The sequence below is a fragment of the Anopheles coustani genome, chromosome 2 (genome assembly GCF_943734705.1).
Source record: "Anopheles coustani chromosome 2, idAnoCousDA_361_x.2, whole genome shotgun sequence".
Classification (NCBI taxonomy): domain Eukaryota; kingdom Metazoa; phylum Arthropoda; class Insecta; order Diptera; family Culicidae; genus Anopheles; species Anopheles coustani.
The window spans coordinates 76,526,410-76,583,847 of record NC_071289.1 but is presented as its reverse complement, the minus strand read 5'-3'; the positions used below and the strand labels follow the sequence as shown (position 1 = coordinate 76,583,847).

The window sequence follows — 57,438 nt, the reverse complement described above, 5'->3', positions numbered from 1 at the left end:
AGTAACGGTAGTTTTCTTTAAACTATTTGAAAATAAAGTAAATGAAATCACTACGGTAGAAGGTTGTTTTCAGTTGAAATTTTTGAAAGAATGGTAGATTTGGTATGCATATAATTTCTACACTAGGTAAACTGTGATATAGTGTGCTTGATTTTTAAAATTTATATTACTCAAGGCTACAAAAGAATCATTATTGTTGGAAACAGTTTTATTTTCAGATCCTTATTATTTTTAACACGTTAAGCGCTACGTTGACAACGTTCTTTTCATTATGCCGGCGTCGGTCCACCCGGACCGACATAGCCGGCTTGGTAGCCCATCGTTTCTCTGTTTTGCTATGTTCCTTATTGTCGATACATGATTGAACGTTTAAGCACTGTTCGCTCGCCGTGGATGGTTTGAATCTGCTACGAATCGCCGGCAGAACGGAAAGCAGTGAAATTTGCGCATAGCGCTTAACTTGTTAACCGCATTCATTTATCGGTACACAAGAACCGGTGGCATTCCGTGCTGTGCCAGACTCGCAGAAGCATCCGACTCGACATACGGCGGCGCACACATATTTCACACCTTTTGGATACAGCGCGGAGCAACGTTGGTCTCCGCATCCGCTGCCACAGGTAGTGTAATATTCGTTAGCTCCACAATCGTTTGGTCCATGCTGCACTTGGTCTGTCGACGAAAAACCTTTGGTGTCGAAAGGTTGGGCTGGCAACGGATAAGAAAACTAATTAATTTCTGAACCATTTCGAGAATAAGCAAATGTTCCTTGCTCAATTCAGTAGCTTGCCCTGAACGAACAGCACCATCACGGATAGCGCAACAAACAGACAAGTGATCTTGCTGACCATTTTTTCGACCGTTTGCGATGGAAAATCAAGCAATTGTGAAAGATCGTATAGATGGTGGACTGGACAGGTATTTCCTGAATACACGGTACGGAGCGTTGGGAAGCGAGAAATATACGAAGTTTAATTCATCAATATCTCCGATGAACTGACTCTGTTGTCCAACTAACTGTTCTTTATTTATATAAACCTTTTTCACGGTTTTATACGGTTAGCAGTGTTTGTGACAGTTATAAAAAAAAATTGACGCTGCTAGTTGATGTCAACCTGCGTTCCAATTGGTTAAAGAAGTAAAAGGTGGCCTACGCTGCCTTTTGAATGCGTTTACCTCTTGACTACCAACTAGCATGTTGGTAAACCCTCTGTATGCTGACCAATTGGATAGCGCCTGTTGTTTATGCAATGAGTGGGGATGATTCTGTCATACACCTTCTAAAGTTTACAGCTTTCGAGCGAAATCGACGGAGGCGCGACAAAATGCAGCTTTTTATAGGATGGTGAGGCATAATGCGTCTCCATCAGATCGTTTGTGTGGAGTACGAAACGGAAGCGGCAGAGTGGCTAAACAGTAAATTCCTCTATTTTCCTACTTTTTTATCCAACTGAGGAAGTTCGAATAAGTTTTTAGATCCGGGCGGCCGCGTTCGGCATGAACGCCAGCATCCATCAAAGTGGTGAGGAAGAGGTTTCGCCGATCAATGAACCGCTCGATCCAGAATACCGCTGCTGACCTGCATGTGTCGATCGAGACTGCTCAAACCAAACGTGGGAAGCTCCTACTGGTATTCATAGAGAAAAACGTGAAAATCAGTGCTGCGTACTACAAGACCGAGGTTCTGGAGAAGGTTGTGGCCCCAACACTTCAACTGTATGGGAAGGATCATTGCGTTTTTCAACAGGACGATGCACCAGCCCACACAGAGAACAACGTCAAAGCGTGGTGTCGAAGCAATTTTACTGATTTTCTGGATAAGGCTTTGTGGCCTCCCAGCTCCCCCGATCTCAACCCACTGGCCTTTATGTATGGTCATACATGTTGGCCAAGCAGAGCGAACATAAAGTGTACACTATTGGGGAATTTAAGAAGGTTATTTCCAAGATCTGGGACGAGATGCCGATGGACCAGGTGCGTGCCGCGTGCGATTCTTTTGAGAAGCGTCTTATGCTCGTAATTAAAAAAGGGGGTGTATTCCCCTCTAATATACCCCCTAAACGTTCTCAATAAACATAGCTTTCATAGGAATTGACTTGAAAAAGTGTCTCTTGTTTTTTTTGACACATTTTGAAAGTGTATTTGAAGTTATTGAACACCCTGTATAATAATGACCGTAAAAAATATTACAGTAGTCACTATTGTCAATAACGCCAATGGAGATAAGACTATTAAAATAAAACAAGAACTATCTCATGCAATTCCACATCAACATGCAATGCAGCTATAAAACAACCTGTCAACTATATATTAGTTTAACATTATAAGTAATCGATCATTTGCGGCTGGAAATAATGGAAACAAACTAACGCAACGCGAACAGCATTCCGCGCCGTTTTTCTGTGAAGTATAAGGTAGTTGTAACGAAGCGGATTGTCCAGCCGAGCGCGAAGGTAAACTCGACTGAGTGCGTCCTCGTTCTGACGCGAGAATCTTCACCGGATTTGGAGGTCCGTCGATTTCGGTATCAACGTGTTCGGCCCGTGTTGTGACGTGCCAACAACGGTGCAAACAGCGTGTGATACCTTGATCTAAAATTAAGGGAAACCGAGAACCCGGTCCGCAGCGTGACGTGCCGCTGAACGGAGAGGTGTTCCGCGAGTTGTCCTTAACTCTTTTCGGACGAGGAGTTGGGAATGCTTGGCAGCGTGACCGGTCCGAGCCGTGACTTGCCGGCAGCGGAGAGGACCACGCAGAAGCGGGAAACTTATTGAATCTTCTAAAGTTCCGTCCGAGCCGTGACTTGCCGACGTCGGAGAGAAGCCTTCAGAATTTTCTCTAAGTATTTGGAAGGGTTTACGAGAAGCCGGTCTGCAGCGTGACGTGCCGCTGAACAGAGCAGAATCTAGCGTAAGTTCGGAAGGGTTTTGGTACTTCGAGAACTGATTTCGGATGAACTTGAGTAAGGAATTTCAGGTACTTTACTCGTAGGCGTCTTGGTGAAGATAACTAGTTTATTCAAATTTTCGAGCGCTTATAAACTATTTCGGTTACATTTGATCAATAAGTGTAAACAAGATAGAAGATCTCGCTCTAATTCCAGATTGCCCCCTGCGCATCGTGAGAAAGTTACGCGGTATTCTGTTCCTGTCACGCGTCCTTTTTTCCTAAACGTCTCACTTTCTCCTAATGAGAAAACGAGGGGTCGCAGCGTCGATCGATATCGACCCACTTGACGCTTCGTCGCTCGATCACGTTGATCGCGCTAAGATTTTAACCCTTCATCGCGTGGGGCGTCTGGTTATCGTCACGCTGACGTGGCTATGCTGGGGTTCGTAAGTTTATCAATCGTGTGAAACATTTTGGTTAATAATTGACCTTTTTTGGTCTCTCGAGCGCATGCATGCTCGTTCTCTTGCGACATCATGCATTGTCGCTTATTCCTAAAAGATCTCACGTGGCTTCAATGCTCACGATTGTATTCCTACTTGCTATGCACGCATAGTTTTCCATCTGGAAAACATCAAATATTTCGGGTTTTCCTAGATTGCGTCATTCTCGCTCCTTCTTTCTTTGTCCCATCCTTCTTGTTCTAACTTTTCTCGTCTTGTGATGGAAGAATTTTGTCCCATAAAATTTCCCATTTTCTCTACTTTCTTATACTTTGTTTTTCTACTCGCGGTCAGGGGTAAAATTTTTCTATCCGTTGGTATCACGAACAAAACATATCGTCCGTCAGTAACACCGCCCCTCGTAAAACGCGTATGTTAAGTTTTACGACATAATCTAGGACGATATTACAAAATTTTGTTGCCTAACGCGTTGATCGACTTGTACTTTCGGCGCTAGCTGGTCTGGTCCGATGACTGTTGCTGGGCTCCTGCTGATCGATCGGCTGCTGATGCGGCGTAAGTTGCGGTCGTTCGTTGGCGCGGCAGGTGGCTCGGTGGCTTGGTGGATGTGATTGGTGTCGGCTGACGGCACGGAACGAGTAGAAGACGTGTGCCGCATTGAGGTTTTAAATATCTTCAGATGCGTTGTTCAGGGTACTTTCTTCAACGGTACCTTCTTCGAGAGAAGGATACAATTTTGGTGTCTGCTCGCTGAACTCTCGCTTTCTGTATTGTTTTATGGATTGCTCCTTTTGTTCTTCGCTTACCCCGGCAGTGGATTCTACTTTCGACGTGTTTTCGGTTTTACCCTTCATATTTTGCTTCTGGGTAAGGAGTGAGGTAAGCGAATCCCAGAAGGCCGCAATTAATTGCCACCCGAGTCCGTAGATGTCGTACAGAATTCTTCCATGGATTATTGTGTCCATGACGAATTTGATCGTTCTGCCGATGATGTAGATGCCGATGGCTGTTGACGTCATATTTCCTAGCCAAGTCGACCAGGATACAATTCTTGACCAATATTTGCTCAAAGCGTTGTCAATAACCTTTTCGGAAACAAGAGCATCGAAAGAAAATCCTTGTAGATTTGGATGTCTTCCGGCTATTAATTTATGCATTACCGATGAGGCTATTCTTCTATCGCCTTGTTCGTAGACCATGCTCTTCATTTTATCGAGACTTTCAGCGTCGTACACACCGCTTTCCATAAGGCTTGGCAAGGGAGTGTATGACCAAGTTGTTACTATATCAGTGGTCAGCTGTTCCGGCGGCGTCGTTTCTCGAAGTCGTTGATCTGTTGTATACCATCTTCCTCCGAAGGTAAATTTAGCCGGGAGCAGTGGGGTGCAATCAATTTGTGTGCCTCTTAGTTGAAGCATGCGAGTTACCGGAGCCATAAACATTGATTTGTTGTTGTACTTTACCGGAATTTCTTGAAAACATTCTTGTCTACTGTCATACGTTACGAACACCGGCTTGCACTCAAGGACGTACAATACTTCAGCTGCTACGACTGCTGTGTACCCGCTGCGTTTTACCAAGTTTGAGACAAATTCGCTCGGGTTAAGGCGCGCGAGTGTTAACTTGGTTTCCATTAAAGCCTTGTCGATTTTGCACATTTCCGTCATGACAGTAGCATATACTTCATTTAATTTCTGCCCCATGTAGCTTTCAACCAATGTAATTTTTGAGTTGAAATAGGTGAACAGATCGAAATTCTTTCCATGGCTGCGCTTTCTTTTGAAGGGAGACCGATATCCCTTTAGTTCCAGTATGAAAATTCGTGGGTGGTCTGTTATGTAGCTGTCGAACTCGCATATTTGGGTATTGTCACGAGCTCGGATCGAAAACATGTGTGATTCTGTTACCAGCGTGTAGACTGCCTTCGAACGGGTTTTGACATCGTCGTCGTACGTTTTGTTGACCGTTCCTTCGTAGATTACGTCGAAGTCCAACTCCTCGCATTGTCGTCGTAGGTCAACCTCCCACGTGCTGTAACCATATTCCGCGTCCAAGCACCAGCCAACCGAGTGCGCACATACGACCCCGTTGCGAAGCGTGATCTGGTCATTCTCGATGTCCGCCGACGTTGTGTAGTCGTACATGCTGATCTCGTACTCGTAGTACACCAGCGCGTCCTCCCAAGTATATTCTGCCGTTCTGTAGACCCCACCGTTACAAGTTGAGCCCTTAAGGCTCCCTACAATAAGTGTTTGACCTCTAGTCGTATGATTTCTACGGATTTCCCTAACTCTTTGATCGACAGACAAAAATATTTCTCCTAACGTTTGCGCGATTCTACACTCATTCGGAGTGAATTCTTTGACAATATACGCGTATCCGTTTTCGTAATCTGACGTATGGGAAAGTGACCCGCAATCCCTAATCGATCGTTTGATTACAACCTTACATTGGTGAACGTGGACAAACATTTTGGGACTTCTTTGTAAAACCTGAATTTTTACTTCCTGAGTGGTTACGTTTTTCGTTTGTGGCAAGCAAGATGCTACCCCCATCAACGAGTAGCTAGTAATGTTGATATCATTGCTCGCACAATCGTATGCAATTAATCCTTGCGAGATATTTCCGAATACCTGCGCAATAAGGAAAAGCAATGTCAAAATCACGAGTGATTTCGATTTCAACAACATTACCATGGGATTACGATTATCGCCACAGCGTGTATAATCGTTCTTTAAGGGTTCCGCCTTAGCGTCTTTTATGTTGGCCTGTATCTCTCCGTTACCACATGTACACGGATTCTTGGCATTCCCTTTTTTAGACCCTTTATCATTTAATAGTTCGGAGGCGGTCTGTTTGTCTGTTTCTACGTGAAGAGCGATAATTTTTTCACTGTTCAAAGTTATTAATGCCTCCTTATTCAATTCTTCTTTTTGGACCTTATTTTCAACATCTGGTCCCTTTTCTTCAACCATATTCGTTTTAGGGTCATTACTGTCCCTTTCGTTTTCCTTTACTTCGCCTTCGGTAGAGACACCCCCGGCGCAAACATCAAGTACCTGAATATCATTAACCAATTTATCCCTAGCGCCTTCAAGGTCCTGTTCCCTCGGCGGTTTAGAGTCAGACAAGAAGTAATTCGACATCCTAACGTTGAGGACGTCGTCTTCTTGGATTACCATTGAATAAGTATCATTGCTGTTAATTGTTTGCTTTCCGTATATCAACCAGCCCAATTTGGTTTTCATAGCAATTGGTTCATCTGGTTTTCCGAATTTGTGTTCCATCCCCATTAATAATTGGGTATGATTTACCCCAATTAATAAGGTGGGACGAATTCCACCGAAATCATTGATCGGCAACCCCTTAAGATGCTCGTATTTTTCTGACAGCATCTTGTAATTCATGGCTTGGCACGGTAAGCTCAGGTCTTGCACGGTTCTTACGTCCGATAAATTAAAATACTTTTTTGAAGAGCCTCGTATTTTCAAAGATACTTGGCGGCTCTCGTCATATTCGGACGTGAGCTCTCGAGTCCATTTTAAGTTTAAAGGGATTCTTTTGCCCTTTAAATTTAACTGCTGAGCGACGCCTTCATCCAACAGGGTTAAACTTGACCCCGTATCTAGGAAGGCGTATGTTTGTACTTTATATACACCGTTGACTAAAGTCACTGGCAGGACTTGATAATATGTGGTTTTATTCCCTACTTCTGCGTGATTATTAATAGGTGCAGGTTGCTCTCCCTCATGGTTCTTTTTTGGTACATGCAGCATCGGGTGATGCCAGCCCTTGCATCCGTCGATGTTGCATGTTTTTTCCTCCCTGCAAAATTTATTGATATGTCCTCTCGACAAACATTTGTAGCACAAACCTTTCCCCGTACTTGCCGCGTATCTTTCTGCTGGCGTCTTTTTCTGGAATACAGCGCACCTTGTAACGTGATGCGACTGTTTGCAGAGCGGGCAGGATTGGTCATCGGGCTTACGTTGCGCGTTCCTGTTTACCTGCGGTTTCGCTACTGGCAAACGTTCTTCTGGTTTAATTACCGGGTCATCGTGAACGTTCACTTCTCCCTTTTGCATGGTGTGAAACTTCTTGTAAATACGTTGAGTTTCAGCAATTGGCTTTAGCCAGTTCATAAAACCTTCGAGTGAGAAAATATTCGCCCCAGCATTCGCTGCTAAGGTATCTCTAATATATTCCGCTCTCTTCATCTGAAGGTCGTTTGGTAATTTTGTAATCAGTTCCCTTACTAGGCGATGATCGCTTAGATACTCTGGTTTGCCCATCAAGTGAATATTTCTAATTAGATTTCCCACTGCAACATTCATTTCCGCTACAATATTACGGGAATCTTTTCTGAGTTTATGAACGTCGGCAAGGAATTCCATGTAAATTGTTTCCGGATCTCCGAAGTTCGTTTCCAGTACGCTGATAATTTCCGGTACATTGTGGAAATCCAGCATTAACTGGTAGACACATCTTTGAGCTGCTCCGTATAAAGCTTGATTCAATCTATTCAAGTTTTCCAAATCGGAGAAGGCTCCTTCCCTAGTTGTGTCATCAAAGGTACGCTTGAAGACTGGCCATTCCTTCGGGTTACCGCCGAATTTAGGTAATTGTGCCAATGATTGTCTTCGTAGCATGGCCTCCATCGGTTCTATCGGTTGGGCTATTACTGGTTCAGCCGCAACCCTATCACTGACCACGGCAGGCCCTTCAAACTTAATACTTCCCTTGGATGATTCCCCCTTGGACGACTCTCCTTTGGACGAGTCTCCTTTAGATGACTCTCCTTTGGATGACTGTTCATCCTTTTCCTTTTGTTCCGAAAGAATTTTCACGGTGGCTATCAGCTCATTGAGTTGCTCAGTGCGCCTTTTGTCTTCATTGCTCTTCGCATGGCATTTCGGGCATTCCCACTTCTCTTTTTCCAATGGCTTGCGAGTTCTTTTTACGCAAGTTATGTGAAACAATCTATCGCACTCGTGACAAGCTACCATTGAGGGGTCCTCACCATCTGCATGTTGACAGAGGCGGCAGTTGCCATTCGGGTTGATTCCGTAATCTGGGAATGACATGATTGTCTCTTTCGGCTCCTTTACAGCCGAGCGTTTCACTATTTTCTTTTACACGCCCTTCTTACTGCCTGCCTACCCTTCGAACCAACTAGGTTCACTTACGAGTCCCTTTAGCTTAGCTTACGGAACTACGGAAATATTATCCACTTACCTGCCACTCAAATTCTGAGGAACTTGAAATATCCTACTTCTCACTCGCTTCTTCGCCGTCCTCTTTTGGTGGTCGATCCTTGGTGAAACTCTGGATGCAATACTCCTTTCCTGCTTCGGGATTCCAATTTCACTCAAAGTTTATTGACCGCTATCTCACACCTTACACTGCACTTTGTTTACTGTTGCGATTTAAGTTCGTACCACACAACCTATTCAAGTCCGATTTCTTGCAGGAAATTTCCTGCTAATTGACGTCACGTGACGTCACAAATCTCTCAATCGAAAGATTTCTACGATCAATACCTCTGATCCGTACTACGATCGGGTTACTACATAAGTTCCCCTTTTGTTGAAGCTGTTAAGCGTCAACTGGCGCCTTCCAAGTTATAATAATTAATAACTTGGCATCGGTGATTACAATCACTCTGAAGGAGTTACAAATTCATACTCTCTACGTTTGAGTCAGGAGTTATTTCCCTGATTCAGAGGAGTAGAACCTTCACCCATCTGTCTGCTAATAGTCGCAGACACTTCAGCCGCCGATTATGCCGTTTGGCTGTGGTGCGGTCCAAGTACCTTATGACAACCGGAGAATGTTCTCTTTGCTATCGTAATCACGATGCAAACACCATAAGAGTTCTCTGTCGAGATTTACTCTTTACACTTTAATTCACCTTCACTTCACTCCTGAATTTCACGAAATTCACTAATTCACTTCTGCTCTTAAGGCGACAGAACACCTATACACTTTGCTATTCTTTAGGTGATAGCACACCCTTACACTTTGCTATTCTTCCGGCGATAGCACACCGTACACTTACTGTTCTTCAGGCGACAGCACACCTTTTTTGTGAATTCGATTTAGAATACAACCGTGTTGTATCCTCTCTGGAGCCACCATGTAACGAAGCGGATTGTCCAGCCGAGCGCGAAGGTAAACTCGACTGAGCCCGTGTTCGGCCCGTGTTGTGACGTGCCAACAACGGTGCAAACAGCGTGTGATACCTTGATCTAAAATTAAGGGAAACCGAGAACCCGGTCCGCAGCGTGACGTGCCGCTGAACGGAGAGGTGTTCCGCGAGTTGTCCTTAACTCTTTTCGGACGAGGAGTTGGGAATGCTTGGCAGCGTGACCGGTCCGAGCCGTGACTTGCCGGCAGCGGAGAGGACCACGCAGAAGCGGGAAACTTATTGAATCTTCTAAAGTTCCGTCCGAGCCGTGACTTGCCGACGTCGGAGAGAAGCCTTCAGAATTTTCTCTAAGTATTTGGAAGGGTTTACGAGAAGCCGGTCTGCAGCGTGACGTGCCGCTGAACAGAGCAGAATCTAGCGTAAGTTCGGAAGGGTTTGGGTACTTCGAGAACTGATTTCGGATGAACTTGAGTAAGGAATTTCAGGTACTTTACTCGTAGGCGTCTTGGTGAAGATAACTAGTTTATTCAAATTTTCGAGCGCTTATAAACTATTTCGGTTACATTTGATCAATAAGTGTAAACAAGATAGAAGATCTCGCTCTAATTCCAGATTGCCCCCTGCGCATCGTGAGAAAGTTACGCGGTATTCTGTTCCTGTCACGCGTCCTTTTTTCCTAAACGTCTCACTTTCTCCTAATGAGAAAACGAGGGGTCGCAGCGTCGATCGATATCGACCCACTTGACGCTTCGTCGCTCGATCACGTTGATCGCGCTAAGATTTTAACCCTTCATCGCGTGGGGCGTCTGGTTATCGTCACGCTGACGTGGCTATGCTGGGGTTCGTAAGTTTATCAATCGTGTGAAACATTTTGGTTAATAATTGACCTTTTTTGGTCTCTCGAGCGCATGCATGCTCGTTCTCTTGCGACATCATGCATTGTCGCTTATTCCTAAAAGATCTCACGTGGCTTCAATGCTCACGATTGTATTCCTACTTGCTATGCACGCATAGTTTTCCATCTGGAAAACATCAAATATTTCGGGTTTTCCTAGATTGCGTCATTCTCGCTCCTTCTTTCTTTGTCCCATCCTTCTTGTTCTAACTTTTCTCGTCTTGTGATGGAAGAATTTTGTCCCATAAAATTTCCCATTTTCTCTACTTTCTTATACTTTGTTTTTCTACTCGCGGTCAGGGGTAAAATTTTTCTATCCGTTGGTATCACGAACAAAACATATCGTCCGTCAGTAACAGTAGTAGATAAGAAACATAAAATTACGATTTAAGTTGAAAAAGCCGGAAAGCGATAAGATGCACCAAGAAAAATGAAAAGAACTAGAAAATCGTAATGCAAGGGATAAGTTTCTTTGAACTATTTGAAAATAAAGATGAAATCACAATTGAAAAGGGTTGTGTTCGGTGGGAGCTTTAGAAAGAATGGTAGATTTGGTATGTATTCAATTTACACACTATACTGCGATAGAGTGTGCTTTATTTCTCAAATACATATTACTCAAGACTGCGAAGAATCATTCTTGTTAGAAACAGTTTGAATTTCATAGGCTTTTTATTTCTAAGCGCATTCATTTACCGGTACACAAGAACCGGTGGTGTTCCGTGCTGTACCCAACACGCAATAGCATCCGGCTCGACAAACGCTGGTGCAGAACACATCTTCGCCATTCTCGAAGCAACGTCGGGGTGTGCATCCACCGGTGAAACATTTAGTGTGATATTCGTTTGTTCCACAATCACTACCAGCACCTTTGGAAACTTGGGCTGTCAACGGATAAGAAAACTAATTAATTTCTGAATCATTTCGAGAAACAGTCAAATGTTCCTTCCTCACTTCACTAGCTTACCCTGAACGAACAGCGCCATCACGGATAGAGCAACAAGCAGACAAGTGATCTTGCTGACCATTTTTTCGACCGTTTGCTATGGAAAACCCAACACTTGATAGATGGTGAAGGGTTGGACTGGACTGTACGTCTCGGATTTTAAACGCTTAAAACTTGTAACACTTAAGGTGTTTCACGAATACACGATTCGGAACGTTAGGAATCGTTGGGCTTTACCAACTTAATAAATTGACACGAAGTTTGATTTAGCAATATCTCCGATGAACTGACTCTGTTGTCTAACTATCGGTTCTTTATTAATACAAACCTGTGTTTGACGTTGACGTCAACCTGCGTTCCAATTGGCTATAGAAATAAAGGGTGGCCTACACAGCACTTTGAACGCGTTTAATACGTTAAGCGCTATGCGCAAATTGCACTGCTTGCCTTTCTGCCGGCGATTCATAGAAACGTCGGTCTAAACAAATCCGGATCCGGGCGGACCGATGGCGGCATACAGGACGGAAACTAACTTGTTTGTAAACCCTGTGTATGCTGACCGATTGGTTGACGCCTGTTGTTTATGCAATGAGTGGAGGTGATTCTTTCATACACTTTCTAAAGCTTACAGTTTTTGAACGAAATTGAAGAAGGCGTGACAAAATGCAACGGTTTTTATAGGGTGGTGAGACATAATGCGTCTCCATCAGATCGTTTGAGAGAGACGAATGACCGAGTAGGTCAAAGTCTCTAAAATTTAAAAAAAAAATCAGATCGTTTGAGTGGAGTACGAAACGGAAGCGGCAGAGTGGCAGAACAATGAATTCCCTTATTTTTTTACTTGTTTAACCAACAGAGGAAGTACGGATAAGTTTTTCAAACAAAATTAAATGAATGTTCTTTTGGATAATTGTCAATGGTTGTTTTTTTTATTGCGACACATTTAGTTATATAAACGTAGTAACGTTAAAAATTGAAATAAGATACTTGCTGCTGATGCTTGCTGAAATAGTTGTATACATGAATCAGCTCTCATTGCTGTCAGATGAGTCAGACGCGTTTTTCACGCCCGGACACTTGCGCGGTGGCACGCAGACACCTTTGTCGTTCCGTACGAACCCTTCACGACAGTAGCATCCCGATAGGCACAGTGTGATGCAAGGAAAGTTGATGGGAGGTTTGGTACACTTTGGTTCCATGCAAGAGCTGCCGCATTCTAAGAACTGTTCTCCCTTACGGCATCTGGGTGTTGATGCAGCGGGTTCTTGGCCTGTCGAAGAAGATGTTTAGCACATGTACACCGATGGAGATCGAAATATTCTCTTTCGTTCTTACCATGATTGGCTTCGATCAGCAGGATGCACACGGCAATCGTCAGCACGGTTAATTTGTGCATCGTTGCAACATTCACAGAATAATGTTCTACTGTGCAAGTAAAGCCTTGCTTTATGGGCCTCTGTTTGTATCAAATGATCGTGGAATAAGAAACACTTGTGTAAACAGATACAAGAAGTGTGATCATTCTGTTTCGGTCCGATGTACGAAATTGTATAAAGTATAGCATTGTTCAAATTTTGTTGGTAAGATAACCGTAAAGATTTTTTTATATTTGTTTGTTAGGTTTAAAATCTTTGTTATTCAAAATTTGGGACGTTTTTCTATTTTTTGTTGGTAACATTACTCACCAGTCCACTTTTCACGTTCTGTGATTGACTGTTATATATGGTTCGCGCCTTATAGCGATGGTAGCAGAAATATAACATTCAAACTAAATTTCGCTGTAGAGAATGTAATATTGATTTGATCAAGATCATATGCCAATGTCTTCAAAGTATATATTTTTCCGTTTCATGAGTTTCATGTAGTGTGTTAGCAAACAAACACCATTCATCTCAAATAGGCAACAGAGAGTGTAAGATTTATTTCGTCAAACAAGTTCTAAACCTACTCGTTTAAGCAACGATCAGTTAACACTTCACGATCACGGATAGATTAGCATTCAACATTATTTTACGGACACATGACCGGGAGTACGCAGACACCCTTGTTATTCCGCTTGGTTCCCGGCCTACAGTAGCAACCTGGCATGCATACTTGGGGACAGATTGGATTGGCTGGGCCATTACATTTCGGCTCCTTACAACGATTGGTACACTCCTGGTACGTTTCTCTTTTTCCCGTACACACCTGGCTCTGCGTTTGGGCTGTCGTGGAAAATTCGTTAGTTCATTCACAGCGCCATTAAGTGTCTATGCATTTCTTACCATGAACGTGCAGCACGAGGACTAACACGGCAACGGCCAGAACAGTAAACTTGTGCATCGTTTGAACGCTTTTCAACTCGTTCAACCTTTCTAGAGCAACGTGCTAAGATGCAATAAAACTGTTATGCTACACCCCATTGAACTAGGTATACGTCTTTGAATAATGTTTGTGCAACCAGAAAACAGTTGTTCAAACTGATACAATAACATGTTTTTCTCCTTCAAGAGATGGTGAAGGTCGTACGGGGGGAAGCGAGTTTAAAATGTTGGTTTTATGACTGCATCCATAGAAAGATACATTTATGACACGTCACGCGACCAGCGAAACTCTGAAATAAGTTTGGAATAGATCCAGATTGTGGGGACAAACGATCGTGTAAGAGATCACCAAATACCTATTTCGTTCGTTTGTTTTTATTATTAATTTCAAATGTCAGGATTTCCTTACCATACCAAAGACGTTGAAAAAGGTTTTTCTACTTTAGTGTAGACCTGTTTCATTGGTCCGCGAGTATTTCTGGGCGACATTTTAAGCAAATGTAAAGTGTTATTGATGGTTTACGCCGTCTTACAAATTTCGTGTAGCATCAGCAGGAAAAACCAATCACATTAATTGGAATGCAAGCAGTATAAGATTTATTCTATCAAGCATGTTATGAAGCACCTCACGATCATGGATACATCACCATTCAACACTTGCTCTGTGGTACGCAGACATTCTTTTTATTCCGCAAGGTTCCCGGCCGACAGTAGCAACCTGGTACGCATACATCGGGACAGATAGGATTAGCTGGGCCATTGCATTTTGGTTCCTTGCAACTATTGCCACACTCCTGGTACGTTTCTCTTTTTCCCGCACACTCCCGGCTCTCCGTTTGGGCTGTCGTGGAAAATTCGTTAGTTCATTCACAGCGCCATTAAGTGTCTATGCATTTCTTACCATGAACGTGCAGCACAAGGACCAACACGGCAACGGCCAGAACAGTAAGCTTGAGCATCGTTTGAACGCTTTTCAACTCGTAGAGCCTTTCCGGGACAACTTGCCTGGAAACACAACCATTGTTATGGCACAGCCCTTTTAACTAGATACACGTTTATGTCAAATGTTTTTGCCATTTAGAAACACTTGATTAAACTGATTCAAAAAAACACGCTTTTCTCCTTTAAGAGATTGAGAAGGTCGAACAGGGAGAAGCGAGTTTTGATTTTGTTATTATGTCTGCATTCAAAGATGGATACATGTATGAGAAATTACGCTTGAAGTAACAAGCTAAGTAATCTTTTGAAATCATCAAGATTGTGGCGACGAAAGGATCTTGCAGTTCGTTCTTTGGACATTTCACGTTTAATACACTCTTTCTTCCTTACCGTGGTCCGTGAACGTAGAGTACCATAAGGAAATAACCTTGTAAAGCTTAGCCTTAAGATTAAGTCCAGTCTTTCATATGGAATGGAATGATGGCTCCACGATCTCATGATACGAAAACGCTTGATAAGAGTCCCGAAATATTTGTTTTTCCTCACCTGTAACCTATATAATCCAATCCGATCAGTGATATATTTGAGAAGGTAGTATTACTCCTTAAGGCGAAGCACGGTTTTGTCTGCCCAGGAAAGTAAACTGATTGGAACGTACGATAATGTACTGAAGGATTAAGATGGAATTTTAATACAGCCACTATCCTAACGTTATATATTTTGTGTCTGATCATTTGCTTTGCTGAACGGCAACATGGTATTAAGGACAAGATACCATATGTGCATTTGGACTAATAAAATAAACCCAGTGATAGGAATTGGAGTTATTTCCCCGTTTGTTTCACCTTAAAGTGTTTCTAAGCGAATCCATTAAGTAAATCTCGTCTTTTTTCACTTTTCTGTTGCTCATGCGTCATCGTCGTAAAGATAAGCAAACTGGTTATCTCACTAAAAAGATATTTGTTTATTGTAATGATCGCAATGCTCAATTATAATGCCATTTAAATATACAAACCGACACCACAGGGACAGCGACCACTTATTTGACCATTTGAACGATATACTATGTAGTAGTGGAAAAGTATGTCAATAGTCTCCTTTGTCAGCAACGCCAAGGGTGACGAAAGTATTAAAATAAAACAAGAACCATCTCACGCAACCCAACATCAGTTGTAAAACACAGTGTTTTTTTTTAAGAAATGCCAGATGATTACTAAGGCTTCATGAACACAATGGAAACATTTTTAAATTCTGATGTGTCCCGGGGAAGCTGCGAGGGAGTCTTTATTCGTAGAAATAACACCATTACGAAAGCTATTGGATATTCCCCAGCTATCCGCTACTATTGATACAGTTGGCAGACAGCAGACGATGAACACAACAGGAAGCATTCGATCAGTGGTTTAGTCCGTCGGTGCGGCACGGAAAGCATTCATTTATGTGTTAAGTATTCGCTAATAAACTATGTATTAATTCAATAATATAAGTAAAAAAACATTTGTGGTTGTAGTGAAATAATGGAAAGAAAACTTACGAAACGCAAACAGCATTCAACGCCGTTTTTCTGTTTAGGAGAAGTTTAAGGAGGTAGATAAGAAAGGCGGCGATCGATCAAATGGCGATTGAAGTTGCAAAAGGCGGAAAGAAATATGAAAGGAACTTGAAAACCGTGATTCAAGGGATGACTAAGTAACGGTAATTTTCTTTAAACTATTTGAAAATAAAGTAAACGAAATCACTACTGAAGAACGTTGTTTTCGGTGAGAGATTTAGAAAAAATGGTGGATTTGGTATGTATACAACTTCTACTCTATACTGTGATAAAGTGTGCACTATTTTCCAAACGTATATCACCCCAAGGTGCGAATGAACTTGTTGGAAACTGTTTTATTTTCAGGGCCTTTTAATTTTTAAGCGCATTCATTCACCGGTACACAAGAACCTGTGGTGTTCCGTGCTGTACCCGACACGCAATAGCATCCGACTCGGCATACGTCGGGGCAGTACGCACCTTTGCGATACTTCGCGAAGCACCGTTGGTCTCCGCATCCGCTGCCACAGGTAGTGTAAAATTCGTTTGTTCCACAATCAGCACCAGTATCGTCGAAAACTTGGGCTATCAATGGGCAAGAAAGCTAATTAATTCCTGAATCATTTCGAGAAACAGCCAAATGGTCATCCTGTATTTCACTAGCTTACCCTGAACGAACAGCACCATCACAGATACAGCAACAAACAGACTAGTTATCTTGCTCACCATTTTATCGAACGCTTGCGTTGGAAAATCAAACACTTTCAACACCTTACAGCTTTCGAGCGAAAATGAAGGAGGCGCGATAAAATGCAGCTTCTTATAGGGCGGCTCCATCAGATCGTTTGTGTGGAGTACGAAATGGAAGCGGCAGAGTGGCAGAACAATAAGTTCGTCTATTTTCCTACTTCTTTCCAACTGAGGAAGTTCGGATTACTGAAATAGTTGTATGCATGAATCAAACAAAAACCATTCAACTCAAATAGGCTACAGAGAGTGTAAGATTTATTTCGTCTAACAAGTTCTAAACCGACTCGTTTAAGCAACGATCAGTTAACACTTCACGATCACGGATAGATTAGCTTTCAACATTATTTTACGAACACATAACCGGGAATACGCAGACACGTTTGCTATTCCGCTTGGTTCCCGGCTTACAGTAGCAGCCTGGCATGCATGCTTCGGGACAGATAGGATTGGCAGGGCCATTGCATTTCGGCTCCTTACAACGATTGTTACACTCCTGATACGTTTCTCTTATTCCCGTACACACCTGGCTCTGCGTTTGGGCTGTCGTAGAAAATTCGTTAGTTCATTCACAGCGCCATTAAATGTCTATGCATTTCTTACCATGAACGTGCAGCACGAGGACTAACACGGCAACGGCCAGAACAGTAAACTTGTGCATCGTTTGAACGCTTTTCAACTCGTTCAACCTTTCTAGAGCAACGTGCTAAGATGCAATAAAACTGTTATGCTACACCCCATTGAACTAGGTATACGTCTTTGAATAATGTTTGTGCAACCAGAAAACAGTTGTTCAAACTGATACAATAACATGTTTTTCTCCTTCAAGAGATGGTGAAGGTCGTACGGGGGGAAGCGAGTTTAAAATGTTGGTTTTATGACTGCATCCATAGAAAGATACATTTATGACACATCACGCGACCAGCGAAACCCTGAAATAAGTTTGGAATAGATCAAGGTTGTGGGGACAAACGATCGTGTAAGAGAGCACCAAATATCTATTTCGTTCTTTTTTTTATTATTAATTTCAAATGTCAGGATTTCCTTATCATACCAAAGACGTTGAAAAAGGAGTTTCTACTTTAGTGTAGACCTGTTTGATTGGTCCGCGAGTAGTATCGATGGTAAGATAAAAGACAACCGTAACACCCAATTGGGCAGCAAAGAGTGTAGTATTAATTTAATCAGCTAGTTCTGGGTTAATGGTTTACTCCGTCTTACAAATTTCGTGTTGCATCAGCAAGAAAAACCATTCACATTAATTGGAATGCAAGCAGTATAAGATTTATTCTATCAAGCATGTTATGAAGCACCTCACGATCATGGATACATCACCATTCAACACTTGTTCTGTGGTACGCAGACATTCTTTTTATTCCGCAAGGTTCCCGGCCGACAGTAGCAACCTGGTACGCATACATCGGGACAGATAGGATTAGCAGGGCCATTACATTTTGGTTCCTTGCAACTATTGCCACACTCCTGGTATGTTTCTCTTTTTCCCGCACACTCCCGGCCTTCCGTTTGGGCTGTTGGGGGGTAAATCGTTAGTTCATTCACAGCGCCATTAAATGTCTATGCATTTCTTACCATGAACGTGCAGCACGAGGACCAACACGGCAACGGCCAGAACAGTAAGCTTATGCATCGTTTGAACGCTTTTCAACTCGTAAAACCTTTCCGGGACAACGTACTTGGAAACACAACCATTGTTATGGCACAGCCCTTTTAAATAGATATAACGCTTATGTCAAATGTTTTTGCCATTTAGAAACACTTGTTTAAACTGATTCAAAAAAATACGCCTCTCCTTCAAGAGATTGAGAAGGTCGTACGGGGAGAAGCGAGTTTTGATTTTGTTTTTATGTCTGCATTCAAAGATGGATGCATGTATGAGAAATGACGTTTGAAGTAACAAGCTAAATAATCTTTTAAAATCATCGAGATTGTGGCGACGAAAGGACTTTGCATGGGCACGTGTCATATAATGTAATTTACGGTTCGCTCGTCAGACATTTTACGTTTTCATTTGCAGTTTTTGTTAGTTAAATTACATTCTTTCTTAGTTTTACCATACACGATCTCATGATACCAAAACGCTTGGTAAGAGGCACAAGTTATTTGTTTTTCCTCACTTGTAACCTATATCACCCATAACGATCAGTGATATCATGGGGCAGGTAGGTTTACTTTAATTTTGGTTTTTTAAATCATACAAACGCACAATACGAACCAATACGAAGACAGTTGTGTAGCCAATCAGTGCAAGATTAGATGCAATCTTTATGATTGTTGCAGCCTTCGTACATGGGCACCAGTTTATTAAAACTCAGAAAACACTTGTTATATCCACAGTTTGTCTCGCGTGTGGTGAATGACCTACACGCTGTTATTTACAATTTTATGTTATCTGAAGGTAACGAAATTATGACATAAAATTTTTCTAGTGAGTATAGTATTTATTTCACCATAGAAGTTGTGAACAAACCTATTTTACGCTTACGCGTGTGAACGCTTAGTTAACTCTGCGTGATTATGGATATATTAACCAACATAATCTAAGTATGGACACATGTTCGGCAGCACGCAGACACCTTTGTTATTACGCAAAGTTCCTGGCATACAATAGCAACCTGGTATGCATACTTCGGGACAGATTCGATTATCTGGGCCATAACATTTCGGCTCCTTACAACGATTGTTACACATCTGGAACGTTTCTCTTTTTCCCGCACACCGGGGGAAACTCCATTGGGCTGTTGAGGAAAGCGTTCCGTTCAGTCGTAACATCTTTAAAATTCTATGCATTTCTTACCATGAACTTGCAGCACGAGGACTAACACGGCAACGGCCAGAACAGTAAACTTGTGCATCGTACGCTTCTTAACTCTTGCTGACTTTCCAGGACAACGTCTTGAGATACAATGTTATTGTTATGCCAAAGTCTATCTAATGTATATTTTTGCTGATTCCAAAACACTTGATCAAATTGATAAAGAAAACACGCTACTCTCCTTCAAGAAATTGGCAATTGCCTTAAGGTTGCATGAGGTCAAAGAACTCATTTTGTTTTCTTCTCTTTATTCAAATTGTGGATACGCGGGGGGTCCGCGATAGGCGAGCGGTAGCGCCAGTTGGAAAATCGGTCCACGAGCGCTCGGCGCTCACCACCTCGACGGGATGGGATCGAATCCCAACCGATACCGGACCCTCCCCTGTACGAGAGGATTGGCTATCCACGTACAACAGGGAAACAAGTCTCGTAAGCCCTTAACGGGCAGGCATGACCAAGAGGTCGTTACGCCAAAAAGAAAGGCACATTTATGACGACTTGCGATACTAGTAAGAAAGCGAAACAAATTTTGCAGAGGATCAAGGTGATGGTGACATGGAATTTGTAGTTCGTTTTTCGGACTTTTTAAACTATTTACAATCCCATCTTTCTTTGTCTTACCATAGACGTAGATTTAAATCACTTGAAGCACTCAGTTGTTTTCGACTCAGACGAAAGCGTTGTAAGATGCGATGTAGGACAGATCCAGTCTACTTGCATAGCTGTGTTTCGAATGTTTGTAAAATACGAAAACATTTGAACAAACGTATACAGGATAACCTCATGTCTTGAGCTCTATTAGGTGATATTTAGGAGATGGAATTATTTCATCACTTTTGGTTCACCTTGATATGTTAGTTGTACCAAACTGAAAGACAAAAAACAATTTGGCTTTGAAAATTTTCTTTTGCACGTTTAGCTGTTTTTTCATTATTTTATTTCTAGAAAACTTTGTTCTGATCAACTAAGCAAAACGAGGAAACGTGTTGAAGCTTAAGTTCCACCCAATGTAAATGAAACCGATTGTAAAAGAAACATTATTAACCTACCAGAATGTGTAAGGACCCGGAGGATGTTACACCAGTGGGCAATTTGTTTTCACCAGTACCAGAATGCTATGCGGTAGTGGATGTACGTCGAGCAGTTTCACGTACAAATCTCTGTCCTGTTGATCTTTCGAAGTGTAAAGGCTGGAGGAAGAGTAGATAAACCGTTAACATTTTGCTCTGGCCCGATTATGTATCGTTTGAATCGAAGGTGAAGCATTTTTTGCGTGTTCAAAACATTCCAGAAAGCGTACGCGGTGAACATAAGAAAACATAAAGCATTGGCATGGGTTTTGCGATCGTGCAGTTTGAAAACATTTTTATTTGGCTACTTGTGCGTGCAGTTTAGCCGATGAAGTTCTTATAGCTGCACATGCTCGATGGCACGCAGTTGTTGAAATCGTTACGAGAGGCTCCCTTCGTGCAGTAGCATCCGGGCTGGCAGTCAGCGCACTCTAGGGGCTCCTTTGGCGCGTTACACCTTGGTTCATCACACTTGTTGCCACAAGCATTAAATTCTTCGCGCCTTTTTGTGCAGGTAATTTCCTTGCTAGCCTCAGCTTCAGGTTCAGCATCAGCATCAGTTTCAGTCTCAGTTTCAGCATCATCGGCTACGCGTAGCAAATAGACAAGACAAGTACACATCAATTCAGAGACTATCTTCGACCAACTCATCCGGCTGTCTTACCATGGACGAACAGAGCCAGCGCGGCCAATACGACGGCCAGAAGGAGAAGCTTGCGTGCCATTTTTTAAAAGCTTGGATACGTTGCAACTGGGTTCACCTTATGAACGATACTGGGTGCTAGGGGAAAGTGGCAGCTTTTTATACCAACTGATGATGAGATACAGGATTTTGTATCATTGTGGAAGGTTCTACGCTTGCTATAACAAGCTGTGCAAATATGCTGGGGTTTTCCACGGTAGCCGGTTATGTCCGCTCAATGAAAGGAAAAGAAATGTGACCATGGTTGTTCACGAAAGCTGTAGTTTTCTTGCAAAATTAACCGAAACTAACATTTCCTCACATGATAGGAGGACGGTTAAAGAAGCCTAAAACTTGGCACAGCGAACTTAACACGTAAGTGAGGAAAAAAAAAACAATTTCAAATACTGGCATAGCACAATCCGGTGGACTTACGCGAGAATATCGGTTGGATCGAGTATCGTCTCGTGTTTGTAGATCGATGTCAGTATATTCGCGAGTGCCACGGTGTTATTGGCGATCGTTGCCAGGCAAGGTCGCTAAGAAAAACGAACAAAAGGAAACAGTTTGTTTTGCCACACAATAACCCGACTAGAAGCTTGTTTTTGAGACGGAGCTTCTTCTAGCGGTTTCTGTGGGGTCTGTGGGCTTGTTTGCTGTGTAACGGGCTCGTGCGGTGGATGTTTAAAAACAAATACAAAAATGATGCAACGATGAAAATGGTCTCATCGAAAACATATTTGTGAGTAAGATGTTGACTTACAGATGAAATCGAATTTGTGGTAGTTAGTCACCGTTTGAAGGAAATATTCACTTACCTCTGCATTATTGTTCCTGTCGAATGTGTCACTGGTGTTCCCCGTACCATCATCCGGTGTGCCCATTCGAGTACCCCAAAGTACAACGCAATTATCATCCGTTGTAGCTACGGTGTACGTTTGACTGGTTTTCACGTTCTGTAAAGATCGTTGAAGAACGAGTTCAAAAAGCCTTGGTAGTGTATCCAACTTCTTACACTTACCACGATGAATCTTGATTTCAGCTGCCCCACGATCGTCGGTTGGCTCAATTGGAGCCGATGGCCGGCACCACGTTGCCCGTGGGCATTATCTCCGAGCGTCACCAAATATCCACTCTCCAACAGAAAGGCTGCGTGTGTCGCTTCAACGCTCACTGCGACTATCTTCTGCCGGCCAATGTCGAGCGGGACCCGACGTAACGTGTTAGTCCCGAGGACCTTACGACCTAAACCCAATCGATTCCCGGCGTTGCTTCCACAGCAGTAGCAATCATCCTGCCGGGTGATCAGTATCGTACAGTCCGGTCCAGCGTACACTTCCCTGGCGTTCTGCACCAACTGCGGCAGGATGACACGTTCCGGCTCCAGGGCGACCGTGATGCGCTTTCCGAGAGCCAACGCACCGTGGCTGCTGCTTCCCCAGCTGTACACGAGTCCACTTTCGGTGAGGGCTAGAACGTGCGTCGTGCCACTAGAAACCTGGACGACAGGCGAACCATCCAATTTCACGATCGGTTTCGGTACAAGAAGCGCATTCTTGTTACCGTGGCCCAGGCAACCGTGGCTATTGTCACCGCAGCTTAGTAATGTTCCGGTGTCCGTCTGAAGGATGGTGAACCCTTCACCAACGGTGGCTCTGGCGGAAGCGAAACAACAATATATTGCAAAAAGAAAGACACAATTTGTTTGTTAATCATTTGCCACACCCATACCCAACTATACGGTATTGCTTGATAGCCTCGATTCGCATTGGAATGTGATGCCAGGTTTCGAGAGCATCGTGTCCAAGTTGACCATTGTGTCCTTCTCCCCAGCTGTAGACACTTCCATCTAGTTAGCAGAAATTGATATATGAAGTACAGCGAACCTTCAAACAGTAGGCCAAGGAAAATATATTTACCTTCCATAACAGCTACAAAATGTTGTCCGCGTGTTGCCACACTCCTGATGTTTAATGTAGGCGGTAAATGCAGAGGAGCCATCGACGATGATGTGCCGAACGAGTGAAGTTGGTAGAGGACTGTACGTTCCATGGGCACCATTTTGGATGAATTATCCGTTATTAAAACCGTGGATCCTGGATACGAGTCCGTGCGGTTGGTGGACAACTTTGCCTCAACGGGCAAACCTTGTTTGGCGGCAATCAGGCAACCACTGACGTTCTGAAAATCACTATAAGAGAAGGGTAACTTACATTTTCCGGGATAAACAAGTATGCTGCTTTATGCTAACCTTTCTGTTGTTCCCAACTTCCTATAGACAAGCGGTATCCAGTACTGGAGCAACTCGGATGCGGAGGGTCGTGCCGTCGGATCGATTCGAAACATTAACGCTAGCACGTGACGAAGAGAATCGGAGTAACCACCCGGGAGCGGTACATACTCGGCGGTCATAATTTTGGTCACCAACTCAGAGAGGTTCGTCGCTGTGAAGGCCTTCTTCAGGCAGCACATTTCGCCAAGGATACATCCGAGCGCCCAAATATCACTCTTTTCATCGTAAACTTTGCCTTCGCACTGAATGAAAGTGAGAACAAGCGGTGGAAATGGTGTAGTGCACTTAATACTGCAAACGGTTACACTTGCCTTACCATTTCAGGGCTAAAATAATACGGCGTGCCCAGAACAGTCTGGGCATGCACTTTGGTGTTTATGATCTTCGATATTCCAAAGTCACCGACCTTCACTGTACCACGCCCGTGTAGAAATACATTTGCCGTCTTCAGGTCCCGGTGTAGTATGCTCTGCGAGTGCATGTAGCTAATGGCACTAACAAGCTGCTCGAAAATGTTCAACACAAATCGTTCCGGAAGTGGCTCACCGTGACTTCGTTCCGCCAATAGCTGCGCCAACGTTCCACCGTCCGCGTACTCCATTTCGATCAGCAGCAGTTCGCCACGTACCGACGAACCGTGGTAGGCGATGATGTTCGGATGATGGAGCTGCGAGAATACCTCCACCTCGTTCATGGCCATTTTACGCTCGGGCACGGTAAGGTCGTTTAGGGCTATCTGCTTCATAACCACCTGTTGGCCATCCGAGCGGCGCTCGTAGAGGATGGCGACACCGAATGATCCCTGACCTACGGTACGAATCCGCCGGTAGCCGGTTAGCTCGAGGGTTTGTTGTTGTCGACTTACATGTTCCTCCGAGGAGGAAGTTATTTTCGTCGTTTGCTTTTCACTGCCTTTGCTCTCATGCAGAGAGAAGCTATTGAATCGACTCATCACCGAAAGGTCCTCCGGCGTCGAATCTGGTGGGTCCGAGCCCGGTTTGATGGTAAAAGCTCGACGTATTTCTTTTAATTCCATCTTAGTATATTCTGGAACTCATTTGGATGTTAAAGTTTTCTTCTAATGAAAAATATCATATTACACCACAACGATTTGTTGTGGAGCAGGTATCGCTATGGATAATGGGCCCTAAAAAGACGCAAGCGCAAGGCAGTTGATATCATTGAATAATGCAACGCTGTATTATTTTTACAGAATGCACAATTTATAGTACAGTGGATGTTTCCTCCACATTGTAAAGAACGTTTGAAAGTTGGAAAATAAGAATATCAATATAAAGACACAGCAATAATTTAGATTTTCTGAAAAGATAACCAACCGTCCATACAGGCCGATTCAAAATATCTTTTATCGATTTTAATTTTTGACGTTTATGACAACCACTTGGCCCGGTGAAAAAACATATGACCATTGACGATTACATCATTTGAGGATTGACGTTATAATATCTGTTTTATTGTCAAAAAATGTGAATAAATGTTAAATAATTTTTTTACAGTAATCAAACGAGTTATAAAACAAATAATGAAAATTATAATTTGTTAATTCTGGGTCATACACCCCAAGTTATATAGTTTCCATTATTCGCGCTAGGTGGCGCAAAACTTCCGCAAACGTCAACACCGGTGATCCACTGAACTCCAATTGACAACTTCCGGCATCTTGTCTTTTGTAGTTTTCTTTTCGCCCTAAACTATCAAGATGGTAAGTAACGTGCAAGGCGTTTTGGGGTGAATTTTTGTAAAATAGCCTGTAAATGTGCAATGTTTCCCCTTGATTGTGCTATCAATGCGTGAGTGATACGTGGTGCAACGAATTTCATGTGAAATACGGTGGTTTAGAGGTTGTTTTATGTGAGAAAATAGGCATGCAGTGGTGCCACATGTAAGCAGTTGTTGATATTTGGATGCCGGAGAATATCGTCTACCATCTCGACGGCTATCTATGCTCTACGTATCGCCGGCTGCAAACCAACTGTTCGATCGCCACGATGGGATGAAACAATGACCTCTGTCGTGCATTGGATACGAGATGTAGCTATAAATTGCTTGTAAAACTCAACCATCAGTTCCTCATTTCGTACTATGCTGGCAGGTTAGGGGGAAACAACTAGGCTATTGGTTTACACCCTTCTTCGATGTTGCATTGATCGTCATTTCATGTGTCAATATCTACATATTCTTCTACTCTTATGCACTTGTAGGCGCGCGGACCGAAGAAACATTTGAAGCGTTTGAATGCTCCACGAGGATGGATGTTGGACAAGACCGGCGGTACCTTCGCGCCGCGTCCGTCTGCCGGCCCACACAAGCTGCGCGAGTCGCTGCCGCTTGTGATTTTCCTGCGTAACCGTCTGAAGTACGCCCTGACCAACAGCGAGGTCACGAAGATTGTGATGCAGCGTCACATCAAGATCGATGGCAAGGTCCGCACCGATCCGAACTATCCCGCCGGATTCATGGGTAAGTAGTGTCCATTAGCGGGGTCGAGGGAAGTTGTGTAGTGGTTCAGAGTTAATGTGGCTTTATCGAAGACGGTAGATTGCGAAATCATGCGCGACATCGGTCAAAAAAGTAGCCTAGAATAAACAATTCCGTCGACGGTCATTGATGGTCTGTATGCAGATGGCCTTTCGATAACAATTATGATGGAAGACAGTATCCCTACTTACGAAAAACACGTCGGAAATATTCTTAGTGACCGCCAGCCATCTACCAGCAGAAGCGAAACAGATTGTTAGATTGTGCGAAACAGAAGTTAAACAATTAACTTAGTCTGTCCATAAGCTACGCGTCAATAAACGCGTTTTGAACGATGGTTCAACAAAGTGAGACGTGAAATCGACTTGTGAATTTTGTGAATTTCCCATCAATGCAGCATCGATTTTACAGGCCTGATCGAAGAAGGTTGACTGCGAAATAATAAGTGTCGCCTTTCAAAAACATTGGCCAAGACTGGACTCTGTCGACGGTCATTGGAAGCCTTGAAATATTGGGTGGTTATTCAATAACAAAATTGATAGAATACATTTTGACATTGAAAAACGAATAGGGGATTTGATTTGTGAAAGTTCTGGGAATGCAGGATCGCTTTTATGGCCTGATCGAAGAAGGTTGACTGCGAAATACTAAGTGTCGCCTATCGACAACAGTGGCCAAGACTAGACTCTGTCCACGCTCATTGGAAGCCTTGAAATATTTGGTGGTTATTCAATAATAAAATTGATAGAATACATTTTTTGAAGCATGGAAAAACAAATAGGGGAACTGGTTTGTGAAATTTCTGGGAATGCAGGATCGCTTTTATGGCCTTATCGAAGAAGGTTGACTGCGAAATAATAAGTGTCGCCTTTCAAAAACATTGGCCAAGACTAGACTCTGTCGACGGTCATTGGAAGCCTTGAAATATTGGGTGGTTATTCAATAACAAAATTGATAGAGTACATTTTAGTAAAGAATTGATAAACCAAATGTGGGAACATGATTTGTGAAAGTTCTGGGAACACAGGATTGGTTTTATGGCCTGATCGAAGAAGGTTGACTGCGAAATACTAAGTGTCGCCTTTCAAAAACATTGGCCAAGACTAGACTCTGTCGACGGTCATTGGGAGCCTTGAAATATTCGGTGGTTATTCAATAACAAAATTGATAGAATACATTTTGAAGCATTGAAAAACGAATAGGGGAACTGGTTTGTGAAAGTTCTGGGAATGCAGGATCGATTTTATGGCCTGATCGAAGAAGGTTGACTGCGAAATACTAAGTGTCGCCTTTCAAAAACAGTGGCCAAGACTAGATTCTGTCGACGGTCATTGGAAGCCTTGAAATATTGGGTGGTTATTCAATAACAGAATTGATAGAATACATTTGTCGCATTGAAAAACGAATAGAGGAATTGATTTGTGAAAGTTCTGGGTATGCAGGATCAGTTTTATGGCCTGATCGAAGAAGGTTGACTGCGAAATAATAAGTGTCGCCTTTCAAAAACAGTGCCAAGACTAGATTCTGTCGACGGTCATTGGAAGCCTTGAAATATTTGGTGGTTATTCAATAACAAAATTGATAGAATACATTCGTAGCATTGAAAAACGAATAGGGGATTTGATTTGTGTTAATCCAGGGAATGCAGGATCGGTTTTATGGCCTGATCGAAGAAGGTTGACTCCGAAATGCTTAAGTGTCGCCTATCAAAAACAGTGCCAAGACTAGACTCTGTCGACGGTCATTGGAAGCCTTGAAATATTTGGTGGTTATTCAATAACAAAATTGATAGAATACATATGTCGCATTGAAAAACGAATAGAGGAATTGATGTGTGAAAGTTCTGGGAATGCAGGATCGCTTTTATGGCCTGATCGAAGAAGGTTGACTGCGAAATACTAAGTGTCGCCTTTCAAAAACAGTGCCAAGACTAGACTCTATCGACGGTCATTGGAAGCCTTGAAATATTGGGTGGTTATTCAATAACAAAATTGATAGAATACATTTTAGTGCAAGATCGTTTTTATGGCCTGATCGAAGAAGGTTGACTGCGAAATAATAAGTGTCGCCTTTTAAAAAACAGTGCCAAGATTAGACTCTGTCGACGGTCATTGGAAGCCTTGAAATATTTGGTGGTTATTCAATAACAAAACTGATAGAGTACATTTTAGTAAAGAATTGATAAACCAAATGTGGGAACATGATTTGTGAAAGTTCTGGGAATACAGGATCGGTTTTATGGCCTGATCAAAGTAGGTTGACTGCGAAATAATAAGTGTCGCCTTTTAATAACAGTGGCCAAGAACAAACACTCCATCGACGGTCATTTTGAGCCTTAATATGGTGGCTACAAATAACATTAATGTTGGAGAATAATTGATAATTCATACCAATTGGTTACCTTGGTGTGACGTTCATTGTTAACTTTGTGGTTGTGCATGATTAATAACGGTTTTGTTTTAATTCTTCTTGGTTCAATTGCAGATGTGATCAACATCGAGAAGACTGGTGAGAACTTCCGCCTGATCTATGACGTTAAGGGTCGCTTCACGGTGCACCGCATCACCCCCGAGGAGGCCAAGTACAAGCTGCTGAAGGTGAGGCGTGTGCAGATCGGTCCGAAGAAGGTGCCGTTCCTGCTGACGCACGACGGTCGCACCATCCGCTACCCGGATCCGGTCATCCACCAGAACGATTCGATCCAGTACGACATCGCCACCGGCAAGGTGATGGAGGTGCTGAAGTTCGAACCGGGCAATCTGTGCATGATCACCGGAGGAAGGAATTTGGGTCGTTGCGGTACGGTAATTCTGCGCGAGAAGCACCCGGGATCGTTCGAGATTGTGCACGTTAAGGACGCGACCGGCCATGTGTTCGCGACCCGTCTCTCCAACGTGTTCATCATCGGCAAGGGCACCAAGGCGTACATCTCGCTGCCGAAGGGCAAGGGTGTAAAGATGAGCATTGCCGAGGAGCGCGACCGACGACTGGCCAACAAGGCTGCCAACTAAAAAAAAAGGCTTGTCGTTTGTTCATAGCGGCACGCGGACCATCCGGATGGATTCTGAAAACCGCCTTCCATCGCGGTAGTATTCGCGTAACGGAACCGCGTCGTGCCCGGGAGCATGTCTGAGGGGAAAATATTCCGTGTGTTTTATGGAGAGAAGTGAAGCGATGTGAAAATCTGGATCCGTTTCTAATGCTGGAGCAAAATAAAATCTAGATTATACAAAAGACGATCGTGTTTATGCCTCGTAGAAGCGCGCTGTTGATGACTTAGTATTACATTTTCCATCAAGTTATTGGTTTTGTTATTAAAATTTTAGCAAAAATATTAACTAAAACGAATTGGTCGTCCTATGCAGTTAGTAGTGGGTATGAGAATGTCTAGAGACTGAGCCAAGCTGTTCGACTTCTTTCATCTTATGATTTTTTGAAGTCTACAAACTTACAAATTATTTAGTGTAGTGTAAATTAAGTATATTCTCAAAATTTCCAAATCATTATTACAACAAAAGGAAGGAAAGAAAAACTGCTTCCTGTGCTTTACAATGAAACAATTGATCAAATTCAAATTCAGATTCGATTCATGTAACGCATAGTAACGCATTAGAATGGTAGGCAACTTGTATGCAATTATACGAATTGCAGGTGTGATCGTTTTTTATAAAATGTTTTATATTTTCGTTATTCGATAGATTAAATATCTATTTACGCAGATTTCTGTAATTTATAAAGATGCCGAAGACTTTTGCATGACAACGACAATACACTTTTGAAATGGCTGTTACCTATTTACGCGAAATCAAATTCAATTCGGTCGTATGCAGTACATACATGCAACATACCGTTTGTATGATGTTTTTGTTAATGGAGATTACTCGACAGAATCAAATATTTGATACAATCATCATTTAAATATTCAGGGGATAGATTGCCGTATGGTTAATTTCTTTAAATAAACATAAATTTAACTTATGCTGTAACAACCTTTCAAAATTTCGCTAGAACTAATCTTCAGTCCGCTCGTATCTATGCTAGGAGTAAGTTAGTTTATTACACCGATGTGGTACAGATTGGTGAATGGTTATTCCCCTAGCGATAATAAATCAGACAGTTTTAATCAATTGTTTTGTCTGTGACGTAGCAGGATTTCCCATTTTACAGCCAACGTACCCGAAATATCTTCGACTTGCCACAATCTTGTGATATCTTATCTACCAACCGGGAGGATTTATTTAAACTCGTTCGCGCCGATCAGTCCCGAATCAGTTGACAATTTTTCGTGTATCCGCACAGGTGTCCCCAGGCGTCGGTAATGATGAAGTCGTTGTTTGTGGTGGCGCTGCTGATCGGCAGCTGTTTCGCTGGCTGGGAGGAGGACCTGTACCTGTCGAAGCGCCGACTTCCACGTGGCATCGTTCCACCGCTCGGTAAGCCTGCCAACAACAATGGTCGAATCGTTGGTGGGTTCGAGGCAAACATTGCCAACTTCCCGTACCAGCTGTCGTTGCGCCAGAATGGTGCCCACATCTGTGGAGCTTCGGTGATCTCGAGCAACTACGCCCTCTCGGCTGCCCACTGCACGTTCCCGGCACCTCCCGTAGCGGCGGTAAGTTACTCTTTCGCAAGGTTTTCAGACGAGTTTGAAACAATTATTAATTGTTTGGATCTCTCAACAGATTTCACTGCGCGGTGGCAGTACCGACCGAACCCAGGGCGGTGTCTTGTTCCAGGCGGCGGCCATCATCAACCATCCATCGTACTCGGACGGCAGTCTGGACTTTGACGTGTGCGTCATTCGCATCACGACATCGTTCGTCGGTTTGCACATCAGCCCGGCGACGCTGGCCCCGGAGGGCACGGACTATCCGGCCGGTACGCGCACCATGGTGTCGGGCTGGGGTGCCACCAGCCCCATCGGTGGCCTGCCCATCAATCTGATGGCCGTCGAAGTGCCACTTATCTCGCAGGAAAGCTGCCGCGGAATCTGGGGTGCAGCGAGCGTTACCGATAAGTAAGTGTGTCCAACGTTTTCGCCAACGTGCGCCGGTAGCATATGAGCCGTTATCTGTTGACCATGTTCGACAACTGATTAACATCGTTTCGGGTATGTTCTCTTTTACCGTCAACAGCATGATTTGCGCCAGCGAACCTGGACGGGACGCGTGCGGTGGTGACAGTGGCGGACCGCTGACCAACAATGGCCGACAGATCGGTATCGTGTCTTGGGGTTCGCCGCTGTGCCAGGGCAACTTGCCGGGTGTGTATGCTCGTGTGGCCGCCCCAGCCATCCGCGGTTTCATTCGTGACACCGTCGGTGTTTAGACTGTGAAATGTGTGTTCTAAGTAAACGTTTAAATAAATTACATGGTATTTTTTATTACTAAACGAAGAGTGTCTACCATCCCGAAATGTCCGACTTTCCGTTTGGCCGTTAAAATTCAAGTACCTCGTAGGAAGGTGCACTTAGAACATAAATAAACAAAAATCATTATTAACTGTTCTATGTTCTCTAATATTGACCGCAAAGATGCTTTTTTCGAGTGTCCGGATTTGCTTTGAGCGTACTCGTATATCGCAAATCTTCATACGCGTTATCAGTGGGCGCTACAACTGTTATCAGAAACGAACGAATAGTTGCAAAATATCATTTATGTTATATTTTATCATTGTACTACCGCGCCTTACTAAAAAACAGGTGTGTGGAGTTGGAATCCGATAACGTCTTTCCAGAAATACAGTGTGCAAATCGGTAAGTGAGACACCTGTCTAGACAAAAATTCATTTTTTGGTTTGTCTAGCTTTGCGGTCAATTGTACAGTTCTTAGAACTGATAACAATGAACTTCGCTTATCACGCTATCGTTTAAATATTCCAGGATTAAGGTTTTCGTCAGATTAACTAAACTCATTATAAGCTACGAATAACACGAAAGCTAATACTCTAAATCAGTCTCAAAGATCAGAAGAACCTTTATGAGTCGCCAGTTTGGAATGTAATAGCCGATTTGAGCAAAATTGTACAGCACAAATCGGCAACACAACAACAATAGGAAGACATTTGAGCAGAGGTGAGCAATAAATTTAGTAAAAACTGTTGTGAGGCATCAACAAACATTCAAAGGACATTATAGGAATAACATGACATTAAATACTTCTGAAAATAGTTCAACAAACCACGTATTAAACCTGAAAAGCAAGTGTCCAACTTTCCGTTTGGCTGGCAAAATGGTAACTTTTTGCACTTTTTCGAAATTCATTGATATCAGTTCTAAATCCTCTAAAATCGGCCACAAAGCCACACTAGTGTTCTTTTTTCAGGTGTCCCACTTACCGATGTGCACGCTGTATACTTCGATGGCGTAGAGCTGAACGGTCGGAATTAAAATGATGTGATATTATCTAACTCTCCAAGCCTCCAACTGGATGTTAGGCGTTCGGAAACATTGCATTTCCCCAGGAACTCCCGTTAGCCTTAGGACTGGTTATACGCGTAGGACAACCATCTGACATCAACGGACGGCGTTCGGTACAAACGTGTGATGTAAGGTCTGGTGCGTATCTATTTCCGTTCGCCTGCAGTAGCATCGGACGCGTGCTAGCCTGAGGTGTTGGTTTTTTTCTCCAACCTTTCATAAGATTTCCCCCATCTGGTGATCGTTCGTTTCCCCACGAAAAGCTGGAGTAAAAACAAAACGGATAATAAAATACATATATTTGTATGACACTTCTATCACAAAGATAACATGGGAGGGGCGCGCACACTGTCCAAAACAAATTTCCCAAACGCACGTACGGACGGTAATTCGTTCCGTGTTGTTTTTCTTCCTTTTCCGGGCTCGAAAACCTTCAAACTCAGGGCGGCCAGCGAATGTAAAAGAAAATGGTTGAATGTTTGTCCTGCGGGATCTCCTTTCCGAGCCGGTGAAGGGTAATGAGAAAATTATAAAGTGTCGTTTTACAGGCGCACGTTGAACACAAGAATAATGTCGGAATGCGTGGGGGTGGTTTCTAGTATTTGTTTGTCTTTTTTTTCTTCTTCAGAATAATTCAATAGGAGTATATTTACAGAGACTACTCAGGTCCGCATGGGGGGAAATGGGGGAACATGGGCGAGGGGGAATGAAATCTTTCCTTCGTTTCCTGCACGGTACGCTACTCCTTGCCGTCTGGCGTGTTCTTGTTCGGTTCCCTTCCGTTGATGGCGATGGACCCTTTACTTCCGTTAGTGCTGGTATCGCTCCCTAGAGGAATCTCGTTTATCAAATAAATAATAATAAAAACAAAGTACGGACTGATTTAATCAAACGAAAAACAAAAAACAAAACACATGAAGAACCTTTCAGGCGCACTGGTTCAAGGGACGGGGAATGTGGGCAGTTGAAATTCAAATTTAAACGTTAACTTCCACCGCTATCCACGTGCCATCGAAGCAACCCGGCAGCGCGGATAGCGTTTTTCGCTTTCTCGTTCGCGTCTTTCGTTCGGATCTGTTTCGCGTGTATGATTTCTTTTCGTTTCCTCTGATGATGATGATTGGATGCATGTTTCCCACGTGGAAGCTGCTTGGGAGGAGCTCCGCCGCAGGTGAGGGTGGCTCTGGTACAGTGAAGCAAACGGTTGATGTGTGAGTATGTGTGTTTGTGAGGGTGTGTGTTCCTCCCATTCGCAACCAGCGGATTATCACGTGGTTCCAGGAAAGAGCACGTGGCACGTCGGGGCGCGATTACGCCTTGACGGTGTCGCGCTTGCCCAGCACCTTGGTGGCGTGCACCTGGTCCCGGCTGTTGGTGACGGTGGCGTGGAATCCGGTGGCCCAGTCGGCGTAGTAGTCGACGGTGCGCACGTTACCGTCCGGTTCCACCAGCGAGTACTGACCGCGCACGACATCGCCGTCGCGCTCCTCCTTCTGGTGCTTGATGTCGCCGGTCAGCGGATCGTTGACGCCGTACTCGAAGGCATAGCGGGAGTTATCGTCCTGCGCAAGAGTACGAGAAGAAGAGGAAGTTAGTGTAGCTCTGGTTCTATCGACAACTCCCGTCCATAGAAAAACAGAATAAATGTAAGCATTCCAACTAAGTTTATATCCTTCAATACACGGTAGTCTAATTGTAAGAATTCCAACTATAAGTTTATGTCCTCCAATACCTGGTAGGCTATGGCTCTATCAACCCAGGATGCAAACTGAATTCTGTTCATGAACCAAATGGTTCAGTCATCAAGGTTTTTAGTGGTAAATTTTGCAGTTTTCTCTTCAGAAACTGGTACAAACAACATTAGTACTTGATGGCTAATGCGCCAGTGTACTTACGTAGTGTTCCAGGTACTTCTCGGCGACAGTCTTGACGACGGTGGTCGGGGCAACGGTCTTGACAACGGTGGCCGGAGCAGTGTAAGCGGTGGCGAGGGCCGGAGCGGCAGCGGCGTAACGGTAGGCACCTCCGTAGTGGGCGGTAGCCACGGCCGGTCCACTGGCGTAGTATCCGTGCGCGGCACCGGATGTGGCGTAGCTAGCAATGGCGCCCGAGCTGGTGGCGTACTTCGTGACGGCAGGTGCGACGGCATAGCCAGAGTAGGCCGGTCCGGCACTGTATGCGGTCACGGCCGGAGTTGAGTAGACCTTCGAGACTGCTGGCGAAGCGGCGTAACCAGAATAGGCCGCACCGGTGCTGTATGCAGCGACGGCGGGCGTGGAGTAGACCTTGGAGACGGCCGGGACGGCGCTGTAGCTAGCGACGGCCGGAGTGGAGTACACCTGGGACACAGCTGGGACGGCGCTGTAGCTAGCGACGGCCGGGGTGGAGTAGACCTTGGAGACAGCTGGGACGGCGCTGTAGCTAGCGACGGCCGGAGTGGAGTACACCTTAGATACAGCAGGGACGGCGCTGTAGCTAGCGACGGCCGGAGTGGAGTAGACCTTCGAGACGGCCGGTGCAACCGAGTAGGACGAGTACGCCGGACCGGTGCTGTAGGCGGCAACGGCAGGGGAAGCTACGACCTTCGACACGGCAGGCGAGACGGAGTAGGTCGAGTATGCCGGACCGGTGCTGTAGGAGGACACGGCAGAACCAGCGTGGTACGAAGCTACGGCAGGACCGTAGCCAGTGGCAACCTTAGCGACGGCCGGAGCGGCCAGATATGCACCGGAGTAGGCAGTCTTGGTGACGGGGGCAGAGACATACGCGGTCGAGACGGCGGGTACGGTGGCGACCTTAGCAACGGCCGGGCCGGTGGATACGTACGAGGCATAGGCCGGGCTGGAGACGACCTTGGAGACGGCCGGGGTGGCATAGTACGAGGACACGGCCGGGGTGGCAACAACCTTCGAGACGGCTGGAGTATAGGCATGGGCCGAGTACGGGGCAACGTAGCTGCTGACGGCCGGGGCCGTGGCATAGGCGGCTCCAGTGGTGGCGTACTTGGTGACCGTTGGTGCGGACACGTAAGCAGTCGATACGGCCGGTGCTGACGAGTACTTGGTGACGGCAGGAGCAGCGTAGTAGGAAGCGACAGCTGGGGCAGCGGATACTACGGTCTTGGTGACGGCCGGAGCGGCGTATGCCAGCTTGGAGGTGGTCGCATATGAGCTGGCATAGCTGGCGGCTGGAGCGGCATAGGTGGCCACCTTAGCCACGGCAGGAGCGTACGAGCCGTAGGATACGGCCGGAGTGTAGGAGGCGACCTTGGCAGCAGGAGCATAGCTGGAGTAGGTCGCTGCAGGGGCATAGCTCGAGTAGGTCGCTGCAGGGGCATAGCTGGAGTAGGTCGCTGCTGGGGCATAGCTAGAGTAGGTCGCTGCAGGGGCATAGCTCGAGTAGGTTGCGGCAGGAGCATAACTGGCGTAAGCCTTGGTGGCAGGAGCATAGGAAGCGGCGTAGCTGACAGCCGGTGCGGCGGCATAGGTAGCGACCTTGGCGGCCGGAGCGTAGCTGGCGTAGGTGGTGGCAACCTTGGCAACCGGAGCGGCCGCATAGCTGACGGACGGTGCGGACACGTACTTGCTGACAACCGGAGAGGAGACGTACGACGCGACCGCTGGACCGGTCGAGTACGAGGACACGGCTGGGCCGGTTACGTACTTGCTAACGGCCGGAGCGGACACGTAAGAAGCGACAGCTGGAGCAGAGGACACAACGGTCTTGGTGACGGTCGGTGGCAGGTACTCCTTGGAGACGTAGGCCGGACCACTGCTGTAGACCTTGCTGACGACTGGGGCGGGCGCCGAGACGTAGGCCGGACCGCTGGAGACGGTCTTGGTGTAGGCAACGGATGGCACCACCGAGGCGAAGGTGGCCGCCGGCGACTTGTCGGCGTACACGACACCCGCCGTATTGGCGTAGGTGACGGCTGGGGCAGCGGCCACCGTCTTCACGCCGGCTTCGTAGCTGGTCAGCTTCAGATCCTCACCAGACGAGCCGTAGGCGCTGTAGGCCGGGGATGCCTCGTACGAGCTGTAGGACGGACCGACCGACGCATACTTAACCTCACCGTCGACCGAGTAGGACGAGAAGCCCGGGGTCACGCTGACCGAGTTGACGGCTTTGCCGACCGACAGCTGGACGGTCGGGGCAGGATAGGCGTATCCGCTGACGTGGCCGCCTGGTGGACAGTCCGGGGCCGGATTGGCCAGGCTCGACGCAGCTAGGTTGGCCACAATCAAGATTGCAGCGAAAAGCTACAATAATAGGAGAAGGAAATAGAAAAAAAACACGAAAGAAGGAAACAAAAATTATTATACGAGCAGCCAAACGTTAAAAAGAACGAGTATAGCTTTAAGCGGCATTTCAAAATTGTTATTTGATTTGGTAATTGATTACTCTTAACAAGAGAATATCCCTGTTCAATATACTTTTCTTTAATGCCTGTTTAATATCTATATATTATGAGAACTTATTTCAGCTTATTAAATATTTAATGTTATTAAATGTTAAGTGTATTAAATTTCACTTTCTATTTTTGCTCTTTTCTAGTTTTGTCTGTTTATTTTATGCTTCATTTTATTCATGATACTATTCTTTTTGTTTTTCTTTTCTTTGAGACCCTTTTTAATTTTCATGACTTTTAGCTCTATCAAAAAATGCTCTTTGATTTTCTTAAATAAATTCGATCTTTTGCGTCATTCCTTAATGTTCATGTTCGTTAGAGAGATTTAAGAATGAAACCGCAATGGTCCCTTTTGCGAGACCTTAGCAACCCTCTAACCGGGCAGGAATGCCATGCGTAACCTTGCAACCGAGCGGACCATTACATCACCCATCGGTCCCTTGGCGACCCTTCGCGCGTTAGAAGAACGCAGGGTAGTTCTGCGCCTGTGACCTCTTTACGGACGCTCAAGGTACTCGCGCGGTGATGGTGCTGGGCTGATTCAAATCATGTTACGCATTTTCTCGTTACATGTAAGTCCTGCCCACCCTGCCAACAGCAAGCGTCACTCCCCTCCGCTGGTCCTTCTCTATCAGAGGCCTCAAGCGATCGCATATCGAACGCACCGATCGCCGTGGCCCAACGATTGCGGTTGCTGGTTAACGAACTTGTTTTCATACCTGTCCGACCAAATTGGAGCAGATTGGTCGACGACACCCCGGCTCCGATCATGATCGAGCTCGAGCTCAACCGACCAACGGCGTGAACCGGGGGGAAAGGAAAGAAGGGACAGCCCCCGGCAGGGTGGGCTCGTGCTGCAGAAAAGTCTACTAACAAACCCCAGTAGTGACACTTGGCGCTCTCTTCTGTGGCATGTGGCCACCGGACGTATTTGTGTGACATTCGATGAGTGTCCACTGTGCAGTGCAATGTCAATCTAGAGATGCTGGGTCTCGTTTTTTTTTCCTCATAAACCTTTTCCATCCGATGACAATTCAATTAAAGCGCACTGCTTATGGTGTTTACGGTGAGCCCGCTGCTGCCTCTGTTGCCAAATATTCTTTCTCCACTCCGGAGGGGACTAGAAAACTGGTTTCTAATTAAATTCACATCGAACGACCCGTTGTACGCGTCTGTCAAGTGGTGAGTGGAAATGGTTTTACAATTCCTGCCCATGGGGTTTGCTAATGATATGCTAGTTGTTTTAATGAAATTATAATTGCAGCATTTTCATCGGAATAGCGCACTGTTAGAAAAAACTAGGCATTCCACGTGAGAACTGAGTGAAGAAAAGTCGAGCTTAGGGAGGCAATATTTGTTTAATCTTTTTTGACAATAAGTCTGCTGATATTAAAGTTTGAATACATCAATCAGTATTGTGATTCTTATTGATTTCTAGAGAATGTTATTCATTTCATCTATTTTTCTGCATTTTCAGGGGCTTACATTTCGTTTTACAAAACGAACGACTTATCGGGTTTAATGTTGGTCAGTAACTGAATGTAGTGTTGTGTTACAAACAATTAATTGTGTGAAATCTTAAATGAGTAATATTTTATTCTGTGCTGTTTTGTTGCTATCATACATTTTATTCAATTTGTGTTGTTTGTTCATTCTGTTATGAATGTAATTTTTGGTTTTTTTCCAATCACTATTTAAGTTAAACAGTTTAATTTAATGTTGTATTAGCTATTTGAACCATGACCGAAGATGTTCTTTACTCCAAGACAGAAGAAGGTTAGTTATTTTCCTCATTTACAACTTTCTTCTTTGTACAATAACAATCTCGACAAAGAGCATGACCCATCGCTCAAACTAACAGCCTGTTTTTTGGCGTAGGATTCATGAACAATATATCACTGTCCGCGAGTTGCATCTTCCGGGCGTGTATCCACTTGTTGTTGCCGTTCTTTCGCGTAAACCGGATACACGTGGGCGTTACTTGCTCAATCATGCTCAATCTGTCGCCGTTCTCACGGTGCTTGAGTATGATTTGCATTTCCCGTTTACCAACGACCCACGCTGTAGCTACTCCAATATGTGACCCGCTAATGTAACACCGTTAACATTGTGGCAGCCCGCAACTGGTAGCGGGAAGTGTACCAGATCAGGCTCCACAAGAACGGCTTCTTTGGCGTACCGTATGGAGCTGGCGGTATTATTGGGTGGATACCAGTAAAGGGCTATAATTACCGCCTCCTATTCGGGCCTAGTATAGTGACGCTCGGTCGAGGTGACGCACGTTGCTATAGGGAAACGGATTCGTACCCGCCCCACATGACTAAGCCGCGCGAGCACTCTAAGGTTATCAAGTTCTGCCACCGGCTTGTCCAGTGACGCCCTGCTTCTTTACATAACTCGCTCGTTCACTTGTGCGTTCACTTTCAATCGGTCAGTTGGCCACACGAACCGAACCAGCCCGAACTTGTTGAGGTTTAGAATCAGGTTGACTTCGGTCGCAAAAAGAGAATAAAAAAGTCTCCAACCTCAGTCCAAATGGGATGACGGAATGTTTCCCCGCGTTTTTTATTCGTTTTTGTTTTGGACTAAATAATGTTTATAGTTATTTCTTCGTGCGCCACAAAGGACTGGCGCAACGGTTCGGTATCCGATCGGGGGACCATCGCACGCGTCCACCCTGGTACGCCCTGAGGGCATCTCGTGCAAGTCTGACTTCTCGACCCTCTCCGGGCGGCCTGCACTATCGCCACTCTCGATTTCATTGAAACCAGCTCACGATTCTACGGATCGAGGGACAAGTCGCGCAGTGAGATCACTGCCGGGTCGTGTGATCGGGAGGGAGCCGGTGGAGGGCGCTACGTGTTTCAACCTGCGTAGCCGTGAAACCGTGCTTTGACTCCGTTTATGGTGCGGTCAATGATGTCGAGCTGCCGAGATAGATTCCACCATAGGCAGGACCTCGAAAAGAACTTCCCAAAAAAAAAAAACTCAGTTGAAGTGGCTTACTCCGGGTATCGCATGGCGTACCTTGAGGTCAAGTTGCCACAATTTGACCCAGGACCACAGTTTGAATATTTGAGGCTTGTACTTAGCAGCTAAGCTCAAATATCAAATTCTGTCCACAAGGACACATAGGATCGGCCTGAGACGCCATCCTGGAATGTTTATGATTAATAACTCTTCACGTATTAGTTTGATAAGTTGTTCATAGATCCTGTGCTCTGTTGTTTTGTGCAGATATTCCACAAATGTCTCTGTTATAATCACATTTTCACCAAAGGAATTAGTTCCACAGTTCCAGACACTTATTCTCGTAATATACAGTTTATCTATGCACTTCCTTTCTGTAACACTCTCTACGGTTTCATACACTTGTTGTTCTTGTGCTCTGAGTTGGTTTTGTCTCTTCATGAGTTCTTGGCTTTTTGCGCACCAGAATTCGTTCGGGGCTTTGCGCCGCACTCACCTTCATGATGCTCTAGTTACACGGGCACAACACTTCGCAAATTATAACTGCTACTGCTGGTACTTCTGGCGATCCCTGAGAAGATTCCGCGAGCACCGCGATTCACCACACGAAGGGATAGCACGACAGATTCACTCGATCCTCGTCGGGGTCGGGTTCCGGTGTTGAGAGCACTGCGAATAGATAGGCGAACACACCAAATTGATAGAATCACACACTGAGAACGGTCGCAGAGGATGCCGCACGTGACACCAGCGTGATCACAGCGTCGGATGCTGCGTGATGTCTCGTTCTTTTTACAAAAAAGCGGCGATTCACCGTACCAGGATCCAATGGCGGTCGTGAAGCTCAGAAGGTCCTGCAACTCGGATGGCGGTGCTCTACATAAGCGCGTAGAGCCGTTACTACACTACTACTGAATGGTCGGCCTGGCCCACTGATCTCTTTTATACCGCCACCGTGTCACCGGTCACCCGAAAAGGAACGCCCGCCAAATGTGGGAACAGAACGGCATGCGCCATCAACCCGGTTCGGTCGTCGAGAAGGGGTAGCCAGGCGACTTCCCACTCCGAACAGCAGGGCACCGCTCAGAGGAAGGGACGGCTACGGAACGTTGGGCTGGCAACTGGTGCGATTTTCTTAGCTTTTCACACGCAAAGGGTTCTGGGGCGCGAACACGCTACGCACGTATGTCACATCATAAACACAAGCACGTGTGTGTGTGCGCGCGCGCAGGGACACAGCGCCAAACGAGATCGAACGCGATCGTGCTTTCACGCGATGCTGGGCTTCGGAGAGTTGCTCTCGTTTTCCCGCCACCGCGGCGTATATCCTTCCTGAACGAAACCAACACAACGGCAACGGTCAGGTCCGCGGTCTAAAGGTACGTGCTTGGAAGGAGGTGGGTACACCCGATGCGGATTTTTGCAGTGGCTGGTGGTGGTCCGAATGTTCCGCACCTTCCGCCGCGAGGAGGACACCACAGGGTGGCGGAGAGCGAAAGAGAACGCACGCTCTGGCTCGCTCGAGTGGGGTTCGTCGTCCCCACCTTTGAGTCTCCGCGGTACGAACGCGGTGCGTGGGGTGCTTCGGTGTGAACGGGTTGGCTTTTGGGGGGCTTCGACGGTGATACACATTTCGATCTGCGATGCAATGGGATGGCCGCTGCATTCTCGGTTGGACGCGCCGGATGGGAACGTGAGAAGGATTCGATCGGGTTCGGTGGCAAGAACGAAAGTGAACCGTACGTGAGATAAGGACAGCGAGCCGACGATCATGTTGTCAGGATTCGTTGCACTGATTTTTTAGTTTCACTTTTTATGTAAAACAGAGCAGGTATTTCAATCTAATAGTTGAATAATAAGATGATAATTATTGTAGGAAAATATTTAAAATTTTAAAAAGATGACGTTATTATTTCGTCGTCTTTTTAATCATATTTTAATGTGATCTTCATATTATAATCAAACATAAGCAGGATTTATGGAGCATTTTTTCTAAGAAGTTTATAACAGTGACTAAAGTGTTTCTAATAAATTTAGAGCCGTAATTTTCGTTTTGAAAATTATATTCTTTAGTTATACTAAGTGTATGGATCAAGCTAAGTAGAGTAAAAATTAGAACTATAATATATTGCCATTCAGTAACACCATCTAACGCAATGTTGAATATGCACATAATTTAAAGAAAAGCGTAACAACCCAAGTAACATTTCCAAGACCTATTAGACTTCAACAAGTTTTATCAATGTTTTAACATGGGTGTACCAAGTCCAATTGGTTTTATAGAGGTTTCTCAGCAGGCAAAATAGTTTTAATAATTTTGACATCCTTAAAACCTTTTGAGGATAGCTATAAAACCGCTCATTAAGTCTAAAATCTTAGTAGACTTGAAGAGTCTGTAAATACGCTGTTAAGTCCTTCTTAAAACCTTCTCTTAAACCCAATCAGTGATTTTAGGTCTAGAAAAGGTTTTAAGGGATGGTTTTGACAACGTTCTGTAGAGTGGGCCCTCTTACACTTAAAACGGGTTTATGAAGGTTTTATCACAGCCTTTAAGATATTTTACTCTTGAGATGAGACTTAATGATGAGAATGAACAACATCGTTAGAACTATGATAAAACTTAAAATGTTACTTGGGAATGCTCAAGCTAGTTAGCAACCCAAGTAACATTTCCAAGACCTAATAAACTTTAACAAGTTTTATCAATGTTTTAACATGAGTGTACCAAGTCAAATTGGTTTTATAGAGGTTTCTCAGCAGGCAAAATAGTTTTAATAATTTTGACATCCTTAAAACCTTTTGAGGATAGCTATAAAACCGCTCATTAAGTCTAAAATCTTAGTAGACTTGAAGAGTCTGTAAATACGCTTTTAAGTCCTTCTTAAAACCTTCTCTTAAAACCAATCAGTGATTTTAGGTCTAGAAAAGGTTTTAAGGGATGGTTTTGACAACGTTCTGTAGAGTGGGCCCTCTTACACTTAAAACGGGTTTATGAAGGTTTTATCACAGCCTTTAAGATATTTTACTCTTCAGATGAGACTTAATGATGAGCATGAACAACATCGTTAGAACCATGATAAAACTTAAAATGTTACTTGGGAATGAACATAAGGAATAGTATGCGCTACTAAATAGATCGAACCGAAATATTTCAAGAAGCACCGTGAGAAAAAGATAAAGAAAAAGATAGTGAGGTTGTGGTATAAAACGGGTCATAGTCAGTGGATGATGAAAATATAAAAAAGCAATTATGTAAAAAAAGCAATATTGAAATAGATGAACAGAAAAAGTTGGGTTGAAGGACTGTTATTTATAGAGCAATGATTTCTGGAGATCACAACAGTCAGCACTCAATCGCATGTTAATAATGCTGTACCTTTATAAATTAAAAATGACTATGTTTGGTTAAAATTTTATCGAAACATTAATCAAACATTTAAATTTATTTGTGATATTTTTAACAAAAATTCGAATAATATCTAAAGCCAAACACGTTGAATGTTGATGATTGTATATTTGAAAAATAAGAATCAACTGATTGCTGATGAGTGACTGATGGCTCATTTTTCTTATTTTTGTACTCTATCAATGTTTGAAATGCATTCTAATAACCTGCTCCATCATTGCTTTCAGCAAACCTTTGTTAAATAACATTCATCACCTTGGCCGCGCGGACAATGTTTCCGAAGTGAACGATCCCTTTGGTGGGCTCCGTTAGAGAAAATGGATGAAATCGAAGCTCGGGCCCTTTCGAATCTCTGCTACCCCATTTAAGGTTCGGTCATTAACGCAACTATCGTTTACATTGGCCCGATCGAGAGGCCGAGCGGCCCACAATCGGCCCGCCAGGCACGTTTGGCCGGGCCGTTTTGTCAAATTGGGTCAATTTCGGACCGGGCCGGGTGCATCGAGACGCAGCGCGAAAGCGAATCCCGTCAAAGCGGTCCCGTCCGTGGTGGTGCAGTTCAAATTTCTAATGCTTTCAACTGGAGAAGGGTACAACTGGAGGAGGTGGGGGAAATTAAAATATCAGGAGCACCAGGACACGCCGGGGAGAAATGGGTTGCCATCGCGGTTGCCTCCGACTCAGAACGGATTACGCAACGGCCGGTACGCAGCTCGGATGGCGCAGGGAGTAAAGGCGAAGCTGAAATTAGACAGGTTTTTCGATCGTTGTCGTTCGCTGGGACCACGGCGTGGAGAATCGAAAGGCGGCGGCCGGTGCACGGTGTCGTACGAATTGGAGTGGACTTTGATTAATTTCATGCTGTGTAGACGAAACTTTTGTTGGTTCTGTTTTCGCGCAGTTGTCTTGGACCGGGTGCCTCTAATGCATCGCAATGCGAACGAGCGAGAGTGAAACTTTGTAGCGCAGGAAAGCTGGCGTCCAGTGAAATGACCAAATCGAACGAGCGCGCGGGATCGGGTCACCGTAATGCCCCTATCTGGAGCATACACACTTGCCCGCTTCCCCCGGTTGTGACCCGGGAGTACCACCCGCTTGACGTCGCATGCGTTGGGAACGTATGGGCGTTCGTGGCGTCGGTCGGCCTTGCCTTGGGGTTCAGGGAGCCCGCCACTAACGATCGCTTGAGGTCACATTTGGCTGGATCGAAGGGGCCTGCTTGCTGGGGGCTTTCGAGCCCGGAGCACGAAGCAATTTGTCACATTGATTGGCTGTTGGCAAATCATCATGAGGACGGAACCTTGCCGGAGCTTTACTCGCAAGATGAACGTCAAATTATTTCGAAACAGATGGCGGCTGGGAGTTTCCATGTTTCGTTTTCTTGGTCCACATGTTGAACTTCTTTCGTTCAGTCTCAAACCAGTGCTCACGATTGGCTAAAACCGTCGTAAGGGAGCACTTCCGCTCAGGGTGGAGAACATCCAAGATCACTGTTTTTGTTGGGAGTTTCGTTGTTTTGTGCCGCTTTTGGTTCATTAGCCACCGGACCATAAACACAAGAAAGGTTTGGAATTCGATGGCAATGAAAAAAATAATAGTTTACTGCCACGACACGACACGTATGTGATCCAGATTTATGAGGCTTAATAACATCTAACGAATTAACAGATTTGAAGCTGACAAACTGTTTCCAGTGGGGCCATGGTTTGAAAGAAACAGTGGTTACAATTTTACACAGTTTTTTCCCATGATTTGGAACATAATTCAATAAGTTCTTTCACTTTTACCACACATTGGCTACCCTTTACTTTTAAACCAATAAGTTAATTCTGTGGTCATGGTAGGCATTTATATACGACATTGATAAATCAATCGGAGAAACAGAAATAATAGTAGTACACCGAGCGAATCGAATCCAATCCATGCGAACCGGCGTGGCTATTCTTTATGATAATCGTTTATTGCGCAACATAAAACTGAGGGGCTGAACAGGCGGTGCTGCTACTTCTAAACTGATTTATAACATCAACCAGGGGGCTGCCGTGCGGTTATAAAACGCTAATTTGAGCAAATAAAATCTATATCAAACACACAAACCGCAACTTGTACTGTCGCTTGCTTGCGCCCCTGCGAAAAACAGGGCAAGCAAGGAAAAGCTGGAGACGGTGACAAAGAAAATAAAATCAATGTACAACGCAAGAAATTCAAAAACGCATGTCGCCGTTAGCAGTTGCACGCACGGTGTTAGCAGCTTCCCAATACGAGTGCCCCGTAACCAACTTCACACGTTCGTTCGTGGCCAGGGCTGCGTTATAAAAAGGAATAACAAGAAATGCAGCAGGCGTATGCAGTTTACAAAATGCTACTCCAGTACGTTGTAGCGACACGAGACGTAGTAGTCTGGTCGAGTGAAGCGATAAATTCGTTGTCGAATCCAGACTAGCTTGCTTCGGTAGGGACCGGTGGTTGCCATGTACTGGAGACGTCGGGAACGCCCGAAAAGTTTGTATGTAAGTGTTATAGTATTGACTTTTTGCAGTTGTCTTTTGTGAGCAAAGGTAGTACTCCAAAACACTCCAACTGATTCATCCCTGCCCATTAGGTAAGGTTCATAATAAGCTTGCCGAAAACAGCGTTAGAAGTTGCAGTCCGACTATACGGTTCGTCCTGTCAGTGTTTCATTGATCTCCCTTGTCCTCCCCGACCGAACTCCAGGACCAATCCATCGAGGCACGAGTGAAGCAGTGGACCATCGGGCACTGGTTGATACGGTTTAGTTTTTTTCTTCGTAGGTCGGCGTGGTCGGTAAGGTCTTGGCTGCAGGTTGCCTTTCACTTTCGTCTGCCAACGCCAGATTCATGGTTACGCCACGGTCGACGTGCGGCAGGAGTGGATGAACCGGGCAGGGCCACCTTCACCGACGGTTCAGGAACGTTTGACGAAACACGGTGAATAAGAACGATCCCATTTTAGAGGGAGCCTTGGATAATGGAGTGCCGGATATTGAAGATACCAGCGAGGGAACCTACGGTGAGGCTATTTTCAAGCACCTTAACAAACCTTTCGAAAAGGTCAGGTACTACTCCGCTTTGTTCCTTCCAGAGGGAGCGTGCAATTTATGTGCTACTCTCGAGATGCTCAGCGTTTAGGGATGGTTTGGCACTCTTCCGGAATGTCGAGGCCTTCCCAAGAGAGCTCGTTGACCTCTGGCGGTGTGCGCGGTGTATGACCGCAGGTTTCGCACGACGACGCACGGTTCACCCGACGTTTGATATTAATTAGCTTTGAGTATCAATGAGTACCCCGAGGGGTGTTTCTGTAGCAGCATGCGGTCGGCAGTAACTCGCACTCGCTAAGCGAGTCCATTCAAGTGCCCACAGGGTGCGGTTGCGGTTGCAGGATGCTACTGCTCTTTGCTGCACCACCCCGAGAGTCGTCCATGCTGCTGCTGCTACTTGCCAATCTGCTGGATCACTTGGAGTGCGCAGTGGAAATGGTGGCAGGAGGCGCAACGCATTTAGGTGCATTCCGTTCGAGCTCAAGCGGGAGACCAAGTGCGTTGCCATCGCCGTTTTGCGCTTTGGTGCGTTTGGAGTACGTTTGAAGTTCTGGTCGTCGTCGGCTTTTTCCCTCGCCACACACATATCTTCGCATTGCATTTGCGAAATGCATCGCCTGCAACGTTCGATCAGTGCGTGATCACGTGTTGCGTAACCGGGCAGGACGACGACGACGGCCATTTCTTTTGGTTAGGACGACGCTCACGCACGTTTCTGCCGTTCGCGCTTTTCTGCGGTGAATCGTTCGTGTCGTTCTGTCCCTTCTTTCCACACGCCTTCTTCCACTGCAACCCGTGGCAAGGCACCCATGCGGTGATTCATAACACCTACATCGCTTCCGTCGCCGCAGTGCAGAGCAACGCAATGGGGACCACCCTGGCACGCCACCAGCCGACCGAACTCCGTCGAAGTTAATTCTGCTTAACATTTTTTTCGGACCCCCAATTGCGCCCGCAGGTATTTGAGCTGGCTGTGTTTTACGTCAAATTTTCACTCGTTTAATCGATCAATTATCGAAATTATTTCGTCGCCGGTGCGGCCGCGGGTTGCGCAGGGCTTGTTTTCTTGCGCGGGCCAGCAGTCAAGCGGGGTTGGTTGGTTGTGATGCTGGAGGGCGGTTGTTCGTTGGCACCTGTTTTCCGAGAATTCGTGCCGCTGGTGCTTGGGAAACGATTTTTTTTACGCTCACACTACGCGGCCAAATGGGGCGTTTCTGTCATGTTTGGAATTATTTATATTATTCTGTTTTTGTGTTAGGCTTCTAACTGTTCTAAATCGATTAAAATATAGATGATGCAAGAATTTACTTTTTTTCGTTGAAATCACTTAAAATACCTGATCTTGAGGCGGATCAAGCGTTCTACGGCCCCGAGCAGCAATAAATAAAAAAATCATGGTAAAAGCCTCAAAAATAATTAATATTGCAATTAAACCACTCATTTTTATATATTTCAAATTTAAGTTAAACAACAATTTGTCTTAATTTTATTTAATTGAAAAGTTTGCATTGCAATAGCCTGAATTTCAAAGCCTTATTGCATACGAAAACATTAATAAATTTCCAAGAGAATCATTTTCCACGAATATTATTTTCTAAGAATCAAATTGACAAGTAATTTAATTTTTACTTTTTGACTAAATGTTTTATTACTCTATTTAAAATAAACAAACTACAAATGTTTGAAAATGAAAAAAGTAAGAATAATTTAACGAATAATTTTCGTTATTGCTTCAATCTCACGTTGTTATCCAAAAACCGTGGCACTTTTTCTGCATCCAAACACAATTTCATAGGTTGAATCATTCTCCAATTTTCCGTGTAGCTCATCACGCATTTGATAAAACAAGCAACTTTGTTGCACAGTAATAAAAATAATTATATCATTAAAATAAAGAAAAATCTACCAAAATGGCCTTTGATGGTGGATTAATACTAGAACTACCGGAATTAAGCCGCGGAAACCTGTTTTTCAGTTTTTTTTTCTAAAAACAGGTTTAATGTTTTAATTGATGAAGTGAAAAATTCAAAGTGACTGGTCTGGTACTCCTAGTGTTTAAAGCAAAACATGAACTCATATTTTCACTCGCTCTAGTGATGAGAACATAACTCAGAACTAATATTGCCTGAGGACAAAACGCGCCTTCGGCGATCATGTCGCTATTAGAACGGTAGCTAAACCTTCGGGTTGGTGTAATATTATTAGCTCTTATGTCGAGGCTTTCCGTTTTACTTGATTGAATTGACAAATGTAAGGACAACGTTCTTCATTAGGCGTAGTCGGTAGATTTTTTTTCGCTATTTCTTTTCTTCGATTGCGCCCAAATTAGCATTTGAAGATTGAAAAACAAGCCCGCGTACAGCTGCCAGGGAGAAAAAAAATCCTCATTTCGCGCCCCAAAAGACAATCAAATCGGCACCTTGGGGTAATTGGATTGGCGGTGCACTGGGTTGGTGCCAAAGGTGCCAAAGGTTCGGTACGGTGGCTTTGGCACATCATCGGCAGAAAAGCCAGGGACTTAGGAGCGTGCGGTCACATGCGATCCGCGCGTCGGCTCACGCCATTTGAATTAACCCAAATGGGCAAGGATCAAACACGAGCGCCGCCGTTTCGGGGTGGGAAACAGTAGCTGAAAAAAGGGTGGAGGGGGTGGAAAAAAACACCCAGAAAATTTCAAAACATCTGCGCTCGGGTTTGACTTTGTGCCAATGCTAATCCTCTTACGTTTGCGATTGATCGTGCACAGGCTAAACGATTGTGCGTCACCAAAGTCGAAACACTAGCGATGAGGTGGCTTTATGCGCACAAACACACGGACGCCATTAGCTTAAGTAAGAGTAATTACCCGAGTGGGAAAGAAATAATTAAGAACAGGGATTTGCAAGGGGCGTCCTTAGGCGCAGACTGAAAAATGTTTGTCAACGTTTCGCTGCCGACGCCTTGGATCCAATCAAATGTGGATTGAAAGCATTTCGAAGGTAAATTTCATGGCCTGTTACGTTCAAATGTCATTTTGGGTGTTTCGTCGACTTGTGTCATTTGATCTTTAGTTGTGGTTTTTGCATGGGCTGTAACATTTTCACCCAAAAGTGTAGTTTTCATTGCATTCTGTTTGTTTATAACATTTGCAACGATATTTTTCGCAATTCGCGAACTCAATTTGCGCTTCCACGCAGAAGTAGAAAGTAAACTTTTTATTACCGTTCAGCCGTTTTGCAGGCACGCTTTAATGGCATGTAAAACAAGTTGCTGGCATTTCTTCGCCGCTCCACCTTCGCGCGTGACTCATCGGGGCGCCGACAATGTTGACGCTGCTGCCCGAGCATGCCCTCTGTTTCGTCCATTAGACGGACAGCTAAAGTGGTCCCACTAATAATGATAATTCCGAAATGGGCGCTCGATTCCTTGCTCGCCAGCGCCCGGGTGCAATACCACCATACGCTGGTCGATGGGCGGTCGGGTGAAATAATTAGTGCAACCGCATGCATCACCACCCTTCCCCCCGTGGGGGGGCGGGGGGGGGGGGGGGGGGGCTACTGTCACGTAGTAACTGGTTGCACCAGTTGTCGAGGATGTGGATCGGGGTTCGATCGAACTTTGTCATACGATACACGGTCGCGATGTTTGGCACATTTTGTCTACATCACCGTTTTGACCGAAGATTCCTTCGAGTGCGATCGCCGAAACTCCCAGCCATTATAGACATGCCCGAGTCGAAGTTGACCAACGCAATGACGTTCTGCAGCGTGTCAAGTTGACCCGCCCGGTGCCCGGTTTCTAGTCACCTTGGTTTGAGCTATCCGATTTCTTTTTCGTACGCACTTTTCCACCAACGCGGGTTGGGTGGTGAAGCAGGAAGACGCGGGGGGAGGGGAGTGAAAATGAACCTATCGGAAAGCAATCTGATACAAGTGGCGTGTGAGTGTGTGTGTGTGTGTGTGTGGTTGCGGTATAATTTATGTTTCATGCCGTACATGCCGTTTGACATGTTGCACAACTAACTCACGTTAGGTGCTCTGTGTGTGTGTATGCTTCCATCACCTTTTACCCCCCAACTCCCATCCTTCCTTTACAACACAACCTTCGTGTAGGATAACCCTTCAACCCACCCCATGACCGCTCGTTGATCCTTTATCCCAACGTGCAATTGCGCGGATAAAAATCGGGGAAAATCCCGACGGAACGGCTAGGGCACGAAATGAAACCGCGGTAACGGTTGTCAGCTTCGTAGCTTCGAGATTTCTCCGACGAGTACATTAGGCTACCAGCCCGGCTGCCCCAGGGCGGGGTCCAGAGTAACGACTTTACATAATAAATATTGCCACGGTTGATTGTTCTCAGCCGGGAAATTGGGAGAGAAAGGGTCGCCAGGGGAGGTTGGGTTGCCTGTTTGACCCTTTTTTTATTTGACTAATTGGCCAAACCCTAACTATTTGCTACAACACGGCCCCCTCGGAGTCTTCGCGTACCGTATTTTCTTATTCAAATCGCCACAACTGTCGCATAATGTCCTCGGCCCCCTTTGTCCGTCCGCGTTGTTGCGAAACCCGAAAGCATCATGTCAAGTGCGCCGGGCTTGAACTTGGCTCACCCTAAACATTCGATCGCCATCGCCTGAAAGGAGGGGTGAGGTTCCGTTGGGCATGGTGTGGAGTTGCAACGCCTTTACACCAGCTTCTCGCTCCGTTTCGGTGGAACCCTAACGAACTGGACTGGACCCGGTCGGAAAGGGTCGCTCGCGTTTCGAGAGCAGAGGGAGGAAAACACTTTCCGAACCGTTTTTTGCTTTGTTTCGTCCGTTTTGGAGCCCGTGGTGGAGGGTAAGGGATGGTTGGCTTTTTTTCCTCCATGAGTTCACTTTTTAATTACACACCACGGCGCGGTGCAGCACCGTTTATCACGTTAGACGAACGCAAACTTTGCCTGTTGATCGACTTCTTGAATGGATCCGCGATCTCGGTGTGCTTCCCGCAACGGGCCCGACTGGGCGGTGGGTGAAACCGCTTCGCGAAAGCTCTAGCCGCGAAACCGTGACCGCGTGCCGCCCGTTATCCGCACGGGTATCCGCGTGCGTGCGCCGATGACTCGGCGGCCACAGTCCGCTAATCGCTCCCTTTGAGGGTCACCGAGTACGGGCCGGTAGGGGAAAAAAAGAATTGCGGTCACATAGAGCCGCTCTTTGTAGGGCCCGGTTTGTAGGGCATTCCGCTCACCGTGGCTGCAGATGGCATAATTAATTAGATTTATTGATTATTCACTAATTGATAATATTCTAGAAGGGGTAGGCTACAAAACAGGGGAAATGGGATAACATGTTTGCCGGAGGGTTCGTTTCGGTTATTTTCTATTAAAGAATCGTTTCCTGTTTGGTTACAATTTAGCTTCAGGAAATTTAAAGGACAATCCCGGGTTTAAAAACCAACCCTATTTCATACATGATCGATTGCAGGTAAAATATTCAACCTTGCTTAATCCCTCCGCCAACATTTCTTGGCTCCGAAACTAAAAGATTTCCAATTACATTTTAAACGTCAATTTGCCCGCCCGACATCCGTTCAACTATTACGACTAACCTTTACGCAACAAGTTCGTACGAATGGATGATGAACATGAAGACCCCGTTGAAGTCACCATACGCAACGTTTGAGCAACGGGAACGAATCGGTTCCAATGCGAGCGGTCTGTTTTTTTTTCCCGTATCTCAATCCTGATGGGATTATAAGCCATACCGGGTACCTGACTGGCCCCGCCCGAACGAACGATCGCTTGCCCGACGGTCACCGTGAAGGTTTCCCAATGGGGTTCGTCGCTTGGCGCGTATGTCGGAAAACAAATTTGGCGCACGTGCACGTCGTGCGGTCGTTGTGGACTGGCAGACATGGGGAGTTTGCAATCAGTAGTACCTATGACACCGAGATAACATACCGCTTTGCAGGCAACCCGCTTCGTTACATCGATACGGCAGTGTTTCTCCGATTGGTTGGAGTAAATGGAGGGCGATAAGAGGTGGTTGTTTTTTTCTTTGCGTTCAACGACGACTGTTGACAGTCCTGGACGAGTTTACGGTGGAGGTTTTGCGATGATCTGGATGAGGAAAATATTCCGGCCCACTTGCTGTAAGAGCCTTAGGTTAGGTAATCCATAGAGGAATTATCGCACAGTCGAGCAACTACATGATCAAAGCGTAGCATAATATGGACGGGCTGTAAAGTGGGATGACAAGACACTCAAATTCGCTATCAGTGAGGCAATAAAGTAGCAATGAAAGCTAAGATAACTAAATAGACAGCGTAAATAAAATAAGAAAGGCGTTTTGAATTTTAAAGACAACGTTGATCTTCTTAAATCATACACCAGCTAGTAGCTACCCGGTATACGATATCGATCGACCGCTGTTTTAATTTATCTTATTTTTCTTTAATTAATAGTACATTTACTAGCCCAACATCACTTTCGGTGTTGCTAGACGAAACTGAAGGTCATCGCGACACCCCATTAATTAAGCTCCGTCGAGGCGGACTTTCGCGCCCCTGACCGGAAGTCTGGCGATCCGGTTGCTTCGGGTTGGAGGAAGTCTGAGTCAGCCAGCATTCTTGTACACTTCGTCGCTGTATGCTTGTGTCTGTTTTGAGGGTTATTCGACCATTAACCATTCCACCGAGGTGTCGGAGGCTTGCCACACTCTCTCTCTCTCTACTTCATCACGAAGTTACGGAGAAGAATTCGGGCGAAAAGAATTCAGCCTCCGGCTAGGTGCGATGGCCGACGGTCATTCAAGGTTTTGGCTCAACTTCGATTGTTGTTTTATTGCTGGAGAAAAACCCGCACCAAGACGCCAAGCGACAGGTTGAGCGGGCACCAATATGACGGCGTCTACCGAAACTGCATTTTGGGTCTGTGTAGGCGAAGCGAATGTGGTTTCTTTACGGTACCCTTTGACGGAACTACACCAATTGCTTGCAAGAGCTGACCACTGGACTTGATTAATCCTGATGTGCAGTTTTTACTTTCGAACGGTCACGTGAGTACGAATGTTTAACCAGAATGTGTGACTGCATTTGTCACCATGTGCGTATTGACTTGATTTAAAAAAAATGAAATGAATTGGTTGGAGACTAATGTCCACTGATGTTGGATAAGAAAACAAAAAATTCATTGACCCTGTTGAGTAGCCTACCGACCGGGTGCTGGTTTCGTTGGATACACTGGCTAAAGCTGGTACAGTAAAAACGTTGATGTGTTTTTTGTAACTTGTCAATCCCTCCCGGAGGAGGGAGTCGAAAACATTGACCATGAGCTGCCCGTTACGGTGGCGCCACGGTGGCGGAACTTCGCCGGCGTCACCGTGGTCCAGTTCGGGGTGTACTTAAGTTGTTTCCTTCTTTTTCTGCTTCGACACGTCGAAAACTCCTCCAAGTTATCGAATTTCACTGGCCAAAAACAGCCTTCAAAAACATTGTAGTTCAAGCGAAGGCTCTGCAAGTTCAACTTGACCGGTCCGTTCCGGCGTAGCTTGTAATCGGCCGGCCGGTGGATGATTCGGTGGATGAAGGTCGCGAAAGTTGTCACAAATTTGGGTGAATTTCAAAGCGAAAATGGAGCTTTTACAGACGGTCTGAATGGAACGGATGTGGACGTCGCGAACTGGTTTGCAAGCGTTGTATTTTCAGATAAACCGGTTTATTTGGTTTGTTTTATAGTTATTATCACACACGATTCGGCAGTAGCGAACGGTTAGAGGCGATCATCCGGTTTGGTGAACGCTAGTATGGGTTAAGATTTTTAACTCTTCGATGATTCAAATGACAGACCCTGTAAACCTCGATTATGTTTCATTGTCGGTTTTTCATTACTACATCTACGTTATTCACGTTTTCAATTGTTGTGCACATTCTACTGTCATTTCCATCCATTGAAGCGCCAAATTTAGGTCAAACATGCAGGAAAGAAACCACTCGGAGAAGGACGAAAAGCAAACAAACGGTTTGGCGTAGCCTTCACGCCCAATTTGATCGGTTGTTCGTAGTGGACAATGGAATTAATTGTTGCAATTTTGGCACGCTCGGTTCGAATCACCCCCGAAAGAAAATCCGTGTCGCACGTTTCCTGCCAGTTGCGCGGGGTTTTCATATGTCTCCCGGGCGCCCCGTTGTCGAAGGGTTCGCCAGACGGTTCGACTGCTTTGGCATGGATTCGTCCAATCGAGTTGACGCTGCGGGATGCCGATGAGTCACAACGCGGGCTTTGGAGGGAATTTGCCAGTGAGGTAAATGGTTTCTAACCCGATCCCGTTTCGACGGCAGCGCTCTCCGCTGACAGTCCGGTGTTGCGGAGCTGATGAATGCGCGCACCGAACGGTCGTCGCGTTGGTGCGCATCGATCATCGGAGGATCGCTGAAAACGGAGCCGTTTCGCGACCGTATGCAGACACGCAACGCAATACCGGTGCAAACCGTCCAAGAGCACCCTCGACGCATGCGACTAACGTGCTCCAGTCGGTTGGAGTCTCCAACTCCACGTTGCTCCAATTCCAGCAGTGCACATTTCAGTAATTGCCCATTCTCACGCATTTCGACAAGGTGCGTACGTACCGAGGGCGGTCATCGCTAATGTCCATATGTCATAGGGCTGGCTGGCGGTCACTATTCTCCGGGGGCAATCTTGGGCTCGGTGATGGTGATCGGTATGTCTTGATCTGTGGGGCGGAGGCATTCGACTGGTGTTTTGTTTGAATTTTACACTCGCTTCACAAGTTTCGCTAATGATGAATGACATTTAACGAGCATATGTGAAATATTGTTGCGCTCCTATCAGGCATTCTTAGAAAGAACGAGAGCGGACGAATAGATAAACCTAAGAATAGAAAAGTTATAGGAATGAAAAAGAATTAAATGGGAACCCCTAAAACTTCTTGGGTTGTTTTAACTGTAATTAATCATCACACTAACGGCATAGAGCTCGCCAATAACATTGATAAATATTTTCTTTGCGCACAAAATATTGTATTGATTTCGTGTTACTAAAAAGCTAAGTGACAAGAAATATACGTCGGATAATTTTCACGAACTAAAGAAGCACGATTATTATGGTACATCATTGATTTTGTTTATTTATGTACATTGATTTGGAACCGGACTTTAGATGGACTGGAAAGTTTTATCGAAATCCTCAATCACTTTGTAAACTCTCAACAATATTTTGTACATGTCATATATTTTGTACCAGGTAGTGTATATTGCTACGCTTACTTTTTCGACAAAATTATCATAAAACGGTAACTTTCGACTAAGATGCTTAAAACTAGAACCAGGTACGAGTTTTGAGAAACTGTTTAAAACACGGCTTAGACCCTTTTAAACTTATCGTACGCCAATTATTCTGTATAGTGAGATGATTTTGGTGAATGTTAGTTTTTACGTTTGATCACTCGGGCGAATCATGATCTTGCTGGACTTTATGGTCGAACGTTCGAGCAGCGAATGTAGCGAATGCGTAGTTTTTGCGGCGGAATCCGACGAACGCCATAGTGGAAATTTCCCGTTCAAATGGCTGTGAAAGGTAAGGGATTTTGTTATGAAAATTCCGAGGAAAAGTTGTGTGACTCATTCACATTACCTTTGACTGTAACGAGATTTACACCACCATGGTCCCTTGTGGGTGTCGACGCAGTTTCTGTTGAGTCTCCCCGGCTGTGGCTTGTCGTAGGTCGCGAACGGGGCGCTCTTCTGCCTTCGTAACGAATCCCCCGCGGTGCCCGAATACTGGCCCAGCCGTTTGATCTTGTACCTTTCCTCCTCATTTCCTATGCGAAAGTCACCGTAATGTGCGTATTTGATGGCTCCATCAACACCCTCTAGAACAACCAATAGCTCGTGCTTCCGGTCACGCACTGTTTGGTAGAGTTTTTCGAGACCGAACCAAAACTCTCCCTCGACGTCACCGAACCCTTCGGCACATTCAGACCAGCTTCTGTTGAAGTCCAGTGCCCCGCTGAAGCGATACTGAATCGTCGTCCAACCGCCCTTGTGAAACACTTCCGGGTAGTTCATCGTTTCCAGCAGGTGGGTTGTTCGCGCTTCAAGTTTGTTCTCCAGCTGATCCATTTTAGGCACGACTTTGCTCTCGAGAAAATTCATAATAACTCCGGTTTCTTGTCTACAAAGGTTCTCGACGTTTTTCACATGTTCTATTGATATTACATTTTTGGAGCTATGTTCGATTCCATCTAGCTTGATCATTTTTTCCATTGGCGTTGCGACCTTTCCTTCAACTGGATGCTCCATCATATCGATAGTATGTTTTATGTGAGTCTCAAAGGACGCATACTTTAGTTCGATGCGAGACTCAAACGCGCTTAAGGATTCTTCCAGATGAGACGTCAGAGTTTGTTTAACATTAGACTCAAAAGCAATTAGCGATTGTTCAACACGTGATTCAAACTCGGCAAGCTTATCTTCAATACGATTCACATGTTCTGCCAGATCGTTCAGTAATAGTTCGCGAAGGAATCCCTCCGATGGGTTTGCTCGATCTTTTCCCATAAGTGCAATCGAGTCAGTATTTTGCCCGATTATGTCTCTATTTTCCTGCAGTTTCTGTGTGATAAGAGAAAGTTTTGCGTCCAGCAGTTCATACACGAGGTTTGATAATTGTTGTTCTTTATTTGCGTGAGAAGATAAGAGCACTTTATGCGAGTTGGATATCACTGAAAGTTTTTCGTCAATGTGCATCAATTTTTCAGAAAGACTTCCATCTCGTCTCTTGAATTCTGCATCAGTCTTTTGTTCCATTCGTTTTATTTCGGCGTCCGTCTCTTTCTGATAGGTTTCCAGGTCCTCGAGGGTAATTGCACTGCATTTACCGAGGCAGTGAAGGAGTGCGTAAAGCACCAGGAAGAGGTACAATTTTCCATCGAAATCCATCACAATGGTTCACAGTT

The 57,438-nt window shown here is 45.0% G+C and overlaps 5 protein-coding genes across 5 annotated transcripts; 2 read left to right on the top strand and 3 right to left on the bottom strand.

The window, feature by feature from the left end:
- Nucleotides 1–20,770: 20,770 nt before the first annotated feature.
- Nucleotides 20,771–24,776, bottom strand: LOC131265064 (serine/threonine-protein kinase Nek8). Its single transcript, XM_058267324.1, has 8 exons — nucleotides 24,057–24,776; nucleotides 23,695–23,982; nucleotides 23,367–23,655; nucleotides 23,179–23,296; nucleotides 22,469–23,102; nucleotides 22,266–22,403; nucleotides 21,883–21,986; nucleotides 20,771–20,885 (listed from the first exon to the last, which is right to left on the bottom strand). The coding sequence occupies exons 1-8, from the start codon at nucleotides 24,774–24,776 to the stop codon at nucleotides 20,771–20,773; spliced, it is 2,406 nt and encodes an 801-aa protein (XP_058123307.1).
- A 593-nt stretch (nucleotides 24,777–25,369) lies between these two features.
- On the top strand, nucleotides 25,370–29,432 carry LOC131266521 (small ribosomal subunit protein eS4). Its single transcript, XM_058269073.1, has 3 exons — nucleotides 25,370–25,463; nucleotides 25,963–26,221; nucleotides 28,724–29,432. The coding sequence occupies exons 1-3, from the start codon at nucleotides 25,461–25,463 to the stop codon at nucleotides 29,248–29,250; spliced, it is 789 nt and encodes a 262-aa protein (XP_058125056.1). The 5' UTR covers nucleotides 25,370–25,460; the 3' UTR covers nucleotides 29,251–29,432.
- Nucleotides 29,433–30,560: 1,128 nt separating this feature from the next.
- LOC131266530 (trypsin 3A1-like) lies at nucleotides 30,561–31,567 on the top strand. Its single transcript, XM_058269087.1, has 3 exons — nucleotides 30,561–30,851; nucleotides 30,922–31,256; nucleotides 31,375–31,567. The coding sequence occupies exons 1-3, from the start codon at nucleotides 30,561–30,563 to the stop codon at nucleotides 31,565–31,567; spliced, it is 819 nt and encodes a 272-aa protein (XP_058125070.1).
- Nucleotides 31,568–33,967: 2,400 nt separating this feature from the next.
- On the bottom strand, nucleotides 33,968–40,537 carry LOC131265063 (paternally-expressed gene 3 protein). Its single transcript, XM_058267323.1, has 3 exons — nucleotides 40,532–40,537; nucleotides 34,553–36,916; nucleotides 33,968–34,219 (listed from the first exon to the last, which is right to left on the bottom strand). The coding sequence occupies exons 1-3, from the start codon at nucleotides 40,535–40,537 to the stop codon at nucleotides 33,968–33,970; spliced, it is 2,622 nt and encodes an 873-aa protein (XP_058123306.1).
- Nucleotides 40,538–55,912: 15,375 nt separating this feature from the next.
- LOC131265062 (ficolin-3-like) lies at nucleotides 55,913–56,602 on the bottom strand. The gene is made up of 2 exons (XM_058267322.1): nucleotides 56,115–56,602; nucleotides 55,913–56,048 (listed from the first exon to the last, which is right to left on the bottom strand). The coding sequence occupies exons 1-2, from the start codon at nucleotides 56,600–56,602 to the stop codon at nucleotides 55,913–55,915; spliced, it is 624 nt and encodes a 207-aa protein (XP_058123305.1).
- Between the last annotated feature and the right edge of the window lie 836 nt (nucleotides 56,603–57,438).

Coding starts and splice junctions, on each gene's coding strand:
- LOC131265064 (XM_058267324.1), bottom strand. CDS start 24,776: ATGGAATTAAAAGAAATACGTCGAGCTTTTACCATCAAACCGGGCTCG. Junction 23,656..23,694: donor TGGGAACAACAGAAAGGTTA/GCATAAAGCAGC, acceptor GGAAAATGTAAG/TTACCCTTCTCTTATAGTGA. Junction 23,297..23,366: donor TTTTGTAGCTGTTATGGAAG/GTAAATATATTT, acceptor TCTGCTAACTAG/ATGGAAGTGTCTACAGCTGG.
- LOC131266521 (XM_058269073.1), top strand. Junction 26,222..28,723: donor CTATCCCGCCGGATTCATGG/GTAAGTAGTGTC, acceptor GTTCAATTGCAG/ATGTGATCAACATCGAGAAG.
- LOC131266530 (XM_058269087.1), top strand. CDS start 30,561: ATGAAGTCGTTGTTTGTGGTGGCGCTGCTGATCGGCAGCTGTTTCGCT. Junction 30,852..30,921: donor CGGCACCTCCCGTAGCGGCG/GTAAGTTACTCT, acceptor ATCTCTCAACAG/ATTTCACTGCGCGGTGGCAG. Junction 31,257..31,374: donor GCAGCGAGCGTTACCGATAA/GTAAGTGTGTCC, acceptor TACCGTCAACAG/CATGATTTGCGCCAGCGAAC.
- LOC131265063 (XM_058267323.1), bottom strand. Junction 34,220..34,552: donor AGAAGTACCTGGAACACTAC/GTAAGTACACTG, acceptor ACTCTTGCGCAG/GACGATAACTCCCGCTATGC.
- LOC131265062 (XM_058267322.1), bottom strand. CDS start 56,602: ATGGATCAGCTGGAGAACAAACTTGAAGCGCGAACAACCCACCTGCTG. Junction 56,049..56,114: donor AAATCTCGTTACAGTCAAAG/GTAATGTGAATG, acceptor TACCTTTCACAG/CCATTTGAACGGGAAATTTC.